The following is a 72,089-nucleotide window of genomic DNA, read 5'->3' as shown; positions in this document are numbered from 1 at the left end:
ACTCATACTTACTTTTCATCCTCACGTTAAAAAGGGTGGTTTTTACATTCTGGTTGGCGGTGCCGAAAGCAATGCTAAAAATACATGTTGTGCTGCTTTTCTAAGCACATGACAGGCCCCGCGCGGAGCCTGTCACGTTTTGCTTTGAAAGGCAGGGGAGGGGGGGGGGGGGGGGGCGGTACCATAGCATAGGTACCCTTCATGGATTTTGCTGGTTCATTTCCGCAGTTCATGTTGCCCTTATGAAACAATGTTTAAGGTTTGCTTGCATGTCCGAATTGTTCATTTATACCAGTTTTTACTGACTGAAGTTTGGCAGTCCACCATGTTCCTATCCTTGACCAGGAACACTGTGCCTTAGGTTATTTGGAGGTCTACGGAGCCATCCAAGTCTACTCAGTAGGCATCGCGCTCACAAGACGGTGGCCACTTCTGAACTCCATTTCGGACGCCATTTTTAGGTAGGCCCAAATGACAACTTAAGCGAAACAAACACAAAAGAATAATTAATTCAAAGAAATGAAGATTCTAATGTTAAACCCCCACTAATCCCTTTATGTATTAGTATTTTCCTAGCTTATAGCAACATTTAAGCAATAATATTCACCTTTACGATCCAAAACGGGAACGCAAACATCACAAAAGCAACATAAATCATGCGATATCCTATTACCACATGTACTATTATTAATATGCGTACGTATTTTAGTTATTAGAGTTATTTTGCCATGCAAATAGCAATAAGTCCCACGTGTAATTGGTGTTTACAAAAGGGTGCAAATAGTTGGTAAGTACATCACGGCACACCGTTAGTCAAATTATAATATAAGTAGGTTATATAATTAGTATTTTCATGCAAAATAGAGGAGGTATACAAAATTTTGATCTACCTGCTCCATCAACAGCAACATGAAAACAACATTACAGTTAAGAATAAAGCAAGTTCTAATTCCAGCTTGAATTGAACAAAATGCAATGACAAAAGCAACACAGAAACTAATCTGATGTAGTAGTCAGGAGTTAATAAAACATGAAATGGGACTATTTGAAATACTTTCTTACTCAGAGCAACCTTTCAGTTTCAGAGATTCAACACAAGGGAGGAGACACCCAATCCCCAGTGTATCTCTGGGTAGGAGGGGATTATTCCAGCACACAGCAAGAAGTCTTCTGTCCCATCTAACTTCTCATATCCCAGTGAGCTATTTGTCATGAGAGCCCTGAGAAAGGAGAAATTCCATAAGCAAACCTAGCTGGAGTTTCTTTACACTCTTAGTTTATTTTAGAGCCTTATTACTCTGCTCCTTTCCCTCCTAGGCACTTTATTTCAAAACAACATTCCATTGTTCTGCGCTGCTATAAACCAACAAGCACTTGCAATGCAATAGGTCTCGCATTTGCGAGCGTTTGAGCTGTTGGCATTGTAAATGACAATGCCTTTTATTTATGGTTTTTAAAACATAAATAAAAGGCATTGCCATTTACAATGCCAATAGCTTAAACTCTTGCCAATACGAGACCTATTGCATTGCAAATACTTGTTTTGATAGTGTTCGTTTTAATGATGTGTTACTCAACAAGCCAACCAAGGCTGGCTTGTTGAGTAACACATCATTAAAACGAACACTACCAAAACAACAGGGCAGATATCAGATTGGCCGATAGTTTGAAGGTGTAAGAGGTCCAGTGTAACCTTCTTCAGAATTCATCTGTTTTTCCCTCCCCCCCCACCGATCCCCCTATCCCCACCCCTCAGAACACAGAGTTTTTACCTTTCTTTTGACTGGCTGGCTTTAAACCTTTCCACTGCTCCCATTCAGGAAACTACATTTTTCAATCCAATCCATGAAGTCCTTGTTTTTTCTAGCCTGTTCCCTCCTGTGCTGCTTTCCCCATCCCTCACTGGTTTTATTACTATTTTTTAGGCATCCCCTTGCACCGCTTTAAGCACCTTTGTTCAGCAATTGGCTACGTTCACTGTGGCATCCACCCGCTCTTTCACAAAGAGCAGATTTAAAGGAAGTGACGCAGCTGTTAGAGGATAGCGTAGAAGGTAAGCTGAAAAGAAGAGGCAGGTAATAAGGGAGAAAAAAGAGGGGTGCTCAGATGCGGCAGAAATAAGAGGAAACGAGAGGAGGGTAGACTCAGAGAAAAGAGGGGCTGGGAAGAGGGGATGAGAGACCGGCAGATGAGAAGCAAAGAGATAAGGGAAGGAGAAAGTGAGGGTGATGGAGGGAAAAGGACATGGAGAGGGGAGACAGACAAGGACTGACGAGAGGAGACAGTGAGACAGGAGCGAGGAAGGAAGAGTCAGGAAGAACAATGAGAGAGAGATAAAAGGGAACAGAATAACCTGAAACACACACAACGAAAAGAAAAGACTGTCCGGGAGGAAAGACGGCTGCATTGGTGGCAACTTTGTGGGTGTTGCTGTTATTCCGAAGGAGCCGGATATCAGTGCACATTTTTTTCGATTCTGCAATCGTAAGGTGCCTTGATGCCAGCGCTGTCACCCACCAAGAGTCTGTATCTACCACTACCTGCACAGAAGAGCCTACATCCATCGCAGCTGTCTTAGTGAACTCTTTTTATGTGACTACCAACCTGAATGACTTCCGGCCAAATCCCTGGCATCTTAACGGAAGTTGTGCCAGATGCCGTAATAACTGTGCCTGTCTGGATCATAGTATCTAGAGGGAGAGCCCTGCGTCACTCTTGCCTGGTTTACCATGGCGAGTGATTTATTGATATGAATCAAGACTGAATAGATAGATCAAAGGCAGCCGGATGACAGGTGATCTATCACGCGTCAAATCATAGTTGCAATTAAGTGGGAAGATGTTTTTTCGGTGGGTGAGTCTGAGAGAAGGAAAATTAACTTTTACACCGCGCTTCTCTGCAACAGAAGCTGCCACACTGCCAGGGTTAAAAAAAAAAAAATAACAACCAGTTGGCTTCAAAGCAAACTCCTGACACGTTTAACAGTTTCGGGGCACGCATCCCAGTGCCACAAAGATTTCCGAAGTTTAAAACACACCTTCCCTTCTACCAGCGCCAGCTCACTTTTCACCCATGTGATGTTATTGTATTGTTAAATCTAACACTGACGGGCCGACAGCGCCGCTTGAAATACAGCAAGTTTTTAGGTCTCGCCTGAGCCAGTGCATGCGCTGTTCTGGCGAGACATTTAGCAAGTGGGCTTTAGAAATCCTGCCATGGCCTAAAGCTTGCGATTACTCGCGTGGTGACGCGCAGAAGCGCCATCTGGCATACGCGATCACTTTCGCGTGCACCACGCGCGTGTTTTTTTTTTTCCTTTTTTTGCGCGAGCACACAACTCCCGGTCACGGCCACACGTCTTGCTTGTTGCACGGCCAATGCTTGTCTGACTGAGCACCGGGTGATTTTTTTGTTATTTAATGGGTCTCCTGTGCGATGTGTTATGTGTGGCGGGTACTAACTTTATAGTAGTAAAAATGATTTACGCAGATGACATAGGGGAATATTCGTCCTGCTTAGCAAAATTAACATTTCTCTATGTTTGGTAAACTACACGTCGGTGACTTAGAGAGCGTTGGGGTGTTTTGAAATGACTGTGCATTCTTTGTTATTGACGTGCAGCACTGCGCTTTGGAATGACACCCAGCAAGCATTCTACTGTGCATTAAGAGCGCATGGCGTCATCTGCCTTCCTCTGTGTCCTTAGTAGCGCATGGTGGGCTCTTACTTTGAAAATCTGGGTTTATTTAATTCGGGAATGGAAGTCACAACGCGAAGCTCCTCACAGAGTGACCTGGTTTCATGTAGCGGGATTAAGTTTTGATGAGATCAGAGACGTCTTATTATTGTTGCTTGTTTGTTACATAAGCGCTGTATATCTGTTGGAGGAGGGATGCTGTCATTAGAAAGGAAAGGTAATTAGAAAGGAAAGGTAATTAATGAGTCGACTTCTGGCAGTGGGCCATTGGTAATCTATTTCCAGTGACCCGATAAAATATTTTTCTGACATGCCTTTTTAAAAAAAAATTTCATTCTATGTTAGTAATCGGGATTCCGCAAAAATGACTTTGTCGGATGCTTGAGTTGAGTTTGCGTATGCTGGCGAGGCTATTCGAGAACATCTCGGGGTACTTTTTAACAGTAACTGGCAGTGCTAGTCTGCATATCTTTACCAGCCACCTACTGTCACATTGAACATGTTTGTTAAAAAATAAACTCGAAATAAAATTCTGTCCGTAGATAGAATGGTCTATGGGTTCCAGCTGAGTCTCGACTGGGTCTTGGAAATCCAGTTACCACCGATACAGTGCCTCGGCAAGTAATAAATAAGAAAATGAGCGTTTGGGCTTTACTTATTCACATTATACTCTTTTGCAATTTGAGGCCCTGGGAGATAAAGCGATTCACTTAAAATCACTTGATTTCTGTTGGTCAATTGCTGAAGCTGGGATTGAAATTGAGGAGCCCAGGTTTTACATTCTACAGATTTAGCCATACCCACATCCTAGAGCCTATGGAATTACTATAGACGTTAATATGTATTGTGCATGGACGTTTTTTTTTCTCTGAACCTCAAAATATAGATATGGGACACAACGTCCTGGTGGGTGAAGGCCACTGAGTGACTTTGTACACCTTTCTGAGACGTAGACACTAGCTGTCTCCACAGTACACCTTTGTGCCGCTTCTTTTTTTTTTGCTGCAGATTTATATAGCGCAAACTCGCCCCGAAGGTATTGGAGTGCTTTAAAGGAGCACCAGTTATGTTACACAAGGACATATTACTTTTTTTTTTGGGTAGGCACAGGGAGATTAAGTGACTTGCCCAGAATCGCAGGATGTGGAGTCGACCCCGAGGCTCGAACCTTGGTTTCCCAGCTGCAAAGTTGGTAGTCTAGCAGTGAGACCATATCCTCTACCACTGACCTGTTGGGTGCCCCAGATCAATGCAGGTGTGATCCAGCTCCTCTTCCGTGTTTCAAATGGAGGCTTCCTTAGGACATGTATAGGGTAGTGAGATAAATGAACATGGGCTTCGTCCTTGGCTAGCTGACATACCCATGGCCGTGCTGCTGTGGCAAAATAGTGACCATGAGAAGTAAGAGTGACTTTATCTCATCCCTTCCACTCGAAATGTAGACACTTCTCTCTGTTAGTCCTACTGCATACCTGTTACATTTCTTCTCAGATCTCTATAAAATACTTCCTCTAGTAGAATGGTTTTGCATTAGTGAGTGTGCTGTTTTACTAGTATTTAGAATTGCAATTGTGGCTGCATAACTTTTCCAGTGAACTGTATTTACTCCCATCAACTCAATTTGTATCCAAATTATTTAATATCTGGAGGCAAATAAAATGTAATATATTATTTTTCTCCATTTGCATAGGCTACTTCTACTTTGTTGTAGCCAGTGTCGTAGGTTTCAAAGCTTGACTATTAAAACAGAATTGTGAGGTCAGTGGTATTCTACTCCAGTGCTATGCCTCTTCGAATACTGAGCTGGTCTAGGTAGCATGATCCGGAATAAAAATAGAAACATGTATCTGTAATCATTTCACCTTTAATATGATGCCCTCCAGAGACATTAAGAATGCTTGGACTTTTGAAAAATGATTACACCATTACTTTTGCATGCGGTCCTTTTCTATACATGACAGACAATGGCATCTTACCTTCGGGTACCTGGACACATCAGTTTCTTTCTAGGTCTCTCCTGTGATAGCGCATGCGCTCTCACTTGCAAAAGATATTGTATACTAGATGGCACTTGGAGCCCAGCACACCTATTGCTTACTATTTGTGGGCTCCATTGTTACTCATATTTGCTTCCTCCTAAATGTGCAGTTTGTGTCGGCTTCACTTCCTCTTCTTTGTTTTGGAGCGTGGACCAAGTACCGATAGCTTCATTTTGATTAGTGACCTTCTGTTGGTGGTGCTTAAATAGAGATACTACTTTTGCTTCGTCTTCCCTCGTCATCCCTGTTGTTTCTTCCATCCCTTCCCCCATACTGCCTTGTTTGTGTTGCTACTTCCCTCCAATCCCCCACACCACCTTGTCTGTGTTTCTTCTTCCCTCCCACCGCCACCCCCTTGTTTGTGTTGCTTTTTCCCTCCCATTGTCCCTGTTGCCTCTTCCAATCCCCACCATCCCACCATTGTCTGTGTTGCCCCCATCCGCCATAACACAAAAAGTGCTTTGACATGGCCCGTTCGGGCTGCATCATAGCGTTTTTTTCTCTCCAGCTTCCCATTCCCTCCTACCCTCCGTCCGGTTATCCGTGTTGCCTCTTCCCTCCCAATCCCTACCCTCCCGCTGTCTGTGCTGCCCTTGCCTCCACCCACCATAAGCAAAACAAGCATTGGCATAGCCAATAGGTCTTGCTTTTGGGACTTTATAAGTGTTTAGTTATCCATCAGAATATCCTTGGTGCAACAACATCAACTGTTGCATGGCTAAACACTTATAAGGTCCCAAAGGTGAGACCTATTGGCTATGCCAATGCTTGTTTTATTTCCTTCCTGTTGTCGTCAGTATCCAAGGGCCAATTTAAAGTCCCCAGTCACTTAGCGAAACACCCCCAAATAAAAAAAATAAAAAAACACGTGCATAAGTAAATTTTTTGAACGCCACTGTCAGGAATATAAACCATCATGTCAAGGTAACCTGTTAAGTTAAAAGGGTAAAAAGTCAAGTTATAGGAGGGGAAAGATCGCTTAGGCGCAAATGTGGCGCCCTCAAAAAGTAAGACACGCTGCGCAGGTCATCATTAGCGCCAAGGAATGGTTTTTAAAACGTTTGGCCGCGGAGGGAATGCATAAGGCACAAAATGATGGACTCGCAGGGGGAGGAGGCGGGGGACTAGTGCTGGAGCAGAGTTTTCAGTTTGAAAATTCTGGGGCTTTTGAAGCTCTGGCATGTCTATTCGTTGTATTAATTTATTAATAATTAATAATTAATTATTTGTCTTGTGCAAGTGCGTTTATATTAATCAATCTGTTTGTCCTAACAAGAGAGAGTTACACGTGAGTGTGCATAAATGTGCTGTTTTAAAAAATAACGTGCGTGTTTTCATGTTTAAACGTTGCTATGTGCTGTTTATTTTTGAGCACAAAACGCTTTCTGAATTAATGCTTTTCTATGTTGCAAGTGCTAGATAAATGCATACACATAAGGGTATTAGTGGGGTTAACACTGTTTAATCACTATGCTGTAGTAACGTTGTATTTGTCTCTTTTAATTAAGATGGTCTATTGAGGCCTATGTTGGCCTAAGAAAAGATGGCCGAATTGTGAGCCTGGCTGTGATTTATAATATGAAAACTGTGACGAGGGAGACCCCTGCTGGAAATGGTCCTGAAGCTAACTGACCATGGTCCTTGTTGAAAAACTTTCCATGAGGACAGCAGCAGTTTTTGGGAAGTCTCCAAGAGAAGTGAAAGTGTCCTTGGCAGCCTTGGGAAACAAAGGAGCCTTAGAGAGAAGCTCTGAACTGTGGCTCGATGGCCGAGGAGAAGCAGGATTATTGTGATACATGTTTTATTTTCTTGGTTCCTGTTCCGTAGTTTTTGTTATGTGTACTTTTCCTGAGCGGAGATTCTCAAATGTAGCGATGTTACATCCTTTCCTTCTCGCTCTGCTCAGCAAGTCCGGCGGACATTATAGTTTTTTCTATGTTCCCAATGTATCTTTCTATTGTTTAGAAACTATAAGAGATGTTAGCCTAGAGAGGGTTTTTGCCACTTGCCATTTTGCCTTTGCCGCGTACCGAATCTGCGTTGCTGAGGATTGATGCTGAAGGGACTTCGTCTTGAGAGACATTTACCGAGAGACTTGTCCTGACCCATTCTGACATTTAGCTAGAATAGGTAACTATGAGAAATGATTTACTCTGATTGATTTCCTTTGACTAATTTTAGATAAAGCAATATAATTTTAAACATGGTGTTGGATATTCTTTCTTGTCAATTATTGGGTTTGCATTATTGATTATTGTTGTATATATTGTATAGGTTATGATTAGGGACAGTCACAAAAACCAGGTCTTATCGACCTCGGTATAGATGCAGGGTGTTTAGGAGTGTTTTCCTTCCACAGGTTTATTGCTGGTAGAGTATTTGAGCGTATGTTAGTGAAATGGGCCCTAGCGTATGATGTATGCATGTGTGTGTAACTGTGAGATTACTTTATCCGTGGTAGTGAGAATATTGTACACACCCTGATCTCTATCAATTTCCTGGTAGCAGAGTTTGATGGTTTTTGATGATTGTCTTGATTAGATAAGATTGTTTTTATTGATTATTGATTATTGGTTCATGTTGGTATATGTACTAATACTATATGTTGGAGTCGTAATGTTAAGTTATATGTAGTGCTTCTGGAACTTGGAAGCTGTAGCAGTTCCGTAGTAGGGCAGAGGGAAGTATATGCTGCTCTCGGGAAAGACGGAATTGTAAGGAATAACGTGTGACAATTGAAGTTGCGCGTCACATTGTCTGGGTTCGGAATTAGTGACATCGTCGTATGTTACTATTAGATATTTCTGGTATATAAGGAGTGTGTATGATAGTGAAGGTTATCTGTGAAACTCTGGTCTTAAGTCCCAGGGATCTGTAAGGATTTCCGTTAAAGCTTATCGCGGGAGGAGTAATAGGTATTCTCTGAGCTTGTTTGAAGAACTGGGCAAAGAAAGTTTGCTTAGTTGATGTATGTTATAATTCTGTAGTGGAGCAGATTGTCTGTTCTCGGGAAGCAGGATTCTGTGCGTATGTATTATATTTCCTTTGTATGAAAGTGCGTGAATGTTTGTACATTTAGTTGATTGTAAGACTCTTTGGACAAGTCCTAGAGGAAACAGTTAATGAATGTATGTTAGAAGGGCAGAGTAGTAGAAGTGCTACTGTGTCAATGAAAGGTTTCTTATGAAATAGACTCTCTTTTACTATTCTGTGGTTAGCGAAGCAGATAATGGAGATGTTTTTATGTTGTAACTAATAGATTTTGTAGAAATTTTGACACGAAGTCTACTGAAAAGATTTTGTAAAGGAGGGGTAGACGAGTGACAGAAGACAGGAGACAAACTGCAGCGACTGTTGACGTCAGAAAGACCGCGCTCTGATTGGATGGTAGATCAGAATAGTGCTCGCGCTAGGATTGGTGCGTTAGTGTGAGCCGCGCAAGGATTGGAAGAGCTATTTAGTAACGTAGACGTTCCAGGATTGGTGCGTTAGTGTGAGTCGCGCTGCAATTGGTTGAAAATTCGTATTGTATATTTATAATACGGAAAGAGTAGAGAGTTTTTTGTAAACGCTAAAATGTATTACCAAGAAGAGAAAAAGAAGAAAACATTTTTTGGTAAAATTAAAAAGTGGTTTAGCAAGGATAAAGATGTTAAAACAAGAGAGGGCGAGTTGTTACCTCCACCGAAAACACCTGCATCCTTCATGGCTGCAAGACATGGGTTTCATACCTGTATATGGTTGGAGAATTGGGTTAGGTATACTAAAGAAGATGGTGTTCTAGCTTTTCCAGAACATGGTTCATTTAATCTGGCCGTGTTGAGAAATCTACGGGAAAAGATGCTATGTCTTGACCCGAAACCGAGACCTACACAGTTCGAGGCTTTAGTGGAATGGGAAGAGGAAGTACATGAGAGAGAGAAACAAAGATCTGGAGGGTACTATAGGTATATGTTTGGGAGGAGACATGATCGTGAGACTCATCATGATCGAATGAAAAGGTGGCGAGATGTTAGTATGTCAGAGGGATTATATCCGATGAGAACAGTTGAAGGAGGAGCAGAAAGGGTTCCTGAATCAGAAATGAGAAAATATGGAGTTAATGAGTATGAGGATGAGGTCTTGAATGACATGATTTACAAAAGACCACCTCCATATAGACCAGAACCGGACAAAAGTACACCAGTTGTTTCTCCGATAAGAGATACAGTTTGTGTTAGTGAGACGGAAAATGAGACACCTGAGGTGAGAAGTGATCATTACCTTGATAAGAATGCTAGACAATTAGCCAGAACTACAACAGAGTTGACTGAGAAGATTAGGGAGTTAACGAAGAATTTAGAAGCTGTTACGGTGCCTGTAACAATAGGTCCAGTTATGCCTGTGTTTGACAAACAGAGGACAGGTGAGAATGGACTGGTGATTCCATATGTTGGGAATAATCTGACAAATTCAGTTGGTCCTTCAGGAGATTCAGGCAAAAGAGCAGAAAGAAATGACCTGAGACAATCAAGACATGACACATGTAGTGAAATATTGGATGCTAGTGAAGCTAGTTGTTCAGGGATGCCAATTTTAGAACCGCAAAAGAGAGTGGTTCCAGTGAGAAAAACTGCTGAAATAACAGTTGATGATTTGAATGATTGGATGAAGGTTCTACAGAAAAAGGATAAAGATTCACAAGTAATTGATGTAGCTAAGTTACGTGTAGAACTAGAAGAGCTTGTCACAGGAACAGTTCCAACAGAGATTCTGAAGAGTCATCATGATGGTGAACTAATGTTTATGTGTAAAAGTGTTACCTGGAGAGCAAGGAATACACATGACAGGCTAAGAGCAATAGCAAATGAACAGGGAGTTGACATTGATAAAGTGAAAGCTTTACAAAGAACTTACAGGATGGATTTTACAGAGAAGGATATTGAAAATTTGAATGCTACTGGTAGAACAGGACAGATTAAGGAAATGGTAGCATTATTGCGAAGATGGGGTGATGTAGAAAAGTGGAAGGATAGGTGGTACAAGAAAAGAGATGAGACTGAAGATAGAACAACTTATTCAACATTTCCAGTGAGAGAAAAGGAGAAACCAGTGGATAATTATCCTATGAGAGAAATACCTGGAGGAGGATATGTACATGTTCCATAGACTAGACAAGATATTTTATCATTCACGAATGATTTCCCTCGATTGAGAGAAAAGCCCGTCGAGTGGTATAGGCAGGTAGATAGGTTTGTGAAATTGTCAAAAGTGCTGTGGGTTGACCTGAATAGTCTGTTTGATATAATTGTTCCAGCAGACTTGTGGACTGAGTGTAAAATAGTTGTGAGTTGGCCTACTGAGGAATATCCAAGAGACCCAAGAACAGGGGCACCAGATCCAGAGGTAATGAGAAAATATGATCAGGTGATGGTATACCTGAAGAGTAAAGTACCTGCAAAAGAGACAGACTGGGTAAAGGTAGATCGAACACAACAGGAAGCGAAAGAATCAGTTCATGCTTTTTACGAGAGGCTGATACTGGCATTTAAACAATTCAGTGGAGATGAACACCTGGGTGACAAAGATTTGAGTCATTTTGTATACAGATTTGTATATGGCCTTAGACCTGAAATTGGTGAGAGAATTCGTGAGCACACAGTGGATTGGCAGAGTAAGAAAGTAGATGAGATCCTGAGGCATGCAAAATACTTCAGTGATGAGATTGAAGCAAAACAAAGAAAGCTGAAAGAGAAAGCAATGTGGGCACAAGTGAAAGTTGCGGAAAGACAAGAAGCACAGTTAGTAGAACAGGCGAATAATCCAGGAAACAATGCAGGGAATAGACCTAGATATGCAGGAAAAGGAAAAGGAAGTCTTGAGGAAGCGAAGAAAAAGTTCCCTTGTCACAACTGTGGCCAATTGGGGCATTGGAGATCGGAGTGTCCTAATCCACCATTAGTGAGTAATGAAAATAAAAATTTAAATCAACAGGTGCAGAACGAAGGAAATAATCAACAGCAGCAACAACAGAAAGTTGTGAGACAGCAGAGTCAAGAGCCAAAACCGCCCTTGCCGCAGAATAGAGGGTTACAAAAGTATAATCAGGATTCAGGATTCTACAATGATGAGCAGGTAAACAAACCAAGACGTTCTAACAAAGTACAGCAGTACTTGTTAAAGAGTGAAGGGAGTGAGTCTGAGGGTGATTATTGACGGTGCCGAGGAGAGGAAGAAGAGTGCATACTTGGTGCAACTCTAGAAATAGACCAGGCAGGACCATTTGTGGATGGGAAAATAAATGAGGAGAGTGTTACTTTTTTGGTAGACACAGGTGCGACAAGATCAACTGTCAGGTCAACAGATGTTAGAAATCTTCCTCTCTCGGATGAAGCAATCCAAGTAGTTGGTGTGGCCAATACACAAATCAAAACACGTCTTACTGAACCTGTAAGAGTACAGATAGGGAAATTTTCAGACATGCACAGATTCATTGTCTGTGACACGAGTCCAGTGAACCTATTGGGTAGGGACTTGTTGTGCAAGATGAACTGCACAATTTTTTGTACACCGGATGGAATAGCCTTTGAGACACCAGATGAAGATGTTTTGTACCGAGTGACTCTAGAAAATAGAGAAAGTGAGTTAATTGGTGCATTTGCTGTGTTTAATCCGGAGGATTTGCCTCAAGAGCTGAGAGACACAGTGAAAAGGACAGTTTGGGATTTTACTGGAGAGGATGTGGGATTGATGAATAATGTAGATCCAGTGAAAATTGCAGTGAAAGAGGGAATTACTTATCCTAATATTCCGCAGTACAAAATGACACCAGAAATAATTGAAGGGATAACTCCTATAATTGAGAAAATGATTCAGCAAGGAGTCCTGAGAGAACTACTGAGTAGTCCGTGTAATTCACCGATAATGGGACTAAAAAAGCCCAATGGGAAATTTAGGATCGTACAGGATTTGAGAAAAGTTAATCAAATTGTGGTGGCATGTTGTCCTATTGTGCCAAATCCATCAGTGATCCTGTATCAAATTCCACATGATGCTGAGTGGTATACAGTGATTGATTTGTGTCATGCGTTCTTTTCAATTCCATTGCATCATGATAGCCAGCCGATTTTTGCATTTAGGTTTGGCCAGCGTATCTTAGCATGGTGTCGAATCCCACAGGGGTATACGGAGAGTCCTTCGATATTCAATCAGTTATTGAAGAAATCGTTGGAAAGTTTGATCATGCCCGAGAGCTCAGTGTTAGTGCAGTACATTGATGACCTACTGGTGGCATCAAAAACACGTGAAGCTTGTGAAGTAGATACCATAGCTTTACTGAATCATCTGGCAAATGGAGGGTTAAAGGTATCTCCAGCCAAATTACAGTTTTGCAAGAAAGAGGTGCATTATCTTGGACACAATATTGAAAAGGGTCTGAGAAAAGTGACTACTGACAGGATCAGAATTATCAGAGAAATGAAAGCTCCAAAGACCCAGAGAGAAGTGAGAATGTTCCTGGGTATGGTGGGTTATTGTCGTCAGTGGATAATTAATTTTTCATTGATAGCAAAGCCACTGATTAAACTGACAAAAAGTGAAATGACAGATCCATTGGATCTAGATGCAGAACAAATAGCAGCATTTGAAGAGCTCAAAAGTAAGATGTGTGAGGCTCCAGCTTTGGGTATGCCTGACTATGAGAAAGAATTTGAGCTGTACTGCAGTGAAAGAAATGGGTGTGCACTTTCAGTGTTAATTCAGAAACATGGATTACTGAGAAGGCCTATTGCATACTTCTCATCGACACTTGACCCTGTAGCTGTGGGTTTACCAGGTTGTCTGAAATCTGTGGCTGCAACATGCAGGAGTCTGGAACAGAGTGAAGGAATCATAATGGGATATCCTGTAAGGGTATTCGTACCTCACAATGTGGCAATTCTTTTGACAAGAAGCAGAACTCAGTACATGTCACATAGTCGATTGACTAAATATGAAAAAGTGATACTGGGAGCATCAAATGTGACTCTCGAGAGATGTGTGAATGTGAATCCAGCGACGCTTTTGCCAGATATTGAAAATGTGGGTGTGAAGATGGAAGATGATCATGATTGTTTGGATGTGCTTGAGTACTGTACAAAACCAAGACCAGACATAAGGGATCTACCCTTGAAGGAGAGTGACCATGTGTTGTTTGTGGATGGATCATGCCTGAGAAATGATGATGGTGTGCTATGTGCAGCATATGCGGTATGCAAAGTTTCAGAGGTCATGGAAGCATCACCATTGAAAGGGGTGAAATCTGCGCAAGTTGCTGAATTGATAGCATTGACAAAAGCTTGCGAAATTGGGAAAGATTTGAGGACAACTGTATTGACTGATAGTCAGTATGGATTTGGAGTGGTGCATGATTTTGGCCAACTTTGGCTACAAAGAGGTTTCTTGACATCGAGTGGAACTCCAATAAAGAATGCTGAAATGATTGGTAAATTGCTTGAGGCGATACAGCTGCCTAAGGAGTTAGCAGTTGTAAAATGTGCTGCCCATGGACTAGGGGAGGATTTTATAACGGTCGGAAACCGTTATGCTAACGATGTTGCACAATATTGTGCAAAGACAAATCAGTCCATCAACAGGGACAGAGAAGGGGAAATGTCTTTACTCTCTGTGATGTTTACTAATGTCTTAGAGACCTGGGATGAAGTGAAACAGTTGCAGGATGAGGCAGGAGAGGAAGAGAAAAAAGATTGGATTAAGGCAGGATGTGCTCCAAGAGAAACAGACCATGTTTGGGTCTACAGAGATGGCAGACCAGTGATGCCCAACTCCATCTTGTCGTCAATGGCAAGGATGTATCATGGCCAGGGACATTTGGGGAGGGACGCGATGGTTAGGTCGTTCAAGCAAACCTGGTACAATGCAAAGTTCAGGACAATTGCAGAAAGCATCTGTCAGAGGTGTTTAGTTTGTCAGCAATTTAACACTGGGAAAAAGACAGTGGTGAGTCTGGGAACAATAGGCAGAGAAGGAGGTCCTTTTACAAGAATGCAGATTGATTTCATTGAGATGCCCCAAGTAAACAGACTGAGGTATGTTCTAGTGGTAGTCTGTTTGTTTTCAAGGTGGGTGGAAGCTTACCCGACTAGAAGAAATGATGGATTAACAGTGGCAAAGTTACTGTTAAGGGAGTTGATTCCTAGGTACGGGTTTCCAGTAACAGTTGAGTCTGATAGAGGTGGACACTTTCAAAATGAACTCATGGGTTTGATTTGTGAAGCATTGAAAATACAGCAGAAGCTACATTGTGCATACCGACCAGAGGCTTCTGGTGTGGTTGAGCAGATTAATGGCACAATCAAGAATAGAATTGGAAAAATGTGCTTAGCCACTGGCATGAAATGGCCAGATGTTTTGCCTCTAGTTCTGATGACTATGAGATCTACTCCAGATAGAACTACTGGTTTGAGTCCGCACGAGATAATCATGGGACGTGCAATGCGCCATGCATTTGTGCCTGTCAATAAATTGGTGACAATAACTGATGACATGATTTTGGATTACTGTAAAGGCCTGGCTGACGCAGTTCATTCTGTGTTTCACCAGGTTGGAGAAGAAGCTACCACACCTGAGAAGAAGCAAGCCCATGATCTGAGTCCAGGAGACTGGGTGAGGATAAAAGTTCACAGAAGAAGAAATTGCTTGATTCCAAGGTGGGGAAGGCCGAGACAAGTTATTCTGACTACGACGACTGCAGTAAAGTGTGCTGGAGTGAAGCACTGGGTACATGCAAGTCATACTCTGAGAGTTCCAAACCCGAAAGAAGGGACTGGTAAAGAGTATTTTGAAGAGTCAGATTCCAGTGATGATGAAGATACAGAATCAGTGGGGAAAGAAGTAGGAAGAGCTTCGAATGAACCACTGCGAGTATCAGAGAGGAGATCAAATTCTGTAAAAGAGCCTGAAGTTTCAAACAGCAGTGAAGGGAAAAGAAAAGAAAAGAGAAATCACACAGAGACTACTCCTGAATCAGAAGAGGAGGAGATTGAAGAACCACTTGAGATTATACTTGAAGAAGTAGGGTCAGAAGAAGATAGAGAGGGACAGATTGCGGAAGACCCCCGAGGAGGTGTAGGGAACATTCTTGATGAGCCAGGTGAAGGGACAAGTAGACAGCAAGAAGATTGCGTGTCGGAGACCCGAGGAGGGACAGGAGTAGGGAAGTCTCAAACAGTGGTGAAAAAATCTGTGGAAAAGAAGAAAGCTGCTGGAAAACGGAAACAAGAGGCACTTGAAACAGATGATGAGGATGAACAAACAGAGGGTCGAGTTCTGAGAAAGAGAACTTGGATCGGAGAAAGAAGTAATAAAGAAATGAAGCCGAAAAAGGTGATAAGAGGAGACCGTTGGCCTAACAACAGAGTTAAGAGGCTGAGATACAAAATAATAAGAGCAAATACATCGAAAGCTGAACAAGTGAATGAAGTTTCGAGTCAAAGTTCAAAAGCTGAAGGAGAAGAATCAAAGGAGTCAAACGAACCAGTAGAAATAAAAAGAGTAAGAAGACCCAACCAAAAGTACAGATCGCCGGAATGGTCTTATGTGGCACTGTCTGAAGGAGGAAAAGAAGAAGCAGTGACTCGAGATAATCCGGAAGAGATCTTGAGAGAAGTGGTTGAGGAAGATACTGGTGAAATTCTGAAAGTACTCTTGACTGACATTGGAGAAGAGTCGAGTACTGAAGATTTTGATGTTGGAGATCTAATACAATTTGATGTTGAAGAAATTGAAGTGAAGAATGACAAATATCCAAACTGAGTAAAAGAAGGATTCACTTGGATTAAGTGAACAAAGAGATCATTTGGATAAACTGAAAGCTGAAGAATTGCTGAAGAATTGAAATTGAAAAGTTCAAACAGTAGTGGAGTAGTAGAAGCTAAACTAAAATGGCTAACATAGAAGATAATAGAAATAGATGTGCCTTCTTTAAAAGGTGGTGTAGGATGTGCTGCTGCTGTACTGGATTATTAATGCTTCTATGGGGTGTTTTAGTTTTATTAGTTACTTTTAAAGTAGAGTTTGAAATGCATACAGAGAATGTGACAAATGTAGAGAAGAATTCACAAAAAGTAGTTCCAATTAGAATTAGTAATACTTACATACACAAAGATAGGTCAATTAATAACTTTTCTAGTAATGTTTTTTCGAAACTGTTATATGAATATGTGAAGACAATGGAAGTAAGGGATTGCTACGTCTGTATGCAATTACCTGCATCCGTTTCAGAGGGTGTTACTTATCATCATTTACCAGCTACATATGGTATTTCCTGTAGTATTTTAAGTAGTGTTTTTTATTTGTTAGGGAAAGTAGATTATAAGATGTCTAACAGAGATAGTATTTTTGGGCATTTACCAATGAACAAAGAGCTGAATACAGCTAAAGAAGCTAACACTTTTGGTGAGATTTTTATTGAAGAAAAAGGATTAACATTAGATTACATTTTTAAGAATAATTTAACTTGCAGTTTGAAAGGAGAGGAGAAAGCTTTCCTAGATATGGTAGAAGAAAGGAGATTGAACATGCATGAGAAAGCAGGAAAAGTGAGTGAGACAATTTGGGACATTGAGATGGGAAAAGAGTTGAAGAATGGGGCTAGTCCAACTTTAGCTCTAGATGCACCACAGAAGGGTAAACTTTGTATTACAAGAAGGAAATCCCAATATGATACATATTTTGTCGGGACTAGTGAGTGCCATGATACATACTTCATTGCAACAGGTTGGGGTTTCAGAGGTAGAGAAGATACAATTTTTCCAGGAGTATATTATGTTTGTGGGAATAAGGCTTATTACAAGTTGCCTGACCATTGGTATGGCACATGTTATGTGGGCCTAGTTTTTCCAAAGATTTTTCATATAGATAAAGTAACAGATGTAGAACATATTAATTTACTAATGCGTTTTAAGAGAGAAACTTGGTCTGAAATAGTGGGTGATATTTTTGGGGTTTTGATTCCAGCAGTGGGAATTTCTTTGAATGCTTATGGAATTCGGAAACTGTCCACAGTGGTTGATCGTTTATCGACAAATACCGCTGGAGGGTTTCTTTTGGTGAATACGGAATTAAGTGCCGTACGTGCCATGTCTATGCAAAATCGACTTGCCCTTGATATTCTATTGGCCAAGGAGGGTGGAGTCTGTGGAATGCTGAAAGTTCAACATTGTTGCACTTACATTCCAGACGAAAGCAGAGACCTAAAGGTCTATATCAAAAATATTACTGATTTGCATGAATAATTAGTACCACTTGAAGCTGAGAGTTTATGGACTAAAATAGCTAATAAAATGATAGCTGTTAAGGATTTTATTGCAAAAATAGGTAGTACTATTATAGGTAGAATATTGTTTCCCTTGTCTTGTATAATTGTTGCTTTATTAATAATAAGATTGGTGTGTGTGTGTTGTAAAAACAGGGGAGGGAGGAAGAAATTGAATAAAGAAAAGAAAAACAAGAGGTTGAAAAGAGAACCTCAAGAAATTGAACTAGAAGAATTAAGGGAGAGTGTTTACTTAGAGACAAAAAGGGATGATGAAAGAGTGACTGGTGTTTAATGTTGTGTAAAGGGGAAAAGACATTTCCAATTTCTCCTAAAATGGGACTAAATTTTCACTATTTTTTTTTTGGGGGTTTATTTGGTGATAAAATCACCAAAGGGGGGATTGCTGGAGCAGAGTTTTCAGTTTGAAAATTCTGGGGCTTTTGAAGCTCTGGCATGTCTATTCGTTGTATTAATTTATTAATAATTAATAATTAATTATTTGTCTTGTGCAAGTGCGTTTATATTAATCAATCTGTTTGTCCTAACAAGAGAGAGTTACACGTGAGTGTGCATAAATGTGCTGTTTTAAAAAATAACGTGCGTGTTTTCATGTTTAAACGTTGCTATGTGCTGTTTATTTTTGAGCACAAAACGCTTTCTGAATTAATGCTTTTCTATGTTGCAAGTGCTAGATAAATGCATACACATAAGGGTATTAGTGGGGTTAACACTGTTTAATCACTATGCTGTAGTAACGTTGTTTTTGTCTCTTTTAATTAAGATGGTCTATTGAGGCCTATGTTGGCCTAAGAAAAGATGGCCGAATTGTGAGCCTGGCTGTGATTTATAATATGAAAACTGTGACGAGGGAGACCCCTGCTGGAAATGGTCCTGAAGCTAACTGACCATGGTCCTTGTTGAAAAACTTTCCATGAGGACAGCAGCAGTTTTTGGGAAGTCTCCAAGAGAAGTGAAAGTGTCCTTGGCAGCCTTGGGAAACAAAGGAGCCTTAGAGAGAAGCTCTGAACTGTGGCTCGATGGCCGAGGAGAAGCAGGATTATTGTGATACATGTTTTATTTTCTTGGTTCCTGTTCCGTAGTTTTTGTTATGTGTACTTTTCCTGAGCGGAGATTCTCAAATGTAGCGATGTTACATCCTTTCCTTCTCGCTCTGCTCAGCAAGTCCGGCGGACATTATAGTTTTTTCTATGTTCCCAATGTATCTTTCTATTGTTTAGAAACTATAAGAGATGTTAGCCTAGAGAGGGTTTTTGCCACTTGCCATTTTGCCTTTGCCGCGTACCGAATCTGCGTTGCTGAGGATTGATGCTGAAGGGACTTCGTCTTGAGAGACATTTACCGAGAGACTTGTCCTGACCCATTCTGACATTTAGCTAGAATAGGTAACTATGAGAAATGATTTACTCTGATTGATTTCCTTTGACTAATTTTAGATAAAGCAATATAATTCTAAACATGGTGTTGGATATTCTTTCTTGTCAATTATTGGGTTTGCATTATTGATTATTGTTGTATATATTGTATAGGTTATGCTTAGGGACAGTCACAAAAACCAGGTCTTATCGACCTCGGTATAGATGCAGGGTGTTTAGGAGTGTTTTCCTTCCACAGGTTTATTGCTGGTAGAATATTTGAGCGTATGTTAGTGAAATGGGCCCTAGCGTATGATGTATGCATGTGTGTGTAACTGTGAGATTACTTTATCCGTGGTAGTGAGAATATTGTACACACCCTGATCTCTATCACTAGCAGGGGTGGGTAGCTGGGCAGAGGTGTGTTCATCAGCTGGGTTCTGCCTAGCTATTACTGTGTGGTGCATTTCTGCTGTGTTTCCTGGCTTACATTTTTCCGCAGCTTGTTAATTCAGACACCAGTGTGAAAAGAGAATAGCGAGCCCGGGGAGAGGGGGGGAAGTGAAGGCAGTTGTCTTTAATGTTCACGCTTAATTTCCCCAGTTTCACACACTTGGGGATGGCTGTAAAACCAAGCCTTTTGGGAATTTCACGCTCAGCTGACAATTACACAACCAGCTCCGGAGACACAAGAGGGGAGGCATGAAGCGAAACGCTTTCTCACACCACCAGGAATGACACTTGCTGTTTAGGGTAGTGAGAAGGGAGGCAGGGGCGCATACTCAAAACAGAAAGGGAACTGGCCGGTCCCCCTCCCCTTGTCAGCACTATGACTCTCCGTGGCCACTGCTTCAAATGTAGCACCCAGCTGCCGAGGCCTCATCAGTGTATATCAGGGCGCTGTCAATGCCCCACTGTCTGCCATTTCCCTTAGCACTTGCGGCGGCGCTGCTTCTCAAAGGCGATCATCACTCAGTCGGTGTGTGCGTGTGTGTGTGGGGGGGATATTGACATACATTACTGCAGCGTGCTGCCTGCCCAGAAGTCCTCTGATATGGATCTAAGTGGGATTTCATTGAATAACTTGTCAAGGTCCCTTCTCCATTGAGAAACACCCACCTTTCCAAAAGCAGCAGCGTGTTTATTTTTGCATCGCGCTTTAAAGTGAAACCGCGATGCAAAAATGAACACGACACACAGAGTCTGCAGGGATCCCCCTGTCCTCCCCGTGACCCCCTGCGCCTCTGAGATCCGTGCCTGCTTCACAGCTGTCGTGAAGACTTTTCTTATCTGCTTGTTAAATAAACAAGCAGATAAGAAAAGTCTTCACGACAGCGCGATCCCGTCTGTATGGGCCGGACCAAAAAGCCAAAGGGAGGCAACGAAAAACCCTCCTTTCCAATGGGAAGCCAGCATTTACCATAAACGATAATGCTACCGAATGGAAATGAGGGGCGGTGCTTCGAGTCCCCTTCTGAAATCTGCTTGTCCACAATAGATCTCGCAGAGCGAGAAGCGCATGCGCGCTCCAACGCCCAGGCAAGATCTAAAAAAGGCAGACATAAGCCTGACTGAGCTTCCTCTGGCTCTCTGTCAGGACTCCTCCTAAGCCAGCTGACTTCAGCTACCAGAGGATGAAATAAAACCGCACCTCACTTGACCACATCCAGTCCCACCCATGTATGGAGTGGCTTCTCTGTCAGCGCGACCACCCATCATTCAAAGCACGCAAGTATTGTGAGACCACAATAACAGGTAGATGTTCCTGGAAATATTTTGTTCAGCGATGCCATCTCCCCTTCCAAGAGTAAGAAGAGTCAATGGTACTGATTTCTGGCAATTTAAAAGTAAATGTGAATTTGTCTTTACTTCTGACATCCAGTGCCAGGTTGGAGTGCTTAAGAGCTTTTCTTGCCCTCCTGTCGCTGGGTTTGCACTAGATGTGAGTGAAAAATACCTTTTTTGTTTCTCACATTTAGACTCTGACATTTTGACATTTGGTTCCATGTTTAAGGAGCGGCACACACTGCTTACGCCCTGATTTGCAGGAAAAAACTGCCCTGAGGTCAAAATTGCCAGCTGTGAAGAGTCCAAAATGCAAATACTTTTAGGGTAAACACAGCTGACAGAGAGATTTCCTAAAATTACATATGCATTTCTGCAGTAGATGCATTTCTTGATTTGTGGAAAACCAGCCTCAGCGTCTCCACCATTAGTGGATATGATGTCAATATTAACACACTGCTGGGGCCGCCCGGGCTAACGCTTCCTTTAGCAGTTGAAGACTCCTCTACCTATTTGCTCATATTATTTATTTATTTTTGTCAAAATCTGTTTATTGAAATTTTTTCTTTGAAATTGACACAGGAATACAACACATTGCTACAATTGTCGGAAAAAGGCCAGAATTTCAGATCTCACATGTAGCTTTCAGCTTGGTCACAAGGTCCATGGCTTATACAACTTGTACTCAGCACTATCATAGTTATAGTATTTTTTGACTCACTTACAGTATTAACATATTGACATTGGAGGGGAAGGGATTCCTTGTTGCCAAGAAAAAATGTACAACACTAATGTGTATTCGTTATGTTACAGCTAATGAACATGTTACATTAAGAACCAATCAGAGCACATTCTCAAATCATGAATCACAGAAAATTGTTATCAATATAGAAAGGAGTGTTTTAGCTCTGTTATTTCCTTGTATCTCATTTTGAGGTTTCATTTGTATTTCAGCTCTAGAAAGTCGGAGTTTCAACCACCTCATGAGAGTTGGAAATGCATAGATTGTAACGCGGTTTATCATATTATTAATAATGACGTTTAATTTCAACAATGATAACTAAATTAGCTCTTGTTTTAGACATTGGTGCATCTGCAGAGCAGGATGAGCCCAGTACTAAGAACAGGAAGAGTGAAGATATCCAGTGCATCTGTTTCTCACTTTTGTCCGTTTCTCCTTTCCCATGGTCTACCGCTGACCTGTTTAGTATTTTTGCATGGTTATCCGGGAATTCAGGGGGGGTGAGGAGATTAACGTTGCTTCAGTTTGATCGGGATTGCCAGGTAAGTACAAACTAGACAACCAGAGACACTGAGCTGCTCATCCCCACTGCCTGTCTTGGTATGTGCTGCTCTTCCATGTCAAAAAGGAAAGGACCAGGGAAGAGTGACATAGAACAAGCATTTGCAATGCAATCGGCCTCGTCTTTTGGACCTTATATGTATTTAGCTATGCAGCACATTAGCCAGGGTGCTGAAACATCTACTGTTGTTTAACATGGAGGGAAAGTAATCACCAAACTGCGTGACACACCAGGTATTATTTTTGTTTTTTAAAACATAAATAAAAGGCATTATCAATTACAATGCCAATAGCTTAAACTCACGTAAATGCGAGACCTATTGCATTGCAAATGCTTGTTAAAACTTCATCACCGGCAAGACCCGGCCCACTTAAAGCCCTGTATACATGCCAACATTTATTGTGTAATGTAACTGTTAGCATGCACGGTGATAAAGTGACTTGATCAGCCAAGCCCCCTTTCGTACCACTTGTAAAAATCAGCATTTTTTAAAGCATGTGTTGGCGCTACCTAGCCAGGCTATTGGCTTTGTCAAGCGCTCCCTTTTATTAGCAAGTGTCCCAGTTATACACATTATCCCCATTGTAGGAGTATTTACGCGGTGGCCGTAAAGGCAGGGTGCACCGCCCCTCCCTCCCCCTCCTTGCTACACCACTGCTCGAACCTGCTTTCCCAGCTCCACAGTCCAGCTCTGGCCGTTATGCCACATCCTCTTCTTATAACACCCCGGGACACAGAAGAGTGCTCACCTAGGGATGACTGTTGTCCAGTTTTCAGACTTGACGAAGCCCGGGATATAATGTTGTGAACTGAGAAAGACCAAAACGTTCATTGTGGTGGCATTTCCCACATCATGTTTTTGCTAGAGGCGCCACACATGTACGTTGAGTGCCAGGCACGTGGAATGGCATGCTACAAATATCTGCCTCATTAAAAATGGCGCAGCGCATAGCTTTTGTGAAAATGGAGTTCACTTTGGTTATGGGGTTCGCAACTAGAAGCTGGGTCTAATAAGGAGGCACTATGCAAATGTCCTGGGACAATTAGAGTGGCGGTATTCTGATTTAATGGACCAACAGGACTACGTGGGGTGATCTACGGAAACTGAATAGACTGTGCCAGTTAGTTGGGATGGGCACACTCCAAGCGTGAATTGATATGCCATGCAATGGCCATGCCCTGTGTATGCTGTAGGCAGGGCAAGGAATGGCCACTACTGTGCCCTGAGCACAGGACTCACAAGCTCATTATTATAGTCGGAGTGCACCAGGCATAGTTCAAAGCTGCAGGGTGAGTCCGATGCCCTGTTCAATGTGAGTAGAGCCGCAGTCTGTATGTGCATCACCAGCAGTGGGCATTGTGCGGAATACTTCCAGGTAATACTACTATGTTTGCATAGAGTGCAGTAGATGGACATATGCATGACCCTGTGCCATGTTGCACATAGGGTGTGAGTGAGCACATGGCATGGGCACAAGGAGGCACTGTGCCAAGCAGCCGAATGCAGGAAGGAGACGGGGCTGGGAGCTGGAGGCGGAGCAAAGGATGGAGCGGCCAGGAGCTTGAACCAGGGCAGAGCCCGTTTTCTGCAAAACCACACGCACATGAATACATATTGACTCAGACACACACATACACACAAATAAACATACCTGCACACACACCGACTCAGGGGCACACACACACATACAAAACACACACAGACACATCCTGACTCAGACAAACACACTTCCACACACACACCCTCCGATCCCTGCGCAGCACACCTCTCTCGCTATAGCGGAGTCTGGGGTACCCTTCTTACTCGGCAGCCCCTTGTGCTCGCCCGTACCCACCTGCATGCACCCCCAGCCCCACACCATGCTTGTGCCACTACTGTTCCCAATTCATGCTCCTCTTGCAGCCGAGGAGCGCTGTTGCTTTTTTACGGCATGGACACACGTCCAGATCACCAGCTTAATAGCTTGGTGCTGCGTTATCCCTGCTTTCTTTAATCACTAATAAGGCCAAGTCAAATGGCAAACTATCCTTGTCAAAGGCACCGGGGTAGCACTTAGGCGGGGCATTTGCCGCAGAGAATGCTAGTTCCGGATAAACAGACAGCAGTTGGCGGGGGGGGGGGGGGCGTTTCGGGCCCAACATGGGGGGCAGCACAGACCACAAAATCGTTTCTTGGTGTGATAAAGGCCGCTTTATTGCAAACAGGTGCACCTTACATACACATCCCTTGGCCTGTGCCGTACAAAACTAAGCCTCACTAAATATTGTCTTCCTACCTTACCCCCACCCCCTCCCCTAACATGTTTTTCCCCCCCTGCAACAATTATAAAACAACTTGCCATTCCTAACTTCTCTACACCTACCTAACTAGGTAAAATTCGTATGTTCTTTCATAACTGTAACCATCCAACATTATCACGAATGACCTAGGAAAACGCCACTCGAAGGGCGTCCCTGACAACCTTCGACCCCTTCTAGGAATTCTGACGCTTCGGGTATCTGTGCACCCCTATTGACTTGTCCAACGCCTCCTTCAGCTGTACTATGTACAATTCCATGCCATAGCGGGACAAATGAACCCCATCCTCCATAAAGAAATATACTGCCACATAGCGCAGCTCCGGGTGTTCCAACCTCCCGAACCCCTCCTTGTCTCAAAAAATGCTCATATCCCTATTGATCTTTCTACGCGCCCTATCTATGGCCACCGGACGCTCCGTCCCCCTCCAAATTCTCCGAGGTATAAATTCCGACCGTATTATATGGCAACCTGACCACTACTACCGAATCTCCATCAAGTCCCGCCTCATTTGCTTCAACAACGCCAAGCCCTTGCATTGCACCAAATCGTTCTCGCCTAAATGAATGACTAAAACATCCGGACGAATCCCCCCCCTGACCACCTGATTCAATGCCGGAAATAGCTCATGCCACCTCATGCCCCCTTTTCCCTGCCAAGGACAACTGAAAAGCCTAGGATCCAGTTCTAAATTCAGATTCCTGTGCCTATCCCATTCAGAATGCTCCGCTCGCTTCACAAAAAAATGTCCTACGATGAAGATGGACAATCCTGCCACGTCCAGCCCTGCCACTGCACCTGAAAAGACAGACATGTAAAACCAGGGAAACACACATTATGCCTCCTCCTCCATCCCGCAACCCCTCAACCTGATGTACGTCTTGTAGCAATCCGATTTCCACCACCCCAGGCGCATCAAGTCCTCCCTGCCCCACCCTTTCCATGCTGCGTCCGTCGCCGCCCCTATGCGAAAAGAATGCGTCCCAAAACTTCTGGGATCCTCACCCATGACGTGCAAAGCGTGCTGAAGAACCCAAAGCAGCTGAGCCGCTGTCACCCTTCCTCCTTCGGCCCGGCGGAAAACCTCCCCGGCTGCTGCCCTCACCCCGCACGCCAACCTCTCTCCCCACACCGCGGGGCACACCTCTCGATCAACCACCGGTCCCATGACCACCCACTTACCCACACCCCGCTGGTAGATTTTCGAGCGCCGCAACAGAACCACCCCCTCCCGTGACCGCAATTCCACCTCCCCCCAACGCAGTCCCTGCTTACCCCTTGGCCCTACTAGTTCAGACACTCGAAAGGCCCCGAAATACATCCACAACAGTGTGGAAAATAAAATGACCTCCTACCGATTGCGGCAGATATTTGGCATGAGCCGTATCAAGCCGCCAAGAATACCCCCCGTGATGGGACGGCGCTGAGGTGCCCTGCCGCCCCTCTCTCGCACCCATCCTTCCAATATCCGCGTGCCCAATTCGCCCGCCGACGGTGCATAGCCCCACAACATCTTCCCCATAAATGCTATGGCTGACAATTTTCCTGCAATCATCTCTTTTGACCTCCCCCTGTCCATCATTGCCAAAATAAACTGCACCACCTGTTCACTCCTCACCCAGTGATTGTCATGTCTCGCTGCCCCGCTATCCAAAAACTCCCGCCATGCCTGCTCGTATGCCTTCCATGTGGAAGCGGCCAAGGACCCTCTTACCAGTTGCACGACCCTCTCTCTCCTACTGACCACAGCCCCGCTGGCACCGGCGTCTTGCATTCGTCCGCCTCCGTGGCTAACCCATGGAACCTCTGCCACTGTGAACGAGACAAAGCATCCGCAATGTCATTGTCCACCCCTGGCACATGACGGGCTTGAAACAAAATGTCATGCTCCAAACATTGCAGTACAAACACCCTCATCAGCTTGAGCACCTGCGGATCCCGAGCCGACTGTCGATTCTTGACGTGCGCCACCGACATGTTATCCACCTTGAAAATCACCTTTTTGTGCGCTAGCTCCTGCTCCCACACCGTCACCGCCACCACCAGGGGAAACAGATCCAAGAATGCAATGCTCCTCCCACCGTTCTGCCAAGCTAGCGACCAGATCTCCGCGCACCACCTCCCCTAACAATACAGCCCAAAACCACCTACCCCCGCCGCGTCCGAGGAGATGGTCTCGTCCCATTCCCACTCTTCCAGAGGAGCCATGGGGATACCGTTGAAGCGCTCCAAGAATGGCCGCCACATATGCAATTCCTCCCTCGTGCCTGCCGATTATCGCAAATGGTGGTGCGGTAGTGTCAAACCGGACAGGGACAACCCCAAACGCCTGCAAAACGTGCGTCCCGCCCACACCACTCGGCACACAAATTTCAGATGGCCCAAAAGAACCTGCACCTCCCGCACCGTCACTTTCTGTTTCCCCAACATAGTGTCCACCAACACCAGCATATGCACCTTCTTGTCCCCTGGCAAGGGTGCCTGCATGGCCACCGAGTCTAACTCTATCCCCAGAAATGACAGCACCGTGCTGGGACCTTGTGTCTTCTCTGGCGCCAGGGGCACACCCAGGTAGCCCATGAGCTCTGTAAAACTGTCCAGCTGTTGCTGGCAGTCCGCCGAACCGGGTAGTCCCACCAGGAAAAAGTCATCCAGGTAGTGCGTCACCGCCTCATGGCCCATGCGCCACGAAAAGGCCCACTGCAAAAAGGTGCTGAAACGTTCAAACAACGTGCTCAAGATTGAACACCCCATGGGCAACGCTTTGTCGACAAAAATGGATCCGTCGAACTGTATCCCCAGCAGTTGGTAATCTTCCGGGTGCACCGGTAACAGCCGGAAAGCCGACTTGATGTCACACTTTGCCATTAGGGCGCCCGACCCTACCGTCGCCACCAAACGCCGCGCCACATCTACCGATGAGTAAGATACCGACGACAGTTCGTCCGCTATGTAATCATTGACTGACGCCCCTTCCGGCCATGACAGATGTTGAATCAGTCGATACTGGCCTGGCTCCTTTTTCGGCACCACACCTGTGGGGAAGACGATTAGGTCCCGAATAGGGGCCCCCCGAAAAGGGCCTGCCATTCGCCCGCGCTCCCCCCGCTGACCCTGAACTACCCCAGACCCCACCTCCCCTCCCGCTCCTTCCTTGAAGGCCAACATGGGCCTCCGTGCTTTGCCCTGCTTCCCAGCACGTGGGCGCTTCACTGGCGTGGCCGCGTGGCCCACGCGGCCGCGCCCCCCGCCGGGGCACGCTTCTGCGCCCGTGGCGGGTCGCAGGCGAGCACCGCTGCAGCTACGCCACGCATGGCGCACCTAGGGGGCCTCACCTTCACTTCGGGCCGCAACATATCAATGCGGGCCGCATCCTCGAGCAGTCGGATGGCCTCCAGTACGCGCAGGTCGTCCCACTGCGCCATCTCCGTCCCGACGTCTTCCCCACCGGTACTGCCGCTGCTGTGATATGTTTCCCGTGCCCTGCGACCTCCACGCCACCGGAACACCAAACGCCACACGCCAAAAGCCCTGACCTTAAAAAAAATACAGACACAGAGCCTCCCCTAGCCGGCTGTCGTGTCACGACCACCAAAATGGTGGCTCGCGACACAAAATGGCCGGCTATAAACCCCTCCAGCCCAAAAACCGCCCAACCCCAGCCCAACCAGCCCAAAGAGCCCAAAAAATGCCCCACGTGGTCCGGCTGCCCCCCCCGGCCCAAAACCCACGGGGGTGGCAGGCGGGTATGAGAGGCCGAGAAGGACCGCCAGCGGGAGGGGGGGTGGCGGTAGGGTAACAAAATAGTGCCTGAAGTAAAGTGGCCAGTAGACGTGGCAGGATACGAATGACGACCTAGTCGTCATGAGGCGGGACTAATAAGCATGAAACATACCAGAAGGCGGCATTGAGGAAATAAGCCAATAAGAAATATGGGTGGAGAGTGGGTGGAGCTTCCACGAAGCTTCCCCACTATAGTGTATACTGCATGCCTCGCAAAGCGAACAGCGCATGCTCTGCAACCCTAGCCGAGGCCTAAAAAAGGTACAAAGAGGGAGCAGGGCAGTCTAACAGCAAGGCAAATACATGGTGTGCAGGTCACCAGAGTAGTGTTTGTAGCAGTAACTTTGGGACAAGCCGGTGAACACTTAGTTCAACAGGTACAGGGTGCACAGCCTGAAACTCAAGCCACTAAGTACGTGACTCCATTATGAGACTTTTTTTTTACCTTTAAACAAACAGTTCCTCAATTCTTCTTGACATTTTCATCAAAACGTAACCATTTTTCGCCTCTAGAATTCAAAGGAGTTGCACATTGGGTATTTAAAACTTCCATATTTTATTAACGTTGTGATGTTTTTTAAAAAAAGATGACAATCCATTCTGGTATGTTCACAATTTGTAACATCGTACATATAATACCCAATGCATTTTGAGAATAATCTCTTCTTCAGAGGTCACTGTAAGACATTTTAAAGAGAGACAACATCCCATTCCGAGCAGCGTGATTGATTCAAAACGCCCTTTGGTTTGAAATAGCAACGTTACATTTATACTGAGCATGTAATATGTTCTACCTCTCTCAAACAACCCATATGCTAAAGAATATATAACTGAATTGCTTTCTTAACCTGTGCTCAACCATTTTGGCATGGATTGTCATCTTTTTTAAATAAAATATGGAAGTTTTAAATACCCAATGTGCAATTATTTTTAATTCTAGAGGCGAAAAATGGTTACGTTTTGGTAAAAATGTAGAGAAGAATTGAGGAACAGTTTGTTTAAAGGTTCAAAAAGTCTCATAATGGAGCCACGTACGTAGTGGCTTGTACCTGTTGAACTAAGTGTTCACCGGCTTGTCCAAGTATTATCCTAAGCGCATGGGCAGAGCGCGAACCAGGTGTTGCGCGCCACACATTGCTAAAGGACTACACATCAAGCTGAAGGATTATTAAAGGGTGTGCACACTCCTATGTATGTGCTTTTAGCAGTAACTTTGCCACGGTGTTCCTATTGTTAGCATTTTGTATAGATTCATTAGCTTACCGTCATGTACCATTCCTTCACCAGGCGGATCAGGCTTTGCTTTGCTGGGCAACATTGCACAAAGTCTCTTTGCAGTTCTGTGAAGCAAGGAGTGAAGTCGCCAGGGCCACCACGAGCCTCAATCAAGGAGCTGTAGATCATCGGATCTGGTTTTACAACAGCAGTAACTTGGTCTGAACAAAGGATGGAAATGAGCCGTTATACATCAACAAACTTTTTTTATTTTATTTAAATGGGCGAGACATCTGCCCATTATAAATAGGGAATCAGTGACTGCATCATTTTACTACACGCAGGGAGACAACATTGGTTAGCACTCAACAACAAAGTACACATGATCAAAAATGGGCCATTTACCATACCACCAACTCTGACTTGGTTAAAATTACTTATAGTGGGAGACGGGCTTCTGCCTCCTTCCTTTTGGTGTAGACTTGCACAGCAAGCTGTTTAACAAATAGACTATGTGCAATTGTCAGATCTAGGAGTTGATGTAACATTGTGATCCATCAATATGAGGAAAGGTTGTGTTGTCCCTCTCAAACCCCCTCTCATAAATTCCAAAATGGAGTGCAGACTCTCCTACCTCCCCTGTGTCTCCTAGATCTTTAGCTTTTCTAGTGCTACTTCTCAGTTCCTAAGATATCATGAGCCTCTTTTTCCAGCCCTCACCAGCTCCTCAAGGTTGTTGTGAGCAGATCCGATTTACAGCATTTGTCTCTCTCTTGTCCCTCTCCTACCTCTATCCTGCAGGTTTCCAATTCAGATATAGCTTTACATTTTTTGCAACAATTATTTAATGGCCTTTGGAGCGTAATGCCCACAAAATCAACACAGTATTCCAAGAAGAGTTTAAGGTAAGCATAGGAACATCATGAGACTGAAGCTGTCCCAATGCTAGAAAGTAAACAAGCAAACCTGTATTACCAAGCCACAGAAAGAAGCCCCCATGGTACATAGTACATAACATCAACTGTCATCTGTGGGGTTCAAAATGAGGAGAAAAGAAAAGAAGTGGGGGGCTTTGTTGCCCTTCCAATTGCAACCACTGAATGAATAACAGGAGAAAAAAAGATGGGGCCTTACAGGCGCAATCATCACCTTCACTGGGAAGGATACAATAGATCCTTCTTCTGCGCCCACCCCGGCAGCTGAAATGGTTCCTATACCAGGAGTATACGTCCAATTAGTCATTTATCTTGTATATGATCCGTTCACACTCTGCAACTTTTGCCGGTTCCAGAAGCCAGTCTTCTCCATTCAGAACCATCTGTTTCCTCCTATATCGAAGGGCGTACAGTTTTGCAGCTGCTAGCCCCGTTACCAACCACCGTCTCCCATGTTTGGAGGGTATCTCATAAGCAGACATATTGTGTAGAACTAATCTGCCCAAACTATTAGGGCATCCTCCAGTGCGCTAAGAGTAGACCACACCTCCACCAAGTAGCCAATAAGTTTAGGGTAGGTCGATAGACTATGCATCATATCGAACCCCCCTATCCAACACCTCCAACAGTTGGGGTGCAGTAACAGACCTGCTTTGCGTAGTTGGGCCTGTCAGTACCAGCTATGCAACAATTTAAAATATGCACATTTCAGTCAAAACCAGTTTTCGTCTGCGTCAGGGAACAGAAACTGCTTTGTTAGCAGTGGACGAAGAGTCTAAAAAGATTCTTGACGCTGGTGGTTCCACAACTGTCATCCTCTTGGACCTCAGAGCAGCATTTGACACGGTCAACCACCAAATCTTGGTCCATCGACTAAGAAGCTTGGGGGTGACCGGACTAGCTTTAACTTGGCTGCAATCATTACTGGAAGGGAGATCCTTTCGGGTTTTTGAGGGTGAGGTCATTTCAAAATCCATGCCTCTCTACTGCGGAGTCCCTCAGAGATCGTCCTTGAGTCCTTCCCTTTTTGATGTCTATATGACTCCGCTTGTGGAGATTATGGTCCCGTTTGGGGTTCACATAGTGACCTATGCTGATGACACCCAACTGGTCGTAGCACTGAACCACTCTGATAATGCCGCCCTCGGCCTTTGCTCTTGTTTAGAAGAGGTAGTCAAGTGGATGAATCATTCTTATTTAAAACTCAACGTGATAAGAACGAGTTGATGCTCCATGGTAACCCTTCTCTCTAAAGCGGACGTAATGTGTCCAGCCTGTATGGGACCCTCCCCTGTCCCCAAAAACTCAGATAAAGAGTCTGGGTACCTGGCTTGATCAAGATCTCAGCTTTACGGTCCATCCTCGGAAGGTTGCGGCTTCCTGCTATGGTATCCTAAGGAAGCTTCTGATGCAGCACGGCTATAACAAAACCTTTACAAACGACACCAACCCAGCAAAACCCTTACACCACTTGTTATTCGGTGGGGCCCATAACACCGGAAACATCCATTCACTCAGTTTTCTGGATCAGTGATAAGCTGGCGAGCTGCAAGACATATGGGGTACCTTGATACTATTTTTCCCAAAATAATAACTATATACATTATATACATTTGACTCTAGAATTTTCGGTTTTAAACATCAAGATACTCTGCTATTTTGGGTCGATGGACCAACTAGTAGGAATCAGTTGATGGTGATTAAGTCCAGCTCAATCACAATTAAACCTTTAGCTTTTATGGATCATATCTTTAATTCTATTAACCACAAACTCAGTTTGAGTTAGCATGAAATTTTATCTAGATTCATTGAATAAATTGAATAAGTAAAGTTTTATTAGACAAAATTATAGACATCCATTTAATAAACATTCAAGTAAAGATTGAAATAGAAACGGAAAATACTCATTACCCTTGGACTTAGGGCGATAACGAGAATAGTTCCCCAGAACATGAACCGCAGATCACAGGATAGGTTCCCAAACTGACTGACTGTCCCTCTAACCTCCTCGGACGTATTCCCTCCCAGGATAGACTCCCGCGACGGTCTCGTTCCTTTTTTGCCCAAATCGGCTCAACAGACAGCGTGTCATGTTGAATTAAAGAAGAATAAGCAAGTGCCACAACGTCATCATAAGCACCACTTTTTTATACCCTTTCACTAACTTGCTATACCCAAAATTGAAACTTTTTAGGGGCTGCCTTCATTCTGATTGGTCCATTGGAGGGGTGGTGATGGTCACCTCATTGTCCTCCTTGCCTAAACCGGTTCTGTAAATAATACGTTTTTGCCCCACTCTTGTGACTTGTCAAGTCACAATATTTAACTTTGTTAAAGTATTTGCAACAATTTCCATCAATGATGAATAGGATCATCTTCTGCAGGTCAAGTCTCTCATCCGTTCCCATGCATTCACACAGGGATTGTTGGCACAACTCTTGTCCTAGGTCAGTTCAACCTTGACATCTCTCACTCCGGGCATAGGCCACACACTTGTGACTGAAACTTCTATTATGCTCATGCGCGGGTGCCAGCTTTGTTACACGTAATCACATCTCTCGGCAGCGGCCATTTTCTCAGCGAGGCCTAGCAGGCCCGAACGGAACTAATATGAAAACATAGCAGAAATTAGACATAGAAAATAAGCCATTCTGTTTACCACCCACCATTCTAATGACCCGTGTTAGGTGTCACCTAGCATAAGCGACATTTAAAGCCATTTTACTTACCATCTGCATTCTTTTTGCACGATATATTTTTACTACAACAAAATACATGCAATTTACTTCTGTTTTCTACACGAATCACAAACCTATGTTAATTTAATTTCACATTGGTAAATAAATTAGATTTTTGCAAATGCCAGTTAGTTTCCCGTGTGCAGCGTCTAATTAAAGGTGCATTTATTGGTTATTTCATGCATTCAAACAGTTAGTATTTTTAAGGTTATGAGGTCATTAACTTCGAAGGGGGTACAAAAATGTTTGTATTTTCCCCTGCTCCATCACTCCGCAAAGTGCTTCCACTTCTTCCCTTCCAGGCAAGAAAGCTCATGGTACAGGTGCTCATTCTTTCCCGCCAGGACTACGGAAACGCCCTTTACCTTGGTGCTCCGGGCTCAACGGCTCAACCTTAGCAAAACTCCAAACGGTACAAAACTGCGCAGCAAGGATTCTCGTGTGGACTTCGAACCGATAATCCGCAAAACCCGCCTTGAAGTCCCTCCACTGGCTCCCTGTCCATGAGAGAGTAAACTTTAAGGCTATGTTCATCGCCCACAAGATGTTAGCAGGGAACAGACCAGCGATTAACCATTCCATGGTCCAGCCCTACCTGGCGAACAGACGGCTGTGGTCAGATGATTTGCATCTGGCCGTCGTTCCCAAGATTAAGAAAGCCAGAAGTGGCGGTTGTCTATTTTCTTATAACTCCGCAAGGCTGTGGAACTCCTTCCCTCTCTGCTTACGGCGGGAACCCAGCCACCTGGCCTTTCGGGAACTGTTAAAAACCTGGCACTTCTCCTAAGTGTTGCTAGGATATCTTCTCGGTTTACTGCTTCAGCGTTGGGATGCCCCTGGGTAGCTATGCGCTTAATAAATTTAGTTTCATTCATTCATTAATTCCAAATAGGGGACGCTGCATGGAGCCAAGGGTTCACTCTGGGGCGTATATGCGCCTGCTTCCAGACTTCGAGCATGTACAATATTATTGGGTTGGCCAGTACCCATGCCTCGGGTTTTGCTGCACAGAGGGCATAGATAGATGCCCCCCAGTGTGTTGTAGCACTCTCAATCTGGTGGCTGGCCATGGGATCTTGCATTACCTCCACCCAGTTTGTCAGATGTGATAAGCAGTTTGCCAGGTAATAGGTGCCCCTGTGCGGTAGATGGAGACCCCACCCCCATGTGTGCATATATAGTTTGGGCATGCGGGGCAAGGGTTTGCTTTAGCCCCACACAAAGCCCTTGATTTCTAGATTAATAGTGCACAGTAGTGAGTGTGGCATAAAGATCGGTAACATTCCCAATATGTAGTGAAGCTGTATCATTCCTGGCACAACTAGCTTGGTAGCTCTTGGAGCAGATGCATTCACTGGCATACATGCTGTGTAACTACATGGTCATAGGCTTGAATCCTGATTTGTCCATTAAACCCTCAGCCATTTCATTTTACTGAGAGTACCATTGAGTTGAGCAATACACTTCTGTTATCTGCAGCACCAAGTGAACAAGTGCCTTACACAATAGATAATCATGTTATTACTTTACTTAAAATGTCAAAAGCAGGTAGTACATTCACATCGATGGCCTCATTCCCCTTCTGGGAACGTAAGCTGAAGGACAGGGAACGTGGCTTGCGCAGTTTTCCCTTAGGATCCAGAGTGACTCTTGGTTCATCGATCTCAAGCTTGTAGGCGATGCTTTTCCGGCATTTGTTCAACATCTCACGGATTTCCTCAATGACATTGTCTCGCTCCTTATTCTGGTCCTGTAAAGACTGGCAGCAGCTGAGGAAGACCATCAAGTCTGCATCAGAACCATTCTTCAATGCTGTGCCTTTACCAGAGGATCCACCCTACAAAACCAGAAGGAACAGGGTTGTTATTGTAGGTGAATCATGCCTTGGACCTTAGTTGCGGCAGACACGGATCGGGTGTGGTGAGACGAGGTGGGGGAGAGGGGGAAGTAAGGGGATTATAAAAAAAAGAAGCAAAACTTACCTTGCCATTGCATCTCTCCATCATCTCTCCTCTGGAATGGAACAGGAAGCAGGCAGCCAGGCTCCCTTGACCAATCACAACGCTGCAATGCAGCATTGTAATTGGTAAGCACCCAGGCTCCCCTAACCAATCACAACCCTGCAGTGCAGCGTTGTGATTAGTCTGAGTGCTGTGGTTCGTCGTTCAGCCAGGGACTGTGGGCCTCTACATGTTCTCCACGCAGGCTGTAATGCAGCCTGCATCGAAAACATGCGAAGTGCGCAGGACTGTTTCTCGGGACGGACAAAAAGTCATTAGGCACATAGGAGGGTGTTACCACTCCTTCCCTGCCCTGCTCTGTGAGCAGAGCACCCCAACCTGCCCCATCACGCAAAGCTGCTGCAGCAGGACAAAATAGAATGATAACAACATTACGTTATTATCATTTTATTTTTCCTTTCTTTCACTGCTTCTAAGCAGTGGGGCGATGCTCCTCCACCTTAGCGGAGGAGCCGCTACTTCTGGACCTTCAAACTAGGAATGGGATGACATAGAGCTGCGCAGGAAAGTAACAAAGGTAGATGCATTGTGACCCACTTTATTACACCATCTTCACTGAGCGGATGGTAGGGACTGTGGCCCCAATTCACAAAGACTGGCGTATGCTTTAATGCCACTTACCCTTGTAGTACTACTGGATTACTCATTAATTTCAGGTGTAAACTAGGAGTACCACTGGCTTTCTCCTGGCTTACTTCTGGAATTCAAGAGTACTACAAAAGTAAATTGCAGCCCATTAGGCACATTATTTTCGCAACATTGCGGCCACTTAATAAGAAGGCAGCTATAAGATTTAGTTTGATATTTTACTTTGAATATGTAACCATATTTTGACCATGATAGTTGGCCTCCACGCATATTTAGTTTCGAGACAACATTGGCGGCCCGTACCCTACAGAAATCGAACCTAGGCAGCACATTCCTGTCAATCACCAATATGGGGCTTGGAGAAACGTTACTGGGATATTTTCTGGCACCACTCCGAGACCAAATTAAGGCTGTGCAGATAATTTATTTCATTTTTATTGACTTTATTGGGGGTATTTACATAGCGCAAGGAGGAATACGATCAAATGTGTGTTGGTCTTAGAATCAAGGGTGGTTATTTAAATAAGCTCTTGGATCAAAACATGGGTTAAGATGGACCCAATAACAAGCATTGGCACAGCCAGGCCAGAACAAGGTGGGGTTTTATGGCTTATTGTACGTGGAGTGAGATTGTATGTGTTGGTGTCTTTACGCCTAGTATGGGGAGTGTGGATTTACTCTGACAACTGTCGACCAGGGGCAGGAGTTTGTACTGTTTCTTTCATGGTTATAAAACTAATGAAAAGATTCTAAACAAAAAGGCATTGGCACAGCCAGTAAGTAGGTTATTTTTTGACTGAAAGCCTTTTGGGTTTGTCATGATTGTTTTGTTTTGCTCTGGTTTTTGCAAAACGTTATTGTTGGTGGAGCTGTTGGGGTCTCAACAATATATATTCAAAAAATGGCTTTAAACAAAAATATTTCTTTGGTTTCAAAAAGCAAACACTGCCCCTGCATTGAGGGGGAACTACTTTGTGTGCATATGCGTTCCTTGTGAAAGAGTGTAATGCCGTTGCTCACAGTGAAGTTAGACAAACGCAGAAGTAAGCTTACCCATTCCTCATGCTGTATTCTGCAGTGGGCAGAAGACAAATGTGAATTACACAACAAAAGCCTAGTGGATGAAAAAGGCTGGCTGACAGCCCCTTTAAGTATGTACATGATAAACCTATATAATTTTAGTAAAATCAAAAGGTTTTGACTGATGCCATACCTAAAAATATCAGTTAGCCACTTAGCCTAGTGCACCACTCTGAGGTCTGATGTGGCAATGCCCAAAAGTTGAAACCATTTACACTTGAGTCTATTGTATGTAGACAATGCAAAGGGCGTTGGGTTCTGTGCAAACCTGTGCAATTTTTATGAGCTTTGCCCTCTCAGTAAAAATGTAAGTAATATTTTGCACAATTGTAAAAAATAATCTAAAGCACTCTGGAGGGGCAAATACTCCCATAATCAGATCTTGCAATTTACTAAGGCCCTGGTTATAAGTGAACCTGAGTTTTCTGACCGCTGAGCAAATCCGTGTTTGCACAAGGATCAGAATTCCGAAGTTTGCTGGTTTACTACATCCAGTAATTGCTAGGTGTGCTAAAGTGTCATCCTCTGTTAGGTTTAAAAGTAGCCGAAATGTAACTATAGAAAAAGATGGTATTTGCAATGGCATGTAAATGTTGGTGCCTTAAACACCAACATTCATGATGATCCCCCAAAACACAGAATAGGTGCAGTGCATTGCAACCGAAAACCTAGAGAGCTGTATTTCATCAGGTCTGATAAATAGCTCCTTCCCTCCAAGGCACTCGTAATGATGGCCTAATTCTGCAAGTTTGTTGTACAAACAAGGTTTGAACATGCCTCAGTATGTAGGCATAAGTATGTAGTATTTCTGTAATGTGAACCTGGTCAAAAGGCAGCAGAGTGTTGTAAAGGGTGAAAGGCAAGCATACAGTCAAAAGGTGATAGGAAAGGTAGCTTGGTTCCAGGAGCAAAAGTGTACGAATACATCTTTTTGATGTAGTCTTCTTTAAAGAGCTGCGTTTTCAACTTTTTCCTAAATTGTTAGCAGCATTGGAGGCAGGATCTTGATGGATACAAGGATGCTGTTCCAGGTCCTGGGTGCATAGATGGAAAAGGCCACTTCTTAGCCTCCAGTCTGATAGTATCCTAGCTGCAAGTGTGTTGCGAGCCACCAGAGATGGTGAGCTTGTCTGCAAGATAACCAGTGGTACTGGTTGTTATGGCTTTGTAAATGATGCATCAGATTATGAGAATGGTGCCGGTTGCCAAGTGGAGTTAATGGAGTTTCGTTAGGATTGGAGTTATGAGATCATATTTCTTCAGTCCCAGGATGAGATATGCTGAGATGTGTAGGATGCCTGCATGGTGGGCCAATGTGGAGTATGGTAGACCATAGAGCTGGGTATTACCACCATCCAGATAGCAGAGTACAAGGGCTTGAACAGTGGGGGCGCTAGATAGCCGGCATGCAAGATGGCCTCACATATGTGAGGATCCTGCAGTTTGGGGCCTTCATCCACCAATATCCTGCCCCAGATGCCCACATGATCAGCAAAAGCTACAGACAGGTGCATTTCCCTGCTTTTTGGGAGAGAAACTGCAGCGGCATGAGACCCTCACGGGTGAGTAGCTGTGCTATACAAACTCCTGATTGATTCATTGATTGATTGAGCCCTGTAGGCCTTCTATGAACCTGTGTACCTGAATTGGCAGCTAACACTGCATATATATTCCTGAACGCTGACCTGTGTGAGAAGCCCAGCGGATGTTCCTGACATTGCAGTGGAGAGACTGAGGAAAATTGCTCGCATATTTTTCGTCCAGTGATGGGGCTGCGTCCAGCGGAGTCAGGGCGGCTTGCCTACAATTGAGCCCGAGCCCTGTGCACCGGGCCTCCCGTGCCCGGGTGTGACGGCAGCCGGGGCCCAGCTCTGCCTGCCAGAGTGAGAGGCTATTGATGGGTGGGGGTGTTGGCCCACTCTCCGCTCCCTCCTGGAGACGTCCCCAGGAAGGATACAGCATGGCTGGGCCCCCGGTCTGAGCGGCAGGGAAGCACAGGGTCCCTGGACTGACTGCGGGGCCCTGCCACCTACAAAATAAATTGAGCGTTTGGTTGCTTGTGGGCCTGGGTGCTGTGCACTCGCTGATGGGGGCCGAGCGGCGGCAGCGCAGACCGAGGCTGACCGGAGACCACTACAGGACCTGACGTGTTGAAGATGAGGAGATGCCCTAAACAACATCAATTAGTATAGATCTGTCGCACAGAGGAATTGGGAGATATTTGCAATGGCAGTGAATGCTGTGGTGAGAAGATGCCAGTGATAACTGCGCCATAGAATATGTATACAGTGCACTGCACTACCCACTGATTCTCTGCTACTCTGGGCCCAACTGTCTTGGTGAACACTGCTCGTAGAGCCTACTGCATATGGTTGTACTCTGCCTACCCTTGATTAATCATATCCTATAGCCAGTGCTTTAAATGGAAAAAAATAAGTGCAGGAACTCACCAAATTGATTTGTGGACTAGGGGTGGGTTTGGAGGTGGGGCTATGGGCGGTGCTAAGGGGTGTGTCCAAGAGCACATATTTAATTTTATTGAGATTTTCATGGTGTGCAAATGTGCATAATGATACAGAAGCTTTCCTTTTTTTCTTCATTATCACATATTATCGTATATTCAAATACACAAGTTCAGGATGTATGCTGTACAGTCAAATCTTGTGTTAGATGTAATGCACTATAATGTTGCTTCATTCATAAAACAAAATAGGCTATATATAATGTACACATGAGAACTGATTTGCTTCTTAGTTCACTAGTGGCATTGTGGTCATGGTGGGAGCTCAAAAGTTTCCAACTTCACTATCACTTTTAATAAACTCCTCTCAATGTGATGATATAATCTTATGTACCAAGGTAAAATGCTTCCACATGTTAAAGAATACACTTTTTATTTCAATGTTGATGTTTTCAAGGCTCGATTTATGTAAGGGCTCTTCAAGCCAAGCCGGACTCTTAATTTGACTCTGACTTGCTATCCTTCTTTATTTGTTGGTTTGCCCACCTCTGCCTCTCCCAGACCCACTCCATTAACCCTAGAGAAAATGGCCTCTTTAAAACAAAATACAGTTGTGTTGAGACACTGCAGAAAAAGCATATCTACACTGGGGCGAGAAAGAGTGGTCTAGTACTTGCTATAAGCGAACCCTTTTACATGCGCTTCACGCCGGACTGTGGTAATATAAGGCTTTTCGGGATGGAAGCTATACATTTGCTGTGCTGAACACTGCAGACAACACTCATGCATGCAAAATCACGCACAGTGACACACGAGCACTTATGAACAATGAAGCTTGAGAAAATATTCTTGCTTCAAAATAGTGAACCTGATTATCATTGTCAACATTTGATAATGGAGGAACGGGCTTCATTGATTCCTTATGTGACTTTACTCTCTGAATCCAGTCTTCTACAGCCAACGACCCATTTCAACTGTCAACTGCATTCAATACTTTTGTTATTAGAAATGGTTACATTTACTGGCCTTGCATTACAAAACCTTGATTCCCACCCTGTCTACATCAGTGTCACCACCTCTTGCCGACAACCTTGCTCCAGACAAGTGTTGGCATACTCTGATGTAGTAGCACATCACTTCGATTCCCCTCAAGTCACAAGATATAGCTGTTAGAAGGCCCTTCTCACACACCTACAGTGCTATTGACTCCACTGAGCCTGACTGGACACTGTGTCAATAATCACAGTGCGATTCCGGCCCCTCCAAAACTCCTTGCAGCTCCGAATTAATGCATAGGTCTGCTCAGAGGCACAACTGGAGTGAAATTCCGGGGGGGGAGGGGGTGGGGGGGAGGGAGAGGGGAGTGGCTAATAAAAATTTCAGGGGGGGCTGATTCTTCCAGTTATCAGCAGAGTAAAGATGCAGGGGCTCTAAGAAGGGGTGAAAGAACAACAAATGTTAATGTTAATAATGATTTGTAAAGCGCACGTACACCGGGTGGTTTCATGGCGCTATGAAGGCTCTGAGGTTATCAGCAGACAACTTTAGTTATAGGCTTGTGCAAATAGCCACGTTTTAAGGGACTTCCTGAATTGCAATAGGTCAGTGCAGGATTAGATCGCCAGCGGGAAGGAGTTCCAAACAAAGCCTCATTAACAAGTAAACGGTCTTTTAAAGACCTGTGAAGTACCTGGGTGCAGCTGTGTGTGTGCCCGGGAAGCTGTCTCAGCCCGGGCTGACACATACGACGGGGTGGGGTGGGCGTTGCGCGCCTGGGTCTGCTGCTGAATTAGCACAGTGCAAGTTATCACTCGATTATCAGAGTGCTATACGAAAACAGGCTGACTCGTCAGCTGTGTTGCCCTTCTTTCAGCACATACACATTTCCTTTCTGCGTTGCTGCCCCGTGAGTGCCGGTACTCTGTTTGGACAAGGAGAAGTTCCGGTACTCAAGGGCAGAAAATTCAGAAGTGCCGGTACTTAGTACGGGTGAGTACCGGCCTATTTAAAGCACTGCCTATAGCTCTGTGGACTGTGCCCAAATGGTGATTGCCTACCTCTCCCGAGAAATACAAGCATAGGCAGTGAGAAAGAAGTGGACCTTGTGGAGAGATTTTGATGCGTCCAGACGCTGCGAGGCTGGTAGCTCCTCAACGTTTATTTTGACCTGATTACTTCGCCCGGGTGTGCTCATGCCCCTCTGAATGGGCCGTGGAGGTGTGGTAGGATCTCGTGGAACCAAGACCCCTGAATCAGACAGAATTTGAGGGCATATCGAGAGACTCTTGGGCGCAATACACATCAGTGGAACTACTTCAGCGTGTGAGGTACTAACATCAAACTTCAAATCACTGGTGATATGAGAGTGCTACTACCTATAACGATGGACAAAATGGGTGGGCGCCAAACTAAATTAGTTTAATGGCCATAATCTGCTTGTATGATGGGAAGTGGAGCCGATCCCACACGACTTGAAGACACCCCTATAGAAGAAATGATAGAGATGGCAGATATGAAGTCTCTACTCGTCGCTATGCAACAAAGCCTTAGTTCCATTGAGATCAAAATGGATTGTATGTGCACCAGAATGGATGCTATCAACCACAAACTGGAAAAATAAGATGGTCATATAACAGAGGTAAAGCACAGAATATCTGCGGTGGAGGACGCTGCTTCAACGGGGGGTGAGCAAATGCTCAACATGGAGAAAATACTCAAAATAATTTCAGCCAAATATGAACATTTAGAAGCGAGATTAAGAAAAAACAATTTGCACATTATAGGGATTCCCGAGTCCAACAACACTGACCGAATGGAGGACTTTGGGGAACGCCTTCTCACAACCATATTTGGCGAAGACGCAATCTTGAAACAGCTAATTGTGAAAAAAGCCCACAGAGCACTGATGACCAGACCCTCCCTCCCGGGCACCACTCCATGTCTGATAATTGCCTGACTGTTGAATTATTGCGACATAGATGCAGCCCTTTGGTTAGCATGGGACAAGAGCACACTACAATTTGTCAATCAATCAACGACTTTATTTCGCAATTCAATAGGAATGCATAAAAAGTACATGTAAGATATACATTTCATGGCATACAAGAGTCCTACATTAAAAGTATTACAATACAAAAACAAACAATTTCCAAGTAAAATTAACAGTTCATGTTAAAATAGACAGATGTAGCAGCAATCATAGGTTATAAAACTTCTGGTAAAAACAGTAATCTTAATTTCCAATATTGGCTTACAGCCCAGTTTGTGGGAAAATCTAAAAATGGCAGCGATACTTTGGGCCATGAGGTTAGCTCAACTCTGCAACATCTCATTCCAATTCTATTTAAATCAAAAACAACCCCTACAAAATTAAACCATTGAACTTGCTCTATTTTTCCCCCGGCTAGATGATATCTAATCGGGTTCTTTTTATCACCACCCATCGCCATAAGATACATTTTTATCTTTGTTAACATACAAGTCCAAATCAGACATAAAGGATGAGTATTGTACAATCAAATGTTGAAGAGCCAAAAGAGTTCTTGACAGCAAAATGGCGTCATCTGCATAAAGCAGAATAGGGAGGGGATACGTCAGTTCATATGGGGTATCTTTCGAGGTGTTGATCAGAGCATTATTCAAATTATTTGTATAAAGGGCGAACAGGAACGTCACCAAAACGCACCCATGTCTTTTAAATTTTAAATGGGTTTGTACATTTGCCATGCCTTCCGAAATGGACCATGGACGTAGCATCCATATATAGATCCCTTATAAAATGAATTATTGCATCATCCACTCACATTTTCCTTCAGAATGTGCCAAAGTTTACTATGTACAACACAATCAAAGACCTTAGACAGATTCTTGAACATCCCGTACCATCCGGGGCGAATTTTTTAAAAAACATTACGCACGGAACTCACGCGGCTTTTCTGAGGCGGCAAGACGGCACGGGTCCGTTGGATGGTGCTGACACGCCCGGAGGCGCAAGGGGGATTTGACATTCCGGACCTCGAGCTGTACCATGCTTGTGCCCAAGCTCATTATGCTTATTACTGGGTGTGCCCGCCGGCGTGCATGCCGCAGGTCGCGGCGGAGCACTGGTTGGCGGACCCCGTTCCTTTGGAGGGAATGCTATATGCGCAATACCGCCCTCGGGACCCCGAGTCCTCTACACTGGGGGGTACGGTGGGGGCATGGCACTATATCATGAAGACTCTGGGGGCCTCAATCCTATATTCCCCTGCCCTACCTCTGGTGTACCATCCACAGCTTTCCCTGTTGCAGGAAGAAGGGTTTCGGAGATTATGCGTACGAGTACACAGACGAACATGGGGAGCCCTGTTTTTTAACGGACATTTCTGTACAGTAGCTCAATTTTTTGGAGACACCCAACATACACCACTAGAGTTGTTTTTATACGTGAGACTGAGACAAGGGATACGGGCGATATTTCCGAACTTCCCAAAGGAGCCGCAGACCCTTAAACCGTTGCACCAGATGCTACAGAGCATGAGCCCAGGGCACATGGTATCCAATCTGTACCGAATGGTGCGAGCAGAGGGATGGCAAACGCCTGGCGCTGCGCGAGCGCAATGTGCGGCTGAGCTAGACAAAGATATCACAGACGAACAATGGCAATATTGCTGTATGCAGACTGCGGAGGTCTCGGGCAGCGCCAGACTGCGCATCACCCATTATAAATATATGCAGCGTATGTATTTTACCCCAGTTCGGCTACGCCGCTTTGGGCTGCGAGACGCCCACAGTTGTGATAGATGTGGCAGAGCACAGGCGGGATTCCTGCACTTGGCATGGGAATACCCGCAGGTGCTGGAATATTGGGAACAGATATTTACAGCCCTCTCTGAAATGACTGCTCTTTCAATCGGGTGCGACCCCTTAGTCGCGCTATTAGGCTACACTAAGCAAATCCCCAAAGCACAGCGTCGCCTGGTGACACTCTCATTAGTGTTACAACAAACATTAGTTTGTCATTAGTACTCGCAAAGCGGAGGGTTGCCTGCAGATGGGGCAGAGGAAGAGCCCCTAAATTTAAGGAGTGGCTGGCGGATATGGTGTATTGCCAGGATCAAATGCTAATATATGCGGAGATGCTCCCCTGTTCGTTGAAACCGAAAGACATATGGGACCCCCTTAAACGATACCTGTTAGCTTGTGCAGCACAATCTCCTCAGAGCGGCACTGCGGATGCGAGGGATGCGAGGGAGGTCTCCCCCCCCGGCTGTAGAGATTGCTGGGACAGAGATGGCAAACTGACGGTATGTGCCCCTCATGGAATTGTACAGAGTGAACTGCATTTCCCCCTCAGATGTAATTGTCCTACGCCTAAACATGTGGAAATTGAAGTTTATAAACGCATAATGTGTGAGATACATATCTATTCATTTTACTGTGTACGAAATGCTTTGACTACATACTGTATGTAAGAATTTGATATCTCTGAAAATACAAATAAAGTTTAAAAAAAAAAAAAGACCTTAGACAGGTCTATAAAGGCCATGTATATATTGCCCTTTTTAGCCATGGTATACTTTCCTAGTATCAATATCAAATTGAGACATTGATCAATGGTACCCCTGCCCTGCCTGAACCCATACTGTACTTCCGTGAGAATCTTGTTTTCCGCTGCCCAAACTTCCACTTTATTTAACAATAACCTACCCATTAACTTGGCAGTACTATCGAGCAATGAAATAGGGCGATAGTTAGCAGGGGTAGAGGCATCCCCTTTCTTGTAAATCGGAATTATACCAGATTGTTTCCAGGAGGGTAGGGGTCCAGTCTTAGCTATTGCATTGAAACCCACAATAATAATGGGAACTAAAAATTGATACCTGAGAGAAAGATATCCATAGGGACCCATCTGGCCCCGGTGCTTTCATGGATAGTGATTGGGTCAGAGCAAGTTTAATTTCCTCAAGGTCGAAAGAGAGGTAAGTGTACACCTTAGTATAGGGACCAATGTCTAGCGAGTACGTTTCGCCTGATTTTGGGAAAATTCCCTAGAAGTACCTTATCCAGGAATCTTCATCGATATGTACGTCCAAGGAGGGACCGTCCTTGTCTTTCAGGAAATTCGTATTAATCACCTTCCAAAACTCGTTGATGTCACAGAGAGAGGATGCTTGCTTTAGGTTATCCCAGGCCTCAGATTTAAGCTGCCTTAATCTACTTTCCCTTGCTAGGTTATAGGCGTTCCTCAAAGTGCGAACGTAATCTTTGTCCTTAGGTTGTGTTTTAAGAGCTTCACAGAGATTTACTGAGGCAGTTAAGCAGTTCTTATCAAACCAGCGTTGCTCTGGAGAATCTCTTACCGATATCGGGCGGATCAGTTGTGATTTAATATTATTTAAGAGATTGCTAAATGCCTCAATCACCTGCGTTTAACTTAAAAGAGGGTCCAGGCAGAGGTTAACATCCTCTTGGTTTGCCACTATAAGATTAGTGAGAAATATAGTCTCATCAACTTTGTCCCATTTTAAAACAAAACCATTTTTTCTGGCTAAGGTTGGTTTGGGAACTTTGATGCCGTTGCGTAATTTTGAATCGTGCCAGTGTAGGGCACAGGAAAGCATGGCATGATCCCTAAATTCTGTAAATTTAAACTTTGGCTTGGTAATGATTGCTCTGAGGGCATCCGAAGAAATAATATAGTCATTAGTAGACAAGTATTCAGCTCTATAAAAAGTAGGGGAAGGTTGCCCCATAACTGGATCTATTTCGTTGCGGAGCTGCAATTGGCATTTCATCAGTATTTTATTTATGACGTGCCCCTGGGGATCATAATGAAAATGGAGAATAGGATCTTCCCTGTAGTCTATAATCCCACATAGTTCTGTGATGTTTATTGAGCATACCTTTAAATTAAAATCTTCCAGCCAGATAAATTGTACAGGCTTAGGATGAGAGTCCACTAATTCCTCTAATGTGCTATCTAAGTGCTGGGGTACCACTTCAGGGTTTAAGAAGTTATTATTATAATAATTCACTAGCACTAGATCCCAGGTATCACATAATCTTTGATTACTAGGATGTGAAAATAAGGCGATGTATTTATAAAACTTAAAATATTAAATGCAGCCAAATTGGATATCAGTGTGAGTAGGCCCACCTAGGTCTACCCCCCGTAGATGGTGCTGCCCGTGTTTGAAATGATCGATACCCAAATTTCTTGTACACAAATAATATGGAAGTCAGCCATGGCGGTAAGCCATTCATCATTAGTCCACTTGCTTTTATAACCTGCTATATTTCAAGACAAAAGGGTATAAGATAACTTATTTGCATCAAGGATAGATTCCTTGGCATCCTTATGGGATGCGTCTAAGGGGAAGGAACCATAACAACTCCGCTGTTCTATTACACCCTGAGAGGTCCGTAGTTCACCATTATCTTTTTCCCCGATACCCCCTATTTGGAGTGGCATCTGGGATATCTGATTATTAAGCCCAAGTCAATAACAGGAATCCAGGCCTGATAGAGGGGCAAACCTGTTATGTGTGCAGGGATTCAAATAATCATTTGACAATGGTGTGCAATCATATACAGGGCGAATTAGGCCGCTACTTAGAACCTTTTCGCATTGGAGACTCTGTGGATTATAGAAAAGGAAAAGCAAAACACACAAGATGATGGACGTAATGTTGCACATTGGCAGAACATTCACCTCCAGTCTTGTGTGTTTTGAATATAGAAAAGGCCCAAGGGTACAGGGAACATCTTGATCGCTACCTTGTAAGCGAAAGGGGGTTGGAAAAGTAGATCTCTTACAATTTGTGGGCCATCAAAGTTTAAAACAATGCAATCGCCCTCATAGGCCTTTGGGGTTGGACCAACCCACGGGGTTCTCCTCGCCATTAAAAGATGGTTCTGAATTAAATGCCCTGAACTTGAATGGTTAGAAAGCCAATGACATGATGTGTGCATAAGCTGAATGGTGTATTATCTTTGAGATGATCTGAGCACTGGAACATTTACCAGAACTAGGACAAAGGGGCAGGCCGCCGAAGGGAGTTCGGAGATATGATGATAAGACAAAAGTATTGATGGAATTAACCTCCAGTGAACTACTAATAGCAGGTCTACCTTGCATGCATTCAATGGTGAAGGGTCTAAAGGTGTTTCAACAGTGGGCCTTGCCGCTAAGTAGGAGTCTCTCCCACTAGGTTGGACCGTGCAATTGTATGATTGTGCCGTGGCGATGCAGTGAGGCTTTCCCAGTCCAAACCCTGATATACCCGCAATTGGGGCTCTACTAACCTGAGGATGCGAAGATCTAACAGTGGGGTGTTATTTAGAGTATGTGTTGGGGGATTATGAGAACATAGATTGTTTAGGGACTGTACTGTTTAATAGACACCAAACGAGACAGAATTGGTTGTAATAAGGAGGATAGTATAGCACAAAAGTCCACGGGAGGGGCCAAGGTCCACAATAAGTCAGGATTGTCTGTTTCAGGAACCTCGCTTGTCTCTGAAGGTGTAGATTTCCTTGTGTTTTTTTGGTTTAGAAGGAGCGGGTTCTTTGTAGGGACCTTTTTTCCTCTTGCCACTTACGGTTGATATGGTGGTAGTCTTCTCTGCAATTGGAGGGTTAGAAGGTATGGTGGTCACCGTTGAGATCAATAATGCCACTAATTACAACATTAACATTTGACCCAGTAGCAGGAAGAAATCCATCAGTACAGACAAGAGCACCCTCCCCCAGAGAGAGCCTGGGGTGGCCATGGAGACTATCTTCTTCTTTCCCATCGCGATCCAAATTACAGTTACAGCAGTAGACAGATAATAGAATGGCAGGTGTAAGAGGGGTGGCCCAGCCCAGCCTCCTTCGGGCATGCATTTGCCTGCCCTTTGCCCCGGCGCGTTTGGGTCCCATGCTGCGGTGCGCTCTTATGCGCGAGTCCAGCGAGCTTTGTAGGGTGATAATGGGGGTTATAGTCCACTCCCCAGCGGTGCAAGATGACGGTGCACGGCTCACCCCCGGGACAGGAATCACAGTGTCCATATCCTGATTTTACGATTTCAGTTCAAGAGGCCCATCACAAATGTATTCCTACTAAACAAGAAATTCGGCAAGCCAACATACCATATGGAATGCTCTATCCGGCACAACTCCGTATCTCACATATGGGTAAAGATCACATCTTCACCACCCTGCAGCAGACGGAAAACTTCATGAGACGGCATGGAGCATGATACTCCGTGCGGGGTTGTGTGACACCCTGGTCCAGATCCTCTTCCCCACTATTGGAGCAGGACTAAAACGCTGTTCATTGGTGTGACTAAACACTCTTGAGGGAATCATCGCCTGCAATGCCCACCCTCATGGATCTGAACTGCGGAAGGTCCAAAAGTTGTTAACTAAGTGCTAAACTGTCTTTATACACCGTTGGCATTAGTATCTTGAACAATCTTGAAATGTCCAATCACGTACAGTGTTATTGATTTTATCACACTACTGGTTATCTCGGCATCTAGAGCATGTGATGGCGTACCCCGGACACCCTCGTCCTGGTGAGGGAGTTCCACATGGCTCTCTTGCTGATCCCTCTGCAGGATACCCCTGATTTTGACTTTTGGTTACTTATTTCTTAACCTCTACCTATCTGTCTTTTCCCTTCCTGGGACAACTCTCCTCTGCCCCCCTCTTTAACTTTTTTATTCTTCTTACTTTATTCTATAGAACACCAGTGATTGTGTATTACCATGAATGGCGGTTTTATACCACAATTTGCCAGAAATAATCCCGTTATTGATTCAGCTTTGAATATTGGGGTTTGTATGGGACTGATATCCCTGGTTGGATTGGGCCGCTAGTGTTGGAGGAGGGTGGGAAGGGTATTGTTTTGCTTGTTCACATCTGCTCAATCTGTTGTTGATAGACAAAATGGATGCACCAACACAAAATTGCCAAAATTGGCTTGCCTCTCTAATGCTTCGCTTTTTTTTGTTGAGATGACAGACATCAAACCTAGGCGAGATGGCAACACCCGTACCAGCATCAACTGCATCACATGGAACGTTAGAGGACTATAGGATCCGCGCAAACGTAGACACATAATAGCATATCTAGAAAGGTGCAACATACACATCGCATTCTTACAAGAGACGCATTTCGCTGATACCACACACACCACATTCACCATGTGTTGGGCATCCTACTGCCAATTTCCTACATATTCCTCATACTCACAGGGTACAGCGATGCTAGTGCCCAAACACACCCCATATGTCACATAGGGCTCCAGTAACGACCTCCCAAGGATGATACACATTGATATGTGGCAGATTGGCAACTTTCTCACTGACTAACATTAACTGTTATGGCTCGAATACTGATGACCCTCATTCTTTGATAGATTATGGGGCCAGATAGCAGATATTGACTCCATATACATTCTATGGGGAGGGGATTTCAATTTAGCATCAATGCTGAAATGGACAGAATGCATAGCTCCTCTACCACATATGGTGTGGCCACCCAACAAGTCCGGGACATTATGATGGAGGATGAGCTGCTGAATGCTTGGTGCAGGCTGCACCCACAGCTGAAAGAAGGAACTTTCTATTCAGGAGTGCACACAAACTGGTCCAGATTGGATTATTGGCTTTTGTCACGTGGGATGGGATCATGGATTTGGGGCAATACACATTTAGCACGCACGCACTCAGACCATTCCCCTGTTCTATTAGAGCTGAGCCCCCTGCGGAATTGTCCACCATTAGTAAATTGGCACCTCTCTCCAATGCTATTACTGGATGGTTCCTTTAAAGAGGCGCTAGAGATTTTTTTTACTAGAAACAGAGATACAGTTCCCAAACTGAGTATTGTCTGGGAAGCCTTTAAAATTACAACATGAGGGATATGCATGTCTAAAAGTGGTGGACTAATACGGGCCATTAGAACTATGCTACAAAACATAGAGGGAGACATTAAACGTTTAGAGACACAGTTGGGCATACCCAGAGACCCAGAAGTGGCCAGAAAGATTAGAACAGCCCAATCTGAATTCCAAGAAACTGCTGAATGTGAATGTTTATACCGAGGCTAATATGATCGGGCAAGGGCATATGGGAAGGGAGAGCAACTAGGACGTGCACTAGAATCCATGGTGCATAAACCCTGGTTTACCAACACTGTTCTTGAGATAAGGGATGGCTATAGCACCTTAGTACGAGACACTCCGGAAATATTGAGTTTTTCCACATTTTATTGGGCACTATCCACCTCATCACGAATGCAGGGCGCGGATGTGGACACATATCTGGAGGATGTTACGTTCGAATGGTTGAGTGACACACAAAGGGAATTCCTAGCAGCAGATGTAGAAGCGGATGAGATCAGGGAAACTATAATGCAGTTATAATCTGGAAAAGCCCCTGCCCTGGACCAGACGGCCTGCCTGCAGAGTTTTATAAAACCTACATCCGTGTCCTCACTCCGTTATTGAAGGCTATTTTTTTTTTTTGATAAACAAGTATTTATTGTTTTCAGCAATGTAACAACAGAAACTGTCGGGCCCCCCAAATCCCCACCACACAGCAGCACAGTAAAAAACGCACCACATTCCCGCCCACCCCTCAAAAACTCCTCCCCATCTCCCAAACCACCCCGCTAAGGTATGTTGCCCAGCCATTTCCCCCAGACCTTCCGGTACTTCTTGGGACAGCCACGTGCCAGATAAAGAGTCCGTTCCTGCGCCGCACACCAGTCCACCCCGGCGCCCCACTTAGCTATGGTTGGCGGCTGCGGTTGCTTTCACGCCGCCGCAATGTCTCGTTTAGCCACCATCAAGGCCATCATGAGGAACAGCTGTTCCGGGCGCGTGCCATCTAAACCATCCGTGATACCCAATAGGGAATGTCTAGGCTCATGCGGCACCTCCCACCCCAGGACCTCCGTAAGCTCGGACTCAATGCCCCTCCAGAACCCCTCCAGCCTGAAGGCGATTTATTATGAAGCTAAACAAGATGGTGAGTTTCCAACATCTATGAGAGAAGCCATGATGATCAACTTACTAAAGCCTGACAAAAATGCAGATGTCTACGACTCCTACCGGCCCTGTCACTCATCAATTTCAACGACAAAATAATAGCTAAGTTACTAGCGAACCACCTTTGCCTCCTAATGAAATCTCTGGTCCTGCCAGACCAGTTGGGGATTCATACCTGGGTGGTTCACTTCACACAACTTGTGCACCCTTTTTACACTGCTGTAAGATATTGACCCAGATGTGTCTGCTGTCGCAGTTTTCCTCGATGCCAATAAGGCTTTTGGTTGACTGGAGTGGGATTATCTAATGGCAGTGCTTAGGCATATGTGATTCCCTCCAGCGCTTCTGATGTGGATTGCCCTCTTGTACTCTCGGCCATCAGCCAAGGTCCATATACATGGATCATGCTCAACACCGTTCCTTAACACTTGGGGCACACTGTCGCCTTTGCTGTTTGCGCTGGCCGGTGAAACCGCTGGCTGCCAAGCTTCAACACCACCACCGCCAATATGCACTCAGATATCCCACTAGTCATCTGTCATTATCACTCTACACTGATGACATCACCCTATCCCTTCTTGATCCCAGGGATAGTCTGAACCCTGTGCTCCATGAATTTGTTCACTTTGGGGGTCTGTCGGCAATCCAAATAAACTGGGCAAAGTCCAATATTTTTCTTTAAGTGACTCCACCCAGAAGTTTCAGCCAGATTTCCCACTAAAGTGGTGTGACTCAACTTTTAGATATCTGGACATAGAAGAGTCTAGAGATAAAGACAAGCGTATGCGTGCAAATTATGGCAAGGTCCTGACCAATGTAATGGACAGTATTACTCGCTAGCTGTCATTACCCTTGCGGGATGATGCGGAAAATGGTCATAGGGTCGAAGTTTTTATATCTGTTTCTTAATATTCTTTATTCAATATGGTGACACTTCTTTACAATGCTTAGAACACAGATGATACGACTAGCCTGGGTGGGGAAACACCCCCGAATAAAATGGGAGATCTTTACTCTACACTTCAAGAGGGGAGGCTTTCAAGACCCGGATATGGAGCTGTACTTTTTATGTGCACAAGCGCATTATGCAATGTATTGGTGAAAACCTGATCCTTACATGCGTGCCCATTGAAAAGGGTTTTATGGCCCGATCCCTTCCACCTCTTATTTGGGTCCCCGAGAATGCACAGTTGCCCCCGCTGATTCTACTGTCGCATGCACCACGGCAGCATTGGAAAAGAACACAAAAAAGCAGATAAACCTCTATTATACTCACCTTCCCGCCCATTACTCTATCATACATTAACTCCAGTCACTCAGGGACTTGCTTGCCGAAACATGCGCATTGTGAGGGCGCCAGTAGCTTGGGAGACCTGTATAAAGACGCTCTATTCATCAATCGCGATATCTTGTTTGCTGACAGACAGCCATCACCTTTAGATGTATTTTTAAATCTCAGACTGCGACACAAAGTAAAAGTTGCCATCCCTGATTTTCCTCAGGAACCCCCTTATCCTTAACACGTTACACGCGCTACTAAACTCCGAAGGGCCGAGACAGTTGGTGTCCCTCCTATATCACACGGCACAGAAGGAGATACCTGGCGTAAGAGGAGGAGCATGGAAGAACTTGGTTCTGGACCTGGAAACCCCCCTCACTGATGCGCAGTAGCTCTATTGCTGCCAACAGACAGGACAAATAGCATCAAGCAGTAGGCTAAGTAATAGCCACTATAAATACTTGCACAGACTTTACTGTACTTCTCCAAAACTATGCCAATATAATCTCCGGCCGGACAACAGACGCACAAGGTGTGGTATGGAGGGTGAAGACTTCCTAAGTCATGCCCCCAGATTCAGACTTACTGGAGGGAGATCAAGGAGGTGTTAACACTTATGACTGGTCAAACACTCATCATCACGACACTGGTGGCAGTGTTGGGACATACAGGAGTTGTAAAGGCGGTATATCTGAAATATGTATCACTTTGTCTCCTTTTAACTAAAAGGGGGGTTGAATGTAGGTGGGGAACTGCTGAGCACCGAAATTCAAAGATTGGTTGCAAGACTTAATATACTGTAAGGATCAGCTAAACACATATGCCGAAGTATTGCCTCCTAGCTCCAGACCCAGGCATATAGTGGGGACGATTGGAGTCTTTCCTTCCAACCCAGGAGTCAGACACTAATGATTACATCAACCTGACTCAGTAGATCAGAGACCCCCCTTCGCACCTTCATACCTGATGTCCTATTCACTCTGCCAACCATTGGAATGGCCCCTTCATCATCGTAATTCTCCTTACATTTGCAAGGGAGACCGCAAGTATTATAGCTGCATAACTGTTGTGAATGAAATGTATTACACATTTGTATCAGCTGTTCGTTATTTTGCCTATGAATGCTCTATTGTCCCTTGATGGGTCCATTGTGGGTAAATGAGGCTCTAACTCACGTCTGTGGCACTATATAAGATGGTATGATGTTGCACAAGACCGTTGTAACAGTTGACTGTTATTCCTGGTTTATCTCTCTTTGTACACTTCCAGGATAAATGTATCCTATGTGATCTAAACCAAAACAACCAATAAATATTTATATATATATATATATATTTATTTTTTTTGTTTGTTTTTTTGTTTTTAAAGGGCTTGAGCAGCAGTTCTGGTCACTTTCTGTAATAAACTGATTCATTTTCTTGAGAAGAGAGAGCTGGTACCAGACCATTTTTGTTTATTTGGCAATGCTTTCCTTAAATGTGAGGTTGGTGTCTACGGGGACTCCAATAGACATGTCATTCGGTGAAAGTTGGGGTTATAAGTCATCAAGGTTCATTCACATCAGTAAGTGAGGTTTGCACAGTGTATTGCTTATTATTCTTGTCAGACAACAGGAATTCTGTTTGCTAGATTTGGGCTTCAGGTAAGCACTGGACTTCCAGATCTGGATGAGGTGCAGGCAGTGTTTGAGGCTTTAGCTGTCTGGAGCAGGGGAGACTTTCAAGTAGAGTTGTGCATCATCAGCATATTGGTGAATTTTGATGCTATCTGTTGAGCAGAGCCCCAATGAGCTTTATTTGGAGGGTGAAGATGACAGAAGGCAGTATAGAATCCTGGGGGACTCTGTGGGTTAGAGTGATCTTTTGGGACCGGAGGGGCCCATGTTGCTTAAAAAGGTAGCAGGAGAGCCAGTGAAGAACACTGCTAGTGATTCCCATTCAAGATTTCAGTGTGATGGTCGACTGTGTCAAAGGCCGTTGAGAGACTCAGCAGTATCAGGAGCCAGAGTTCATCTTCATCTGTGGTCACGGGGGCATTGTTTACGATATCCAAGGTAGCAGTCTCTGTGCTTCAGCATGATCTGGAACCAGGTTGATAATCATGCAAGAGATGGTTAGCAATGGTTAGTGGAGGAAATACTTTGCAAACAGAGTTTGGGTTTTCATTTCATTGCAAAAGGCAACTGCAAATATTATTCTACAAAAAATACAAAAGTAGGTAAGCTTAGTTTTGGTACAGCATCAATTGACAAAGACTTCCAGGTTAAGAGTAATGTCTGAGGAAGCTGCGGCCCATGCAGGTAAGAGCGGTGGGGCCGGCTGGGGGGACTGGGGGAATGGGAGATTTTGACCGACAATGATGAGGGAAAATTAAATAAATTAATTTCTCTCATCATTGTCTGTCGAAATCCCCCCACACCCGGCCCCACCACCCCACCACTCTTACCGGCTTGGGCCGCGGCTGGTCTGAGGCATTGGGCAGGAAGGCAGTGTATAAATCTATACAGTTACAAAACTTTGCAAGTGAATTTTGCTAATGACTTTTGTAAAGGAAAGGGAAAGGCTGTGCTGTGTCAGGTGTTCTGCTACACCACCTAAAACTGACAAAGAGCACTATTTTGCAAAGTCACTATGAGCAGTATATGTTTCCCACAAACGTGTGAAAAACATATTTTGAAAAAGTGGAATTTAAAAAGTAAAATCTTGATAAAGTAACTTGTTCATGTTTTCAAGGTGGTGCTTTTCCAATCAAAGGCTGATGGGAGTGAGCAGAGCAGTGCATATAGAGCAGGCTATCTGCTGTTGTGGCTGTTGACGGCCTTTTCTGAGGAAGAGAGTCATACAAGGAAGCCATTATTGTTCTTTTTTTAGCCAGGGGCCTAACAAAGGCCTCTGCTGCCCCTGCGGGTAACCCTCCTGGGGGCCATCAACCCTTCAATGAAGCCTCCTATGTAAATTCATGGGCTCTAGGCCACCATCTCAAGTAATGACCGACACAGACACATTGTTCTGGTGGGTGCAACGGGCCCAGGGCACATGCGCCCGACCTCATTTATTAGCAGGGTCACCAGAGTGGCGAAGCCTGTGTTGCATGAGTGTAGGGTGGGTGTTAGGACATTACATGTACAGCAAGACACTACACCATAATGCCAAATAATATTTCTAAAATGAAGGCAACTCGCGCCCCTCATCACATTGTATAGGGGTGGGGGCATAATTTTGTGTTACCCACTGGCTTCAGCCTCCTGTGTTTCAGTAAAAAGGTGCAAATTAAACTTTTTTTTACTGTTCTTTTGGGGGATGTTGGAGGCCGAAGCTACATCAGATATTTCTTTATCTTAGGGAGGTGTCATGTGAGAGATGTGGCATAGGTCCGCCTTTCTAATAGTGAGCTTTGGTGACCATGTTCCCCTGCACAATGGTTGTGTTCTTAGTCAATGTCTTTAATTTAGCTTAACCGGACACCCCCACAGGCCCTGAACTGCGTGGGGGGCACACCTCATAAGCTTCAGTGGGGTCCCTCAACCATGGCTTGTGTTTGCTTTACTGTCCTACACTATCTTTTTAGGTCAATCCTAGGCAGCGCCTGCGCCGTCTCTTCGAGACATGTTGTGTATACTTTGAGGGCTCAAACCCCCCCCCCCGCACCATTGCTTTTCTTTTGTTCCTTTCAGTGTCCTTCTAAAATGTTTGCTTTCATGTGGTTTACCTTTCCTATTTGTCCCTCCTTTTCGTTGGTTGTTCACTTCTGTATATGTAAACAGGGCTGTAATTCTTGTTATCTACCCACCGGGTGCCTACAGAGGTACTTATTTTTAATTATATTTGGTGAATCATTTAATTTCCCTGTGCCGATCCCCCTCCTACCCCTGACCCTGCTTTTCTGATTGTCACCGTGTTCTGATCGTCACCGTGATAAGCCCTCCTCCGTTCAAAAGATTGGCAGAATGATTACAAAATAATGCCCTCTTTATCCTAGCGGTTGCTCCGAGTGCTGCCTTTTTAAAAAAAAAAAAAGACTTATTTAATGGCGTTGTCACAGGCACTTCAATTTCGAGTGCTGCTTCTCCCCCCTTGACACGCCCACTGTGCACCATGCCTGGTTTCCTCCCTGCCCACCCCTCTGATTGCGGCTGCCTGCAGCCCACGCAGGGGGTCACCCTCAGTGGGCGGCCCCTTTAGTGCCATTTGGGCACCAACCCACCCCCTCTGAGGACGGGACTCAGGGAGGAGTCCCCCGTTGCCTGTGGCGCGCTAGGTGCATCACTTCCTGGGCGACAAGGATCTGGGGAGGGTACATATGCCTCCCCCGGCCATCCTGGCATCCTCTGTTGCACCAGGCACGCCGTCGTCATCTCGCGTCATTGTTCTCGTCGGCCTGGTCGGGTCTACGCATCACCGGGAGATAGGTCAGTGGAGTCATCACAGTTGGCCATGGCCGGTGAGCATCCCACCGGAGCCCCTCATGACCCTCTTGTTTAGCATGCGGGGACCTAGAGGGTGCCCTGGCCTGGCCGGGTGTATTTCCGGTGTTTTAAATGTACGGCTGTGTCTTGGTTAAGCGGGAAGCGGCTCAGGCCGTGCGGCCAACTCGAAGGGTCAGGTGGTCGGGCCCAGGTGTTTATGGGGCACAACGGGGTCCTTCGCACACAGCCCTGCTGGCGTATTAGCATCACACAGCATGTTGCTGGATCTGGGTGGTAAGACGGGTTGCTGGTCCGCCTCCAACAGGGTTTGTGTGATGGTTTTCTCCGGCTTATGAATTTTGCTCCGGTGTTTTGTCCAATTCTCCCCCCCCCCCTTTTTTTGCAGCTGAAACGCAACGGAAGGTCCGCATGTAATCTCCAAGCCAGCAAAGGGTCACTGCCAAGCGAGGGACACTTAGTGGGGACCAGCACTGGGGGTATCAGGGATACGAGCATTGGTAACTTGCGACGCACATGGCTGACGTGCAGTTCTTCAGATGGCCGATGTAGACTTCCGTTTGTGCAGCTGGGGGTGGTTGGGCAGTGGTTTTGGGGGTGGCAGGTTAACACGGCAGCGTCTGTTGCGATGCAAAAATTCAAATAATGTTGTTTGCAGGGGCTAACGGCTATTTACAGTGTTGTAGGTGCAGGAGTGGTCATACTGGTTACCCATGCTGATGTCCAATTACACCGCGAGTTGTTGCATTTCATGTATAACATGGCTATTCTAATCGTTTTGGTGTGTTTTAGAGACAAGACGTTCACACTTGTTCCACATGCTGATGACTGATTACATCGTTAATTGAGTATTTCAGGTATGACGTAGGGAATTGAATTGTTTATACAGTGTTTTGATAAATAGTGTTCAGACTTGTTACATATGCTGATGACTGATTACACCGTTATTTGTTTCATTTCACATGTATGGCGTATTTTAAGCGTTTACGGTGGGCCATTGAGAAGAGCTGCGGGGCAAGTTCGAGCTTCCCGGGACAGGGTGGTGCTCCCTCAAGGCTGGACGCACCGCGTGGATTTATACCACGGTTTACTTCAAGGTCTGGAGCACTCAGATATGTTAACGTGTTATCTTCCGCCACTAGGATTTTTTAACGATTCCTCGAAAAATAATACGATGTTCAGTTAGGAGAGTGTTGATTCAAACCGGGGTACTTATGTCGAGTGTGCATGACATAGCGCAGAACGTGCAGTGTTTCTGGGGGGTATATAGGCTTACGACTGTGCGAGAAAGCGCAGAACTGGCTGTTCCACAGTTTGGGGGAAGCACAAGGGACAAAATGGCAGCAGCCACGCACGTGGGAGATATGGGTCAGTGGTCGGCTGGCTATCAAGGGCGTTGTGCCGGTTCTGCTTGTACCACAGATCAAGGGTCACGGGGGATGAGGCTTCAGCAGGGTTGCCACAAAGGGATGACTTGTAGAACGTGTAGCTCATGAGCTAACATATGTTGATTCTTACAGACCGTGTTTTTTCGGACTCGTGACAAGTACAGCAATTGGGTCTCTCGGATCGATCGGACACGTTTTCTTGGCCCAGCAGGCAATCCTAAGGTTGGAAGGTAAGGGGCTGTGGTTGTTCAGCCAGGGATGCCGAGCTGGTGCGGCCTTTGAGCGGAAATCCAGGTACGGACCACGGAATCGGGTTCATGGGTGAGGCTTTGAAAGCGTTACGGGTGCATGGTACGACGCTGGAACAGGCGTCTCAGGGATGGGGAAACATGGAATCAACACCGCATGTGGGAATCTGTGGCATAATGGTTCAGTTATCTGACGCTCATCCTAAAAGGTTACATGTCAAATCCAGGTGTTCACATGATCTGCTAATATGTGAATTTTAATTACAGAAAGCGAAAATCCGTAGGTCGGCAAATGGAGGCCCTGGTTTGCACCCGCCAACGAGTCTAGAACCCCCCCTCCCCCTCCCCTGGAGATCGTTCACTAGGACAGGGTGTCAAGATACCAGCAGGACAAAGTAAGTACGGGGGCGAACTCGGGCTGGACACGCACCAGGGCAGAGGGACACGGGGACCCTGATACAGAGCAAAGGGGCGGAGTAAGCTGGAAGTGGGGGGAGCAGCTACTTATGATTTTCTATCCTCCCCTCCTATTAGGACTGCATACAGGCCATTTGGCTCGACAGTCAGGAGTAATGGATAGCCAAGGAACCCCCGCCCTCCTGTTTTCCTAAATCAGCAGTGTGGAGGAGTTCCAACCCAGCACATCCCAGGAGGCGGTGTGGGCAAACTTTATGGAGTTGGCAAAGGCCAAAGGAGTCGATTGGGCAAAAGGAATACTCAACTCCAGAGAGCAGGAGGATTCTGGGGTGGTGGCAGACTTACCAAGTGGATCCCAGGCAGGCCCAGTAGAAGTAGGTCCAGGCAGGCCCAAACGGGTTCGCCGACACACTAATAAGGAATTCCCTGCAGACCCCCTGTCACCGAAAGCCAGTGCAATGACCAATATCTCAGGGCCGCGTATTCAGCTCTGTCGAGGTCCAGCCCCGCCAGTTGAGCCCTTGCCGCCTTCAGCCGCTTCCAGACCCTAGGTGCCCTGTCCGGCTATGCACTCGCTCTAGCTCTAGTACATGTGCTGAAAGTTCCGCTTTCTTCTCCTTACGGTCTTTAGCTTCCACGGCAGGGATCGTAATCAGTTCTCCCCTCACCACCGCCTTAAAAGCTCCCCATAAAGAGGTTATGTTTATATCGAGGGAATCATTCATCTCCAGGTACCCCTTTATGCACTGAGTAAGCGGTGTTTTCATCGCTTCCTTGTAAAGCATCGTCTCTCGTAGCTGCCAGCTCCCATATTTACCCCGCTGTGGTGGCAGATGTAGTGTGACCTCTACCGCGTCATGATCGGACAACGCCGCTGGGACTATGTCTATCTCGCCCATCATGGTGCAGATTTCTTCCATACCCAGCATGTGGTCCAGGCGGGCATATGTCTTGTGAGCGTGTAAGTAGTATGAAGATTGCAACGTGTGAGGGTGTGCTGTCCTCCACAGATCCACGAGGCGTAAAGAGTGGAGCCACTGTCTGTCCTCTGTTGATACCTCCCCGGTCTGTGAGTGTCGACTACTCGACCTGTTTTTTGCCTCCTCCATGACTAAATTTAGCCCCCTCCCCCCCCCCCCATGATTGTCTTGCGTTCTTGTTTGTTCATGACCATGATAGCTGATTGCAAGCATCGTTCCTGGCCTGTGTTGGGTACATAGGTGATACCTATCAGTACATTGTGTCCCCCAATCTGGAATACACGAACCAAGAGTCGCCCTTCGATCTCGGCCACTTTTTCCCCCACTGTCCCCTTGAAGCGCTTTCTCACTAGGATTGCTACCCCCGCCTTTTTCCTTTTTGTCTGGGCCAGATGGAAAAAAACTTGTGCAGGAATACTCTGGATCTCAGTCTATGTCAATCTTTGGCAAGGAGATGCGTTTCCTGGAGAAGGCATTTATCTGCCTCTGAATTCTCCAGGTAGGAAAGGATAGACCTCCGTTTAATGGGATTGTTAAGGCCTCTCACATTGAGAGTGAGAATTTTCATTGTGGACCCTGTCATGGAGCTCTGTGTAGTGTGTGTTTGTGTTGGCCCGCGACTTCTGCCATTTGACCCCCCTCCCCCTCGCTGTCCCCCCCCCCGTGCTCAGCTTCCAAGGCTTCCGACCTCTCCTCTCTGCGTCAAGGATTTGCATACCAGTATAACACCTTCCCCTTCCTAACTCCAACCATTGTCTTTTTCGAGTCCCGTAATGTCCAGGGTCTGCCAGTTTGGTCCGCGTACCCTTGGTGTGAAGGAAAGTAGAAGACATTGTGTAGCCAGAACCCTCAGCCCCCCTGCTCCCGATAGATGACTCCGCCACCCACCCAGCCCTGCAAATGCCACTTATCTCTCCCTCATTTGGTCTGCTAGTCTTTGTGCGGGGATGTCCCTCATGACAGAGTCTCCAGCACCGACTGCCGTTCTTGCACCATAGCCGTGGGGTCCTGTCTCAGTGCTCGATCGGTTTGTCGTCTTCCGGTGACTTTTTGCCATCTCTCTCTGGGGGCCTTGCCCTGACTGGATTCCCTCTCCTCTAGTTGCTGTGAGTATTCAATGCCCAGCACCCGACTAGTGTCCTGTAGGGAGCGAAGTTGGTGCAGTTTGCCCTGCCATCTGAAAATTAGCCAGAATGGGTGTCCCCAGGAATACCCTGATTGCGGAGATGCTCAGCGGCCACTCTGAATTCCTTGCGCTTCTGGAGGGTTATCAGGGCCAAGACCTGGTACAGGGCAATGGAGTGATCCTGGTATTTTAAGGGCTGCTTATCCCGTGCTGCCCGAAGGATGCGTTCCTTAAGTTGAAAGTCTGGGATATAAGCCAGCATGTCTGGTGGGGTGCAGGTACTCGCCTCGGGAGTCCCACTCGATGAGCCCGGTCTATTTTTATGTGGAATTCTGGAGGAGCTTACAGAATTCTCATAAAGAGACCCTGTAGGTACTGCATGATGTCCGACCCTTCTTCCTGCGACGGCACTCCCTTTACGCGGATGTTGTTGCGTCGTGACCGGTTTTCTAGGTCCTCCGTGTGTGCCTGGAGATCAATCTGCTGCTCTTTGAGCCTGATTTTCCATGGAGGTCACCATTTCGCCCACAGCATCGATGTCCCGCCGCACCCCCTTTATCTCCTCGCAATTTCTCCTTTCAGCATGTGAAAATGGTCCCGCAACGTGCCGAAGAGTGTCTCCAGAAAAGCATGCGTGACTGGGGCTTCATGGGAGTCCGTCTCTTGCCCCCCAGTGGCTGGCGGGGAAAGCCGCCCATCCCTGCCGCTGGGCGGCGGAAGCTTAGTCAGCATGTCTTTTAAATTGGGGTCCTTCTTGCTCCTTACCGTGGACATAACCGCTGCGGTCCTCCCTGCAGATCCAGATCACTGCGCTGCTGTTCAGAGGCGTGTATACCCGGCTCAGATGACTTGCTGTTGCCAAAGCGCCAAGACGCCTCTCCCCATTCTCTCTGGGTCTCGGAGGGTGCTGTCGCACTTCCAGCGGGGGGTACGGCTGCCTCCTCTGCCCTGTTCCACCTACCGGGCGTCTCTTGTCCTCTCTATCGGATCCCGGCTGAGGTTCTGTGGGGTCGATTCTAGCCTTGGCCTTGACAGGACCTGGCGGGTCCGACTATACCCATCTATCGCAGGCCTCGTTGGGCCTCGGGCCCTCTCTTCTACACCGTCGAGCCCCTTCCTCCACCTCTCAGCTCTTCTCTGATGCCACTGGAGCGGGAGTGTATATGGCTTGGCTGCTGCCCCTTCACCGGCCACCGGCTATTCTTGAATTCCCCCAACTTGTGGCTCCTATCTAGGCAGAGCAGTTGCCCTCCTGCATCCTGAGAGGACCAGGCCCGGTGGGGTTTCTCCTCCTATTTGACCCGGGGGCGCGTTATATGGTCAGACATCTCACCACCTCCGCGGGGCTGTGGCAGCTCACTGCCGTCGCCGCTCTCTCCGCTCCTTAGGTTCTGCGCTCCGGGGCCCCAGAGAGCACCTCCGGTCACCAGGCCCTCTCTCCCACAGATGGAGACGTTAGCGGCAGTGCTCCGGGTCACTCCTGCGCCTCCTGCTCCTTGCCGCCCCCGGACGCCTTTGCCGCTCACAGACTCCGAGGCCGTGCAGGCCGCCCCCCAGCCGTGTGCACCAGCCGATATCTCTGCAAGGTAGGGCAGCCGCTGTGCTTCGGTGAGACTTACTCCTGCTGTCACCGGCTCCCGCGCCACTCCGCCTCCCATCTCAGCTCAATCGGGGGCCGCAACATCTTCCTTGATGCTTCAGTGACCTCACTGCAGGCCCACTGAGCCTGCTCCTCATGTGTGTGCTTTCGCGCGGACCCTGCCTCCTCCACCAGTGTCCACGTCGCACCCTAAGGCGATAGCGACGAGGGCCCAGGCCTCTTAGGTGCCCTCAACTTCCAGGTCCACCTCGGGCCCCCACACCGAGCAAGCCTCCGTTCCGTCCCAAATCTGCCAGTTGATATCTCTGGCAGGTGCATTGCGATGTACAGTGGCAGTGCAGCTGCCCTACGCTGTCCCTGTCACCCTCAAGAGCGCTCTGCTTTGGGCCCAGTAGGCCTCACCAGTCTCCGTTCTTTTCGGGGCCGCATGAGCTGCTCCGATGTCGGGGCCGGCTCCGGGCTCCCTGTCTCATCCGTCGGCCCCTGCGCCCTGCCGGTCACGCACTAACCTGAAGCAGCGCCGATGGGCCCCCCGGCGTTCAGGACAGGGACGCTGCTTTTCTTGAGGCATCCAGCAGCATCAGCAAGCCCGGCCGGGTCTGGACGCCACTTTCTCTTTTGGCCTCGCAGCGGGTGGGCGTTTGCGCTTCACTCTAGTTGGCCCCCAGCCCCATATTGCACACTTCTGACGGTAGCAATTGGTACGGTGCCTGCTCTGCTCCCCCAATGCGGGCTTGCGGAGGGTCTAACGCACTGGTTTGGCCAGATTGGGTGGCTGGGAGCGGGGAGACAAAGGGGGACACGTCTTACCCGCTTGCCATCTTGGCCACGCCCCGCGGAAAAAAAAAAAGTTTAAAGAGCAGTGCTTTATACGCCCCAACTAGTTGCCCCAGGGGCATACTTTGAGTTAAATTCTGCCTAGTGCTTCTGTGTGCTATCCTCAGTTAGTGGGGGCGCTGTGGAGCGAGGGGTAGAGGTGAAATGTTGGAAACTATTAAAATCAGTGGCGTAATGCAAATTGATGGGGACCCTTCCTGCAGAATGAGATGAGGGCCGCCCTGAGTCTCCCATGTCTCACAGATATTAATTTGTCTTGAGGTGAATGGGCACCCCTTTGAAAGGTTGGGGGACACTGGAGGCCTTGAGGGCCCCCCTGCGTTGCAGGAGCCTGTGTTAGCCCCTGCTTAGAATCCTGTGTCACACATCAATCTGCTCACACTCTGGCTATCAGCAGCAACACCTGTAGTTGCACTGTGTATGCATGTCACACACGCTGCTGATTGGCCAGAGCAGCTGGGCTAGAAGAATTTTCTGAGAGGGAGTGCAGGAGTCAATGTTACGTAACTGAAGTCATAGGGATAGTGAAAATGTCAGCGTCACACAAAGTGTAGCAAATGAGCCATGCCGATTCAGCAGGAGTGTGGTAAACATGTGGTATGTATCTGGTGGCGCATTTGGAGGTACACTTGCAAATAGTAGTGCACTATCACCTAGAGACAGCACATTTTCCATTTAAATGACTATTAAATTTCATTTACAATTTTCCTGATAAAACTATGTGGGACACAAAGAATGATGTGCGGAAATCAGGTTTCAGCAAATATTTATTATTTGTGAATCATCAAGTAAAGTGTATAGGTTTGCTTTAATCCAATTAAAATCTTTGTTTCCATCACACTTCAAAATAATAAAACAAATGTGCTACATGTGTGCTTTCCTAACTGTTGATATGTGTTGAAATATGTCAACAGTTCATTTACAGGTATTAAATGGTGTTGACCATTAGAAAAATATTGACATCCACCAGCTTTTTCTTCCACACTTCCCTGCACCCAGCAAAATTATGGAGCAGTTCACTTTAGAAAATCCTGTCACTTCTAGAGAAAGAAACTAAACACAGGTTAAACAAGCATTGGCATAGCCAATAGGTCTCGCCTTTGGGACCTTATAAGTGTTTAGCCATGCAACAGTTGCATAACTAAACACTTATAATGTCCCAAAAGCGAGACCTATTGGCTATGCCAATGCTTGTTGTAACTGCTGCAATCTATTGAAGCCTCACGGAGAACATCAAAGTGGCCGTGCGGCCGCAAAAGTGATCGCGATCAGACATCAAAGCGGCCGCGCGGCCGCGAAAGTGAAAGTAATCGCGGTAAAGTGTGACGCGCGCGCCCGCGCACATGCACTGTAGCTCTAGGCTGGCCTGGTAGCACTTTTTGGAGCCCTCACAAAATGTCTTGCCAGACCAGCGCATGCGCTGGGTCAGGCGAGACCTAAAAACAATGCAGTTTGTCAGAAGACAGCCTGACATGTGACCTCAGTCTTTGAGCTCACAGCAAATGCTACACCATAAAAGCAAAATGTAAAGGCATCTTTATGGCTCATTCAACCTTTGAACTTGTGACTGGTTATTTTGAGGTGTCCTGCAGCACCCCTATCCCCCTACTTCCGGCGCCTATGGGCCACAATGTGCGCGGTCGTCATGGTTGGGTTTCACCAGTTGGTGACTTCTGGAGTAATCACGCATCATTTCAGTGGCAACGAAAACAAGCATTTGCAATGCAATAGGTCTCGCAATTGCGAGATTTTGAGCTATTGACATTGTAAATGACAACGCCTTTTATTTGTGTTTTAAAAACCTGCATTAATAAAAGGCATTGTTATTTACAATACCAATAAGTCAAACTTTCTAAAATGCAATTCTTATTGCATTGCAAATGTTTGTTGTTTACAAGCGCCCATGTTCTTACACTAGGAGGAGTGTGGCACAAGGGACTTAGCAAAGCCAGAAATGGCCCTTGTATTTTTCACCACATGGGATTGTGCCAGCCTAGACACAATGTGCAGAGGGTTGACGAAATTCCAAGGAGGAGGCATATTCTCCTAACCACACGGACCGCACGAGTCCCTTAACTCTCCGTACCCCAACACACACACAGTTAGCATTAGCAGTTAGTGTCTTCAGTTTTTAAAAGAAGCATTACTTAAATAGCTGCATTCATTAGCTAGTACTATATTATGCCTATCTTAGATGTACGATTAGGGTTTCAATCTGTTCCAGCTCTTGGGGTCGTAGACTCTGCAAGAATTCTTCGAATGAGGTCAATATGGGGTTAAGATGCTGCTGTTCGTTTTTACTCGGTCATTTAAGAGTCCCTTGGGGCTAACTAAAACACAACAATTAAAATCTGGGCACACAGAGAAGGAGAATGCTTGAAAGGCAAACCAGAGACTGGCTTAAAGGGAAGATTGGGTAGACAACCAGGTTTTAAGATGTCTTTTAAAGTCTCTGAGTTCAGACTCCACTCTCAAAGGCAGGGGCATAGAGTTCCACAATTCAGATTTGTCATCAGAGAAAGCTCTGTTGCTGAAAGTCACTCATTTGACTGTTCGGAACCACCCTGAGACATTTGTTCGAAGACCTTAGAGCACAGTAGAGGTGTACTGCTCAAATGTATGTGCCATAAAGCCAGAGGCATAATGTTTTTAACTTTTTTACCTCTTATTCATCGAGGATGAGGTGTTCTGGCTTCTGGACTTGAAAACACTAACAAAGACTGATCTGAAACTTCACATTTTAACCATTTGCTCCACATAAGTCACACACTTATTGCTAAACATCACCGTAGTAAGACTAATGAGCGTGGCCTGGTATACTCTACTGGGCGTGGCCTGAACGGCCGATGGACGCTTGATCGAGGCTCTCTGTCTCAAGCAGAGATGGTATACAGAGATATCCAGAGCCATTCAGATCGGCCGAACACCAGTGTCCCAAGATCCAATCCATAATGGTGCGCTGCATCAGAGGGTGCCATCGCTTCTAGCCATGATGTGCTGCTCTGGGCATACTTATCACCGATATCTCAGCCAAGTGAGGAGCTGCGATGAATGAAAATGTAGCGACTTCACTGATTATTGGAACGTCAGCTATGTCCCTGAATGTCCCTTCAAGCACCAGATTCTCTAACACTTGCCCAGATACACCCTCCAGTAAGGTATTTGTGCCGATAAAATCCACTTTTGAGACTTTGCGCTGCTCTTCTCAGAACAAAGCCTGCCCCGAAAATGGTGGTGATGAGTTCAAGGTGGGGAGCGGCGATCTGAGTACAGCGGGGGTGTGAAGGGAAGCCTGCGCGTATGTGTTACCGCTGCAATTGCACCGCATGTGACCTATAGGTAGCACCTCTGGGAGAGACCGACATCAACTCCCTGGCGAATTTGCTCATAATGGTGCCTGACACTAAAATGGAGGTCTCTTGAAGACGAAGAGGCACTGTTTTTTCCCCCATTGACAACAAGCGCTGCAACGCTGGCATGTGAACACCTATATTACCACAGCGCATGCTTTAACTGGGAAGCGATTCAGAGTTTGCTAAATTTTGTTTCATGGCAACAACTCGGCGCTGTGGGAGCCACAATCTGAATACAGTGGGGATGTGAAGGGAAGCCTGTGCATGTGTGATACCGCTGCTTTGCAGCACGCGTGGCCTATGTGCAGCGCTTCCTGCAGAGACCGACGTCAGCTAAGTGGCAAACTTACCAAAAAATGGTCCCTGACCCTAAAATTGATGTTTTCCCCTGTTGCTAACAAGCGTTGCAACTCTAGTGTGTGAACACGTGTATTGTCACAGCGCCAGCTTCAAATGGGGAGCGATCCAAAGCGTGACAAATTTTGGTTCCTGGCAACAACTTTAAGCCGATTGTAATGTTACTATAAGCGGATCCTAAGATGTCACTGAGGACTCAGTCTTAACACTGTTGAGGGGTCATCTTGTTTCTCATGTTGACGAATATTTACTGTTTTCCCCTGTTGGTAACGAGCATTGCAACTTTAGCCTGTGAACACTTGTACGGCCACAGCGCCTGCTTCAAATGGGGAGCGATTCATAATCTGACTCTTGACTCTTCTCAAGCTCTTCCCTGCAATAAGGTGGTCCCATATATATATACAATCTTAAATCCAATCCTTTGGTGGTGATATCTCTCATCTCCCAATGTGTAAGAATCTGCCGGTGAAGATGGCGGACGACAAGCAGCTCTCTAAATAAAGTAAGTAGTGCATCGACGACTCACCGGAGTGTAACCCCCAAGCAGGCGGCCTGAAATCGCTCTGTCGATCCTCTGCCGGGACTACATAGGGGCTGCCCCCACAGAGGAGAGGAACGGGAAGCCGGCAGACTCCACAGCAGAAGATCCAGGGCAGCCACACTTGGACCCGCAAGGAGTCTGAAATGTCTGAAGTGCCGCCAAGTCCACAGGACACCTAACAATCAAGGATCCAACGGAAACAGGAAAAGCGGAAGCATCCAAGTTCGAAGTGGGACGAGGAGCCCCCACCTAACTCCCACAGAGACCAACTCCGACGAGTACCCTGACAAACGAATACGAAAGTGTCTACTCACCTGAACCCGGGATCTTGAGAAGAATCGCAATGGATGAGTAACAGCAACAACAGGAGACGTTAGCCACGCTACCTCCTGCCTGACCTCCTGACGAAGATAGAGGTATCCAACCCTAATCAAACTCCCAACTACAGAACAACCCCCTATTCTCTCCTCACCACCTCCACTAGATGTTTCCTCTTCCCCGAACCTGACAACTATCTAGCACAAATGCGCTGACTTCAGAAACGGGAGGCGCATCACACCCCATCGCACCACCACAACAGGGAACCTGTCCCCTGGATGACGGCTGCCCGCCCCTAATCACTGATTCATCAGAAAACCCACCTCACCCGCTACTACTCCTATCCTCTCCCTGGAAATCATAGGAACTCGGGATTTTGTGGAAAACCTCAAGGGACGCATAATCGCACTAAGATGGCGACATCTAACCCCGAATCTAACTCCCACATACAAAACAACCCCCTAATCTAGGCTGATTCACGCCGCTGGCTCAAAGGCTGAGCACTTACGTTCAGTACGAGCAATAAACCCATCCCTAAATCCTACCTAGAACGGAGAGGGTTACTAACCCCCAACTCCCTCGAGTCTTATCCTCTAAGACCAATTGACTGAACTCAGCTCCGGACAACCACCTACCCCTCCCAACTAAGAAAAAATGTCACCTCACACCTCATCCCCCCCACCCCTCCACACCTAACGGACTGAAACCTCACAGCCCAAACTCCTTCTCCATCCTTTCCCCCTCCCAACCTCACACCAAAAGCAAAAAGAAACCACAAACACAGACTGATTAGACAACACCCAGAAACTCTATTCGCAGATATATACCACTGCCCTTCCAAAGGCCAGTTAAAAATGGATCTCATTTTCCATACCGCAAGACTTAACAATTGGACCAACAGCCTCAAAACACATCTACACATAACCAAAACAACTAACACCCCCTACAGTTGCAAACTAACGATCACACTCCCAAACCGCCCTATACGAAGTGGTGACACCTCTGTGACCATATACACCAACGGCACAGTCATGATCCAAACCAATAACGACAACCTAGAAGCTTTCGACTCCCTCGTCCCCCTCGCTCCGCTACGCCTCATCCCACCTACACAGCTCCCACCTGTCTAACTCCCTATCTCCCGATAGACAGCCCCCCCCAGGGGATCGCACAAAGCAACCACAAGACCTTTGCTACGAAAGCCAACCCCCCTTCTCCAGACATCATCCTCCCCTCCGTCTACACCTCCATGACACCGCCTAATTCATCCCCCCCAAATCAATCGGAGCCCCGTCACAGACGAGGCTCCCCAACCCCCTACTGAACAACACCCACTCCCTCCATCCTTAAACCACCACTCCCAACAAACAACCATTGAACAAGGCCCGCAGTCAATGACTCCTAAATCTCTCCCCCCACCTACACACAAGAGATGGCCGCCTGAACCATGCTGTAATCTTCCACACCCCACATCCAGGACCACCCATAGGGATAACATGGGCAACTCCAACACCAAAAGCCAACATCAAGAGCCAAGTCAACACCCTTACACGACACCCACATTTACTGAGACCAAGCACACAAGGCCTAAAAAGACTCAACGACTTAGCGCAACCACTACCCCCATCCGGACCCAGACACAGAGACCCAAAAGAACAAGAGCCACAATGCCCCCCCGAGACGACCCCACCCCCTCCTCCATAGAGACGACCCAGCGACTCGCCCTGCTGGAATGCCAGCTAGAAACGGTAATACAAGGCCTCACCGAAATCTTACTGAACCTCCCCTCACCCCGAAAGCCCAACCAACACCTACATCCGACACCCACACCTACCAACACTCATCAGACAACGCCTTACAAGACCCAACGGCTAAACTGGTCCACAACCCCCCTCCGGAACCAGACGCAGAGAGCCAAAAGAACAAAAGCCACAATGTCCATGAGCGAAGCAATGGAGCTGGCCACCTCGTATGACACATCCACTACCGTCACCTCTAGCTCAAAGATCCAGGTTATGACCGGATTTGGAAGAAACCACTCCCCCCAGATCCTCAAGACCCCCTCGCTCCCTCACTAACATCCCCAGGGCCCCCACTAAAGAAGAAAATCAAAAACGAGGGATCCAATACCAACTGCATGCTCATTAATTTCAGATCGGCCACCAAACATGCTACAGAACTGGCAGAGACCATCCTTACCCATGACATAGACAACCCGATCATCACCAAAACTTGGCTAAACGAGTTCTCTTTCCCAAATATGGACATGTTTGTGCCCGCGGGCTTCGCAATTATCCATAAAGACCGAAAAAACCAACAGGAGGAGGAATAGCAATCATGCACAAGCACAACATCTCTGTGACAGAAACTTAAGCCCTCAAATATAACTCCTTTGAATGTCTTACTGCCACCATTAAGACGAGTGACAACAAAACATTACTCTGTCATCTCCTCTACCATCCACGAGGAAACACCTCCGCATTCGGAGAACACCTCTCCGACCTGATAACTCAGTTACCTCCGTGACACCAACAACATAATTGTAGGCAACTTCAATCTACACTGGAATGAGGAAAACATCTCGCTAATCAAAACCTTAAACGATCTCCTAATCCACAACAACCTCACCCAACACTGTACAGAGAAAACCCACAACAGAGGCTCAATCCTGGATGTCATTATTGCTCAAGCCGATATAGTCTCTATTGTCCTCACCTTCCCTGCAGACTGGTCTGATCACCATATCATTCTATTCCTCATCAACCAAACGATCCAATGCCAGCCCGATACGCAGGTCCCCCCCGCCACTGCGCGAGAAATCTAAGTCAGATTCCCCTTGCAGACCTGGAATAAAGGATAAGCTCCCTCCTCCTTATCCACACTGGTGAGCTCTCAACAACGGAACTCACCCCCCACTACAACACCACTATGACTTTTATTATGGACCAAGTAGCCCCCCTGAAACTAAAAAGAGACAGGAACATACCATCTAGATCATGGTTCAACACAGACATAAATTCCGAAAGAAGAGAACTAAGAGCGGCAGGAATACTCTGGCGGAACAACCCCTCCACAATCCTACGAGATAGACTCAAATTAGTACGCGGGAAATATAAAAAACACATAAAGAACGAAAAAACTTCCTTCTTTTGTAATGCCCTTGGCAATGCAAAAAACAGGCCCAAAGAACTCTTTAATGTCATTAGGCAACAAACCTCCAAGCCCCATTCGACACCAGTTATGGCCTCCAAAGACCTGTGTGACAACTTTGCCAATTTCTTCAATGACAAAATCACCAAGATAGAACTCTCTTTGGACGTACTCCGCAGTCCCCCTGGCAGTAAATCACCACCAGGGACAGAAGATCTCACACCCAAGCTCCCCCCAAACTTAAGGAAATCTTTCAACCCGATCTCCGATGCAAAGACCATCAAAATAATTTCCAGCGCCAAACCCTCAGCACATGTCCTGGATCCTATTCCTGTTCAACTGGCCAAAAAGCTCATACTCTCGCTAGCTCCACACTGGACCAAGATTATAAACAGCTCCCTGAGCACTGGAGTCATGCCTGATTGTCTCAAAACCGG

The 72,089-nt window shown here is 45.9% G+C and overlaps 1 protein-coding gene across 1 annotated transcript; it reads right to left on the bottom strand.

Moving 5' to 3' along the window:
* Positions 1-29,829: 29,829 nt before the first annotated feature.
* Positions 29,830-35,469, bottom strand: LOC146784011 (2'-5'-oligoadenylate synthase 1-like). The gene is made up of 3 exons (XM_085632891.1): positions 35,446-35,469; positions 34,994-35,300; positions 29,830-30,011 (listed from the first exon to the last, which is right to left on the bottom strand). The coding sequence occupies exons 1-3, from the start codon at positions 35,467-35,469 to the stop codon at positions 29,830-29,832; spliced, it is 513 nt and encodes a 170-aa protein (XP_085489017.1).
* Positions 35,470-72,089: the final 36,620 nt, after the last annotated feature.

Source organism: Triturus cristatus, chromosome 11 (assembly GCF_964204655.1).
Source record: "Triturus cristatus chromosome 11, aTriCri1.1, whole genome shotgun sequence".
NCBI lineage: Eukaryota > Metazoa > Chordata > Amphibia > Caudata > Salamandridae > Triturus > Triturus cristatus.
Note: the sequence above shows the minus strand (reverse complement) of the source record. Positions and strands in the feature narration are given on the sequence as shown.

Excerpts from the sequence above, each read along its gene's own strand:
- LOC146784011 (XM_085632891.1), bottom strand. The coding sequence starts at position 35,469 with ATGATGGAGAGATGCAATGGCAAG. Across the intron at positions 35,301-35,445 it reads TGGAGAGATGCAATGGCAAG|GGTGGATCCTCTGGTAAAGG; the intron begins GTAAGTTTTGCT and ends CTGGTTTTGTAG. Across the intron at positions 30,012-34,993 it reads ACCTGCTTTTGACATTTTAA|ACCAAGTTACTGCTGTTGTA; the intron begins GTAAAGTAATAA and ends TCCTTTGTTCAG.